This window comes from Natator depressus, chromosome 1 (assembly GCF_965152275.1).
Source record: "Natator depressus isolate rNatDep1 chromosome 1, rNatDep2.hap1, whole genome shotgun sequence".
Classification (NCBI taxonomy): Eukaryota; Metazoa; Chordata; order Testudines; family Cheloniidae; genus Natator; species Natator depressus.
This window is the reverse complement of record NC_134234.1, coordinates 212,859,835-212,928,012: the sequence shown is the minus strand read 5'-3', so window position 1 is coordinate 212,928,012 and position 68,178 is coordinate 212,859,835. Positions and strand designations below refer to the sequence as shown.

At 51.7% G+C, this 68,178-nt stretch overlaps 1 protein-coding gene across 1 annotated transcript; it reads right to left on the bottom strand.

Moving 5' to 3' along the window:
• Nucleotides 1-17,594: 17,594 nt before the first annotated feature.
• On the bottom strand, nt 17,595-67,925 carry LOC141985920 (scavenger receptor cysteine-rich domain-containing protein SCART1-like). The gene is made up of 15 exons (XM_074950126.1): nt 67,920-67,925; nt 63,720-63,729; nt 38,822-39,133; nt 38,261-38,578; nt 33,687-34,004; nt 33,293-33,421; nt 30,406-30,720; nt 29,725-29,787; nt 29,332-29,650; nt 28,753-28,943; nt 26,376-26,471; nt 24,822-24,905; nt 21,048-21,137; nt 20,267-20,404; nt 17,595-17,692 (listed from the first exon to the last, which is right to left on the bottom strand). Exons 1-15 carry the CDS (start codon nt 67,923-67,925, stop codon nt 17,595-17,597), a joined length of 2,487 nt encoding a protein of 828 aa, XP_074806227.1.
• Between the last annotated feature and the right edge of the window lie 253 nt (nt 67,926-68,178).

Sequence of the window (68,178 nt, the reverse complement as noted above, 5' to 3'; positions counted from 1 at the left end):
TGGGGGAGGTCTAGGTTGGATATTAGGAAACACTATTTCACTCGGAGTGTGGTGAATGGGTTACCTAGGGAGGTGGCGGAATCTCCATCCTTCGAGATTTTTAAGGCCCGGCTTGACAAAGCTCTGGCTGGGATGATTTAGCTGGGGTTGGTCCTGCTTTGAGCAGGGGATTGGACTAGATGACCTCCTGAGTTCTTTTCCAACCCTAATCTTCTATGATTCTTTGATTTTAAGCACATGAGATAAATAATTTTCTATCCCACTTCAGAGTATTTCCTCAGCCCCAACCCCATGTGGGGTGGAGAATCCATCCATCCGTAATTTGTTCTGATGTTAATCAGCCTATTAAAAACTTGTGCTTTGATTCAGATTTCAATGTCTCTGGCATTAAATTCCAGCCGTTGGTTCTTGTTTTGCCTTTTTGTGCTAGATTAAAGAGCCCTTTAGTACTCAGTACTTTCTCTTTGTGAGGGTATTTATGCACCATAATCAAGTCACCTCTTGATCTTCTTTTTGATACACTGACCAGGTTGAGCTGTTCTGTCTCTCTATAAGACATTTTTTCAGCTCCTGAGTAATGTTTGTAGCCCTTCTCTGTTTTTCACCATCCTTCTTCAATTTGCACCATCCTTTTTACAATGTGTACACCAGAACTCGATGCAATCGTCCAATATCGGTCTGACCAATGCTGTACAGGGGTAAAATCACCTCCCTATTGCTAGTCACTATTCTCCTGTATATATATATAGTGACAGTGTCGGGCCAGATGGCGATAGGAGAGTAATTTTTTTTTTGAAGCAAAAGATGTTTTTTTTATTTGCATAACACACTTACAAAGTAAAAACAGCAGCATATGCAATGTGTAACACAGCAACCAATCACAATTGTTTTCTCATTAGCTTCAGGGGAGGGAACTGTTCAAGCTTGCCTGGGCCCAGAGCGGGGGGCTTCCTTCACTCTCGTGGTCTTCCGAGTTACCTGGTGGCCCAGAACGAGGGGGTTCATCGACTCTTGTGGTCTTCCACCCCCTCGAGTTACCTGGCGCCACGCCTGAGTGTCACCAACAATTCCCTCCTCTGAAAGCACCCAACAAGAGGGGAAGGCTGTGGGGTTGACAATCCGGGATGGGGGGGGCACGTGCACCCACATGTGAAAGGACCCCTCTAAGGTGGTGGTGTCCGCAGCAGCAATGGCTGGGGCTGGGGTCCCTTACTCTCTCCCCCAATCAAAGGGTCAGACAAAGGGACCCAAACAGGGACACTGAGCAGAGAACCTAGGAAAGCGCCCACCACTCCTCAAAAGCATCAAGGGAGTCAGTGGACGCCGCCCAGAGGAACTCCGCCCGGATACGTGAACAGACCGAGGATCGGAAAATGGCCCCACAGTCACAGGAAACTCCATCGGCCAACCTCCTCTCTCTGATTTTATAGATGGCCATTTTAGCCAGGGCCAGGAGGAGGTTAATTAGGAGATCCCGTGACTTTGTGAGGCCACAGATGGGGAGTGCATAAATAAAAAGGTGAGGGGAAAAATGCAACCAAAAACGTAATAGGAAATTTGTGAGGAGCTGGAACAGGGGCTGCAGCCTGGTGCACTCCAAATATATGTGAGCCAGGGTTTCCCTCACACCACAAAAGGGACAAGTATCTGAGACAGGGGTGAACCGCGTCAAGTACATGCCCGTGCTCACAGCTCCATGAAGGAGCCGCCAACTGATGTCCCCGACGGGCCTCGGAACCAAGGTGCAATATAGGCTGGCCCACCGGGGCTGCTCACCCTCCAAAGGTGGCAGAAGGTCTCGCCACTTTGTGTCGGGGCAGGACACTAGGGTGAGGGCGTGAAGGGTGTGGAGCACGAGTGTGTATAGATGTTTCCTTGGCGCGGTTTGGAAGTGTACCAGCTGCAGTTCATGCAGCCAGCTCGCAGTGAAGGTGTGAGGGGGTTGATTGGGTCTGCGGGGCAGGGGTCCAATTAAAAGGTGCAGAGGGCCTGTGGTACTGGGTGGGTGGGGCGTGCCCTCGAACAGGACCCGGTCGAGATAAGCTCGAGCAGCGGGCAGCAAAGTGGCCTTCGCCTCCTGAAGTACGCGACGGGGGGTGCGAGGTCTGGAGAGCCCCATGCAAGCGTCAGGGGATCCAGCCAGTCTTCCTGGTCGTAGTGCAGGAGGTCTCCGACTCTCGTGACTTCTGCCAGGATCAAGCTCTGGCGCACCGAGCGGGACTCTGCAACCTGTACACGGAGCTGGGGGTTGTGTAGCAGGGGCTCCGCGAGGAGATCTACTCCCTCAGTGGCCGCCACGGACCTGGTCATTAAAAACAGTTTCCAAGTCTGGAGGAGGTCCTGGTAGAAGACCGGCAGCCCGGAGAGGTCTCGCAGAAGACCTCCCGGATGGAGATAAAAGAGCTGCCGGTCATATCAGAGCCCTCGGATGCGGCGCAGGATGGCATGAGCCGGTGTGCTCCACGCTGAACTGCCTGCACCACAGAGGAGCCTCTGTAGGGCCTGGAGCCGGAAGACACGGACCTGAGTGTGCAGACACTTCAGGCCCTGTCCTCCTTCCTTCAGGGGTAGATGAAGAACACCTACAGGGGCCCAGTGCGTTCCTGACCAAAAGAACCCCAGAATTGATGTCCGGAGGTTGGTCAGAAAACCCGGGGCCAGGACCAGGATGTTGAGCCGGTACCAGAGCATGGACAGGACTAGTTGATTAAGCACCAGCGCTCACCCTCGGAGGGAGAGACATCGGAGTAGTCCAGTCCATTTCCGGAGCCGCTCTATCACCCCGCACTCTAATTTTTCCCAGTTCTCCGGTGGAGAGGGATGTGTGGCAGAAAGGTAAACGCCGAGGTAGAGCAGCAGACCCACGCTCCACCGGATGGTCTGAAGCACGGGTGGGAGGGAGCTCACCTGCCGCCAGTCTCCTACCGCCAAGCCAGAGCTCTTGACCAGTTGACCCGGGTGGAGGAGGCTGCCGAATAGATGGCCTGGCAAGCCTCCACCTGCGCCAAGTCGCTGGGGTCCTGGATCACGAGGAGCACATCATCAGCGTAAGCCGACAGGACCAGCCGCAGCTCCGGCTTCTGCAGCACCAACCCTGTCAACCTCCTGCAGAGGAGACAGAGGAAGGGCTCGATCGCCAGAGCATACAGCTGTCCCGAGAGGGGGCACCCCTGCCGTACTCCTCACCCGAAGCTGACTGGTTCGGTCAGGGTCCAGTTGAGCTTAACCAGACACTCTGCGGAAGGGTACAGCACCCGGAGAAAACCCACAAATGGGGGTACAAAGCCAAACTCCTGCAGAGTGCTCAGGAGGTACCCGTGGTCCACCCTATCGAATGCCTTCTCCTGATCTAGGGGCAGGAGGGCGAACAACAGACCGTCTCTATGCTCGAGTTCCAAAAAGTCCTGAACCATAAATAGGTTATCAAAGATACTGCGGTCCGGGACGGTGTAAGTCTGGTCTGGGTGGATCACGTCCGCCAGCACAGACCCTAGTCACAGCGAGATTGCTTTCGCTATGATTTTGTAGTCCGTGCTGAGGAGCGAGACGGGATGCCAATTTCGTAAATCGTGGAGGTCCCTGTTCTTCGGCAATAAGGCGAGCACAGCTCGCCTGCACGAAAGAGGGAGGACCCCGCTCTGCAGAAACTCGGCCCAGACGGTGACTAGGTCTGGGCCGAGGACATCCCAAAACACGCGGTAGATCTCCACGGTCAGACCGTCCATGCCTGGAGACTTATTAGTGGGCATATGATGGAGGGCTTCCGAGAACTCGGCCAGAATGAGAGGCAACTCTAGCCGGTCTCGGTCGCTCGCGCTGACCGTAGGGAGCTCCTCCCAAAGCACTCTGCAAGCGCTAGTGTCAGTCAGATCCGGGGAGAAAAGACTTGAGTAGAAGGCTCGGGCCCTCCCGCACATCTCCGCCGGTTCCGTGAGGGGGGTGCCGTCTTCTGCCAGGAGGCAGGTGACGTGTTTCTTGGCCCCCCTCATTTTCTCCAGGGCATAGAATAAGCGGGAACCGCAATCCATCTCCTGAAGGAGGTGGATGCGGGATCGAACAAAGGCGCCCCGGGCCCGATGGTCCTCGAGGGCCCAGAGCTCCTCCCGCTTCTCCCGGGATGCTCCGCAGAGGAGCAGGTCTTCAGGGATGGCGGCCAAATGCCTCTTCAGCTCTAAGACCTCCCGTTCCAACTTATCTATCGTCGCATTTCTCCGTCGGCTGGTGCCCCGGGTGTAGTCGCGGCAGAAAAGCCAGGCGCGCACCTTCCCCAGGTCCCACCATCGCTGTGCCGCGGGAAAGGCACGCCGCTGCCCTCGCCAGGCCAGCCAGAATTCCCGGAAGGACGTCACGAAGCCCTCATCCTCCAACAGGCTGTTGTTAAAATGCAAATAGGCCGGCCCCGGCCTCTCCGCACAGAGGGAGGCTGTCAAGGTGGCTAGGTGATGGTCAGAAAATGGGGCCAGCCTCATGATGGAGGAGTGGGCTCGTGAGAGTTGGAAGCGTGATAAATAAATGTGGTCCAACCGGGAGTGGCTCGACCGATGGGCTTCCACCCGGACAAAGTTGAACGTGGAAGTGTCATCCGGGTGGTGGTCACGCCAGATGTCCAGTAGGGAGTGATGTTCAACTATCTCCCGGAGGGTGTCCGTGGCAGCCGGGCTCTGCTCGGTCCCCGAGCGGTCTCGCTCCTCGAGGGTGGTATTAAAATCCCCTCCCAGGACCAGGCACTCGTGAGAATCTAAGGTGCCGAGGAAGGCAGACTCCTGCTGATAGAATTGCAGGAGCTCCGGGCCCGATGTCGGGGCATAGACATTAACGAGGTTAACCACGAGCCCCGCTATACAGACCCGGAGACGCAGCAGGCGACCTGGCACGGCCTCGGCGACCCCAAGCACCTCAGGCCGTAAGTCGGGGGATAACAGGGTCGCCACCCCAGCCTGCTGAATCTTGGAATGGCTAAAGTAGACCCTGTCCCCCCACTCCAGCCACCAACTGTCTTCGGTGGTTGGATCCGTATGGGTCTCCTGCAGGAAAATCACAGAGTACCCTCCATCCTGAAGGAAGGAGAGCACCTGGGACCTGCGGAGAGCCATCCTACAATGCCGGATGTTCAACGTTGCGATGGTGAGAGCTGTCATGGTGGGGGCCGTGGGGGATCCTCATTGGCAGGGATGCTCACATCCCCCAGCGGGCCACGCAACAGTCCTTGACCCATCCCGTAGGTGAGTAATTGGTCACGGAAGACGCGGACCCACCAGTAGGCAGCGGCATCCTGCTTCCCCATCGCTTTACCTTCCCCCATGAGGGCCCTTGTGGCCTGGAGGACTTGAAAAAAATCCCCCCATCGCTGGACAGCAAGCTGTACCTTGTTGTGGGAACCACGGACAACCTCTGAAAACTTCCTCAGCTCTCCTCGCAGCTCATGGCGGTGGGGGTATTACTGTTTCCCTGTTGTTCCCCGGCGGGGCCTTTGGTGCAGCCCCATGGTCCACTAAAATGGACAAGCAGGGTGCAGACCCCCGACAGGGTGCCTGATGGGCTGGAGCTTCTTGGCCTGCCTCAAGCTCTGGGGCGATAGGGGGCAGTGGAGGGAAGATAGCATCTCCTAATGGGTCGGGGCAGGAGAACACAAAGGCCGCTCCCTGGGGGTCATCCGTTGGGAAAGGGAAGGAGACAGCCCTGGTGGCAGCAATAACATTGCAGGAGGTAAATTGGATAGGGGTAGGGGCAGGGGCAGAGGCAGAGGTGACGTTCTGGGTTTCGGGAGGCAAGCAGCTGGATGGTGGGGCCTCCCGATCAGACTCGAGGGTTAAGGGGGTGGGGAGGGAGCTCTCCGTGATACCGGGCGCGGGCTCTATGGTGGATTGCGCGGCCACAGCATCAGGAGGTGGATTATCTTCTGTTGGGCCCCCGCCCGGGAAGGAAATCGATTGCTCTGCACCAACGGGGGGTGCCCCTGGCGACTCGTGTCCCGGCCGCGTGGCGCCGGCTGTCACCTGAGCAGGCTCGGTGGTCATCAGTGGGGTGCCATCAGCAGCTGGGTCGATGGAGGAGTCCAGGGGCTCCTCGGAGGTGGGAGCAGAAGCAGCAGTTAGGGGGAGGGAGAATGGGGAAAAGAGGGGTGGAGTGAGGTCGCCCAAATTGAGGTTTGCTGGCAAAATGTTGTCCTCCCCCTGGGCAACCGGGGTCAGATCTAGGGCCTCGATCTCCTCGAACATGGAGGAGAGGACACTTTCCATCGCCCCAGGGTTCTCCCTGCCAGCACCTGCCACAACGGTTGCCTCGGGGTTCACGGGGGCTTTGGGTAGCGTCAGGACAGAAGGGGCTTCCTTGAGGGTCTCGGAGGGGAGGGTCTCTCCCGTGGAGGGGAGACACTACCCTTTGGTGCTGCCACTTCTTTCCCAGCTGACACCGGTGGATGGGACGCACTCGTGGGCAAAGCGGAAGGTTCGGCATCGGTGCCCCCCTTCCTGGTCTTCCGGGGGGCCTCCGCCTCGGGTAGATGAGGCGGAGCTCGAGCCTTCCGCTTGCCTCGCTTCCCCTGGACTAGGGCCCAGCCCTCTGTGGCATCATCTAGGGGCTGATTAGCAGGGGTCGTGTCAGGGGGTAAAGGCGATGGCTCAGGGACTTGGGGGGGGGGGGGATGGTGGGGCGGCATAAGGGAGGGAGGATTCTCCCTGGGGCAGGCTCTCTCCCATGCCTGGTGGTATCTCTGCCACACCCTCCTCCATAGGCCCCACTAGATTGTCAGCAGCGAGGGCTGGGCTTTCCCGCTCATCTGGGCGTTGTAGGGGAGGTGCCCCTTGGGCCTGAGCGGGAGTAGCAGTGGTCCGAAGGGGGGGGGGCAGGTTCGGGTACCGGGCGGCCAGGGGCATCGGCAATGACGGGGCCGATGTCCTGCCGGGTCTCGGGGATCCCAGGTGCCCCTCCTTGCCGGGCTAAGGGGCAGTCCCTCCGGACATGCCCCGACGCCTGGCAGAGGTAGCACCGGGCTTCCCCTGGGGAGAAGTACACCCGGTAATGGGCCCCCCAGCGGGGGAGGACGCCGTGGTCGGTGGCAGGGCAGGAGCAGTGGGGGTGGCCCCTGCCATGGAGGGCCCGGTGGTTTTAGTGGGGCCCTTCCCCTTCTTCTTGCCCTGGTCTTTCCTGCCGGCTGGAGGGGCTTCCCTAGAGTCTGGGGAGGCAATGGGCATGGCAGCGGTGGAGGTCACCCCGGTGCCCTCCATTGCCAATGCCCGAGCGGGGGTGGTGGCAGGTGGTTAACAGGAGTTGGGGTCAGATAGAAAGGGACAAGCTGTGGGGTGGACAATTCGGGGGGGGGGCACATAAACCACCGTACGCTTGTCCAGAGAGTTCTGTTTGGTTGGATGGTGCTTTTGGTCCACGCGGTGGAATCAGGGCGAGCAGCTGAGTCCAGAGGCAGATATTAGATAGCCAGCAAAGATGTCGGAGCGGGGGGGTAGTGAGGAAGGTCGTGGTGTGGGGGTTGGGAGGACACAGATGGATCGGGGGGCAGCTCCGTGCCACACCCTCCGTGTCCCTACAAACACAATTAAGACACAGTCAAGGCCTCCCCCAACACGAGAACACATTCGAAAGTTACTCAGTCTTAGGCCCCCTCCACGGCGATTTGTAGATTCCCCGGGCGGTGTTCCTCTGGTGGATGGCTTTTTCTCTGTCTATTCTGGGTTTTCTTTTTTTCAGCAACAGCATTCCAGAAATGACGAAGTAAGTGATAAGAGTCCTCTCGACCGAAGACGGGTCTGCAGACAAACAGCAAGCGGCTGGGTCTGGGGGCTGGGTCCTTCCACTCCCCCCCTCTGGGGAGCAGGCCGGCAGGCCCCCCCATCTCAGGGGGGGGTTTCAGTTGGAGCAGCAGCAGTGTCCAAGAGCGGGCGGGGGGAGCTAATAGCCGGCCGGCAGCTGGCCAGCGCTCTAGCAACAGCAGGAAAGAAAAAAAAACAACAAAAAGAAAAGAAAGGGAGGAGAAGCGGGGAGAGCATCTGGCCCGGTCGCAGGGGAAGCCGAAAGCAGGGGCAAAAAGCAAGGAAAGCCCATGCCAGAGGGCAGCAGCAGGAGAGCAGGCTAAGTAGGTCCCTTTTTTTTTTAGGAGAGAATTTTTGGTTGTTTGTTTGAAGCAGAAAAGAATTTTATTTGTATAACACTTACAAAGAATCACCAAAGAGAATAAAACAAAACTATGCAACAAAACAAAGCAAACAGAAGGTATAACACAGCAGCCTTCAGGAGGGAGAAGTGTCCAGGCTAGCCTGGGCCCAGAGCGGGGGGGCTTCCTCGACACTCGTGGTCTTCCACCCCCTCGAGTTACCGAGTGTCACGCCCAGTGTCACCAATTATTCCTCTCCTGAGATTGCCCGACAAGATGGGCACGGCTGCGGGGTGGGTGGTTTGGGGGTGAGGGAGTGTACACCCACGTGTTATAGGACCCCTCCTAGGTGACAGTGATGATGGTATCCACAGCGGCAACAGCTGGGGCTGGGGTCTCTCGCTCTTCCCCTCAATCAAAGGGTCAGACGGAGGGAACCGGACGGGGTCACTGAGCAGAGAACCTCGGACAGCGCCCACCGCTCCTCGAAGGCATCCAGGGAGTCAGTGGACACCTCCCAGAGGAACTCCGCCCAGATACGTCAATGTACTGAGGGTCGAAAAATAGCTCTACAATCGCAGGACGCTTCATTAGCCAACCTCCCCTCTCTGCTTTGATAAATGGCTGTTTTAGCTAGGGCTAGGAGGAGGTTAACCAGGAGATCTCGCAATTTTGTGGGGCCATGGGTGGGGCGCGTGTGTAGATAAAAAGGTGAGGGGAAAAGTGTAGCCAAAAGCGTAATAAAATATTCGTGAGGAGCCAGAAAAGGGGCTGCAGCCTGGCACACTCTAAATATACGTGCGCCAGGGTTTCCCTCACATTGCAAAAAGGGCAAGTATCCGGGATGGGGGTAAACCATGTCAAAAACACGCCCGTGCTCACAGCTCCATGAAGGAGCTGCCAACTAATGTCCCCGACGGGCCTCGGGACCAAGGTGGAATACAGGCTGGTCCACCGAGGTTGCTCACCCTCCAAAGGTGGCAGGAGGTCCCGCCACTTTGTATCGGGGCGGGACACCAGGGTGTGGGCGTGCAGGGTGTGAAGTGTGAGTGTGTATAAATATTTCCATGGCGCGATTTGGAAGCTGACCGGCTGCAGTTCATGCAGCTGGCTTGCAGTGAAAGGGTGAGGGGTTTGTTGGGATCTACGGGGTAGGAGCCCAACTGAAAGGTCCGGCGGGCCTGGGGTAGAGAGTGGGCGGGGTGCGCTCTCGCGCAGTGCTCGATTAAGATAAGCCCGAGCAGCGGGGGTCAAGGCAGCCTTCAACTCCTGAAGTACGCGCCGAGGGGTACGAGGTCTGGAGAGCCCCATGCGCCGGGAGAGCATCAGGGGATCCAGCCAGTCTCCCGGTCGTAGTCCAGGAGGTCTCCGGCTCTCGTGACTTCCGCCACGACCAAACTCTGGCGCACCGAGCGGGACTCCGCCACCTGCACACGGAGCTGGGGGTTGTGTAGCAGGGGCTCCGTGAGGAGATCTGCTCCCACGGTGGCCGCCACGGACCTGGTCGTTGAGAACAGTTTCCAGGTCCGGAGGAGGTCCTGGTAGAAGACCGGCAGCCCGGAGAGGTCTCGCGGAAAACCTCTCTGACAGATAAAAGAGCTGCCGGTCGTATCAGAGTCCTTGGAAGCGGCGCAGGAAGGCGTGCACCAATATGCTCCATGTCGAACTACCTGCACTATAAAGGAGCCTCTGCAGGGCCTGGAGGCGGAAGACACGGACCTGAGTGTGCAGACACTTCAGGCCCTGCCCTCCTTCCTTCAGGGGTAGATGAAGAACCCCAACAGGGGCCCAGTGCATTCCTGACCAAAAGAACTCTAGAATTGATGTCCGGAGGTTGGTCAGGAAACCAGGGGCCGAGACCAGGGTGTTGAGCCGGTACCAGAGCGTGGACAGGACTAGTTGGTTAAGCACCAGAGCTCTCCCTCGGAGGGAGAGACATCGGAGTAGCCTCGTCCATTTCCGGAGCCGCTCTATGACCCCGCCCTCTAAATTTTGCCAGTTCTCCGGCAGGGAAGGGTGCATGGCAGAAAGGTAAACGCCTAGGTAGAGCAGTGGACCCGCACTCCACCGGATGGTCTGAAGCGCGGGTGGGAGGGAGCTCACCTGCCGCCAGTCCACCACCTCCAAGCCAGAGCTCTTGACCCCGTTGACTCGGGCGGAGGAGGCTGCCAAATAGATGGCCTGGCAAGCCTCCAGCCGCGCCAAGTCGCCCGGGTCCTGGACCACGAGGAGCACGTCATCGGTGTATGCCAACAGGACCAGACGCAGCCCCGGCTCCCGCAGCACCAACCCTGTCAACCTCCTGCGGAGGAGACAGAGGAAAGGCTCGATCACCAGAGCGTACAGCTGGCCCGAGAGGGGGCACCCCTGCCGCACTCCTCGCCCGAAGTTAACCGGTTTGGTCAGGGTCCAGTTGAGCCTAACCAAACACTCTGCGGAGGCATACAGCACCCGGAGAAAACTCACAAACTGAGGTCCAAATCCAAATGCCTGCAGAGTGCTCAGGAGGTACCCATGGTCTACTCTATCGAACGCCTTCTCCTGATCAAGAGACAGGAGGGCGAACGACAGACCATCTCTCCGCCCGAGTTCCAAAAGGTCTCGGACTAGAAATAGGTTGTCAAAAATGCTGCAGACCCGGGACAGTATAGGTCTGGTCTGGGTGGATCACGTCCGCCATCATGGACCCTAGCCGCAGCGAGATTGCTTTTGCTACGATTTTGTAGTCCATGCTAAGGAGTGAGACGGGACGCCAGTTTCGTAAATCGTGGAGGTCCCCCTTCTTTGGCAACAAGGGGAGCACCGCTCGCCTGCACGACAGAGGGAGGACCCCGCCCTGCAAAGACTCAGCCCACACAGTGACTAGGTCTGGGCCAAGGATGTCCCAGAACGCGCGGTAGAACTCCATGGTCAGCCCGTCCATGCCCGGAGATTTATTGGTGGGCATGCAATGGAGGGCTTCCGAGAACTCGGCCAGGGTGAGAGGCAGCTCTAGCCGGTCTCGGTCGCCCACGCTGACCGTGGGGAGTTCCTCCCAGAGCACCCCGCAAGCGCCAGGATCGGTCGGATCCGGGGAGAAAAGGCTTGTGTAGAAGTCACGGGCCCTCCCACACATCTCCACCGGATCCGAGAGGAGGGCGCCATCTTCTGCTAGAAGGAAGGTGACGTATTTCTTGGCCCCCCTCGTTTTCTCCAGGGCATAGAAGAAACGGGAGCCGCGGTCTATCTCCCGAAGGAGGCGGATGCGGGATCGAACAAAGGCACCTCGGGCCCAATGGTCCTCGAGGGCCTGGAGCTCCTCCTGCTTCTCCCGGCACGCTCCGCAGAGGAACGGGTCCTCGGGGCTGGCGGCCAGGCGCCTCTCCATCTCTAAGACCTCCCGTTCCAACTGCTCTATTGCTGCGTTCCTCCGTCGGCTGGTGCCCCGGGTGCAGTCACGGCAGAAGAGCTTGGCACGCACCTTCCCTAGATCCCACCATCGCCGCACCGAGGGAAAAGCACGCCACTGCTCTCGCCAGGCCAGCCAAAACTCCCGGAAGGACGTCATGAAGCTCTCGTCCTCCAACAGGCTATTGTTAAAGTGCCAATAGGCTGGCCCCGGTCTCTCTGCACGGAGGGAGACCGTTATAGTAACTAAATGATGGTCGGAAAAAGGGGCTGGCCGAATGGTCGAGGAGTGAGCCTGTGAAAGATGGAAACAGGATAAATAAATACGGTCCAACCGAGAGTGGTGTGACCGATGGGCCTCCACCCGGACAAAAGTGAACGTGGAGGTGTCATCTGGGTGATGGTCACGCCAGACGTCCACTAGGGAGTGATGTTCGACTATTCCTCGGAGAATGTTCGCGGCGGCTGGGCTCGGCTCGGCCCCTGAGCGGTCCAATTCCTCGAGGGTGGTGTTAAAATCCTCTCCCAGGACCAGGCACTCGTGCGAATCTAGGGTGCCGAGAAAGTCGGACACCTGCTGACAGAATTGTGGCCGCTTTGGGCTCATTTGCGGGGCATAGATGTTAACAAGGTTGACCACGAGCCCCTCCATACGGACTCGAAGGTGGAGGAGGTGGCCCGGCACGGCCTCAGTGACCTCTAGCACCTCGGGCCATAGGGTGGGGGAGAACAGGGTCGCTACTCCAGCTTGCCAAGTCGTGAAGTGGCTAAAGTATACCCCGTCCCCCCACTCCAGCCGCCACCTGTCCTCGACGGTCGGGTCCGTATGGGTCTCCTGCAGGAAAGCTACAGAGTACCCCCCTTCCCGAAGGTAAGAGAGCACCTGGGACCTGTGGAGAGCCATCCTACAGCCCCTGGTGTTCAAGGTTGCAATAATGAGAGGCGTCATGCGGAGGGCTGGAGGGGTGGGGGTTTCTTATTGGTGGGGGTGTTCGTGGCCCCTGGCGGGTTGCGCAGCAACCAGTGACCCATCCCGTGGATGAGTAAATCTTTTCAGAAGCCGCGGGCCCACTCGTAGGCTGCAGCACCGTGCTTTCCTTGCCCCCTGCCCTCCTTTATAAGGGCCCTTGTGGCCTGAAAAATTTGATCGAAGTCCCCCATAGCTGAAGAGCCAGCTGTACCCTATTGCGGACGCCACGGGTGTGTTCTACGAACTTCTGTAGTGCATGCCGCAGCTCATGGGGGGGTGGGGTTACGATTTCCGGGGTATTCCCTGGTGGGGCTCTTAATGCAGCCTCGTGGTCCACTAAGGCGGGTAGGCAGGGTGCGGACCACCGACGGGGCATCTGACAGGCTGGGGTTATTAAATCCATTTCACGCCTTGGGGTGGAAGGGGATGGCGGGGCGCAACTAGAAAGTGCAAAGACTGCTCCTTGGGGGGAATCTATGAAAGGTGGGAAAGAAATAACCCCAGGGGCAGCAATAGCATTGCAGGAGGAGGTAAATTGGGCAGGGACAGGGGTGGGGGCAGGGGCAGAGGTAAGGCTCTGGGCTTCAGGAGGCGAGCAGCTAAAAGAAGGTGCCTCCTGAGCAGAGTCGAGGGTTAAGGGGTAAGGGAGGGGGCTCCCAGTGGCGCTAGGCGCTGGCTCCGTGGTGGTCTTGGCGGCCATGGCATCAGGTGGTGGACCACCTTCTGCAGGGTGCTCGCCCGGGAAGGCAATTAGGGGATGGGAGCATGGGGAAAGGGGGGCTGGGGTGAGGTTGCCCAGATCGAGGCCAGCAGGCAGTAGATCATCCTCTCCCTGGGTGACCGGGGTCAAATCTAGGGCCTCAATCTCCGCATACACGGAGGAGAGGCCAACTCCTGCTACCCCGAGGGCCTCTCCTCTAGGGCCCGCCTCAACGGTTGCTTCGGGGTTCGCAGGGGGTTCGGGTGGTATCCGGGCAGGAGGAGCTTCCTCAGGGGTCTCGGAGGGGAGGGTCTCCCATGGAGGGGGGGTTCTGCCCTACAATGCCAGTCTGTCTTCCCCTCCCGACACCAGCGGATGGATCTCACTCGTGGCCGTAGCGCAAGGCTCAATATCAGTGCCTCCCTTCCTGGTCTTCCGGGGTGCTTCCACATCGGATGGGTGCAGCGGAGTTCGAGCCTTCCGCTTGCCTCAGTTCCCCTGGACTAGGGTCCAGCCCTCCATAGCGTCTTCCGGGGGTTGGTTAGAAGACGTCGTGTCTGGGGGCGGAGGCGATGGTTCAGGGGTTCGGGGGGGGGGAACGGTGAGGCAGCATGAGGGGCGGGGTTTCTCCTTGGGCGGGCCCTCTCCTATACCCAGTAATATCTTTGCTGCACCCTCCTCCATAGGCTCCGCCGGATTGGTAATAGCAAGGGTGGGACTCCCTTGCTCGCCTGGGCGTTGCAGGGAAGGTGTTTCTTGGGCCCGGACGGGAGCAGCGATGGATTGAGTAGGAGGAGGGTTGGTTTCAGGTGCCAGGCAGCCAGGGGCATCGGCAACGACGGGGCCGATGTCCTGCCGGGTCTCGGGGGTCTCGGGTGCCCCTCCCCCCTGGGCCAAAGGGCAGTCTCTGCGGACATGCCCGGCTGAGCGGCAGAGGTAGCACCGGGCCTCTCCAGTGGAGTAAAAGACCCGATAGCGGGCTCCCTGGTAGGGGACTAGGAAGGACCCCTCGAGTGCCTCTCCGTCACGCGCCCCCGCCGGCGGTAGAAGCTGCACTTGCCGGCGGAACGAAAGGACGTGACGGAGGGTGGGGTCCTTGCAGCCCAACGGGAGAGGGCTGATGACAGAGGTAAGTGTCCCCAGGGAGGAGAGAGCGGGTAACAGGGCAGCACTGGGTAAAAAGGGAGGAACGGAGGTGAGGACGAGGTGAACGCCCAGGTCTTCTAGCAGCTCTAGGGGGACGAACACCCCCCGCACCGCCAGGCCCCTCTCCACCGCCTCCTGGGCGGCAGCCTCCGAAGCTAAGAAAAAAATGACCTTCCCATATATCTTGGAGGCCGCCACAATAGCTGTGGGTCCTATCACCTTCGCCAACACCTGCACGTATGTCTCCACGTGGGGCGAGGCGGGCACCAGGAGGCAACGGACACCGTGCTTCCTGGTCAAGGTGGGGAAGGGGCCCCGGCCGCTGGTGATGGTAGCGGAGGCAGTGGATGGGCGAGATGACCAAGCGGCAGGCAGGGGGGAGCCTGCCACCACCCAGGCATAGGTCCTGGGGGCCGGGGGAGGGACATTCGCAGAGCTGGTGGAGGGAAACGCAGGGAGGGGCACCACGGTCGATGACGAGGCCACAGCTGTGGGGGCAGCCCCTGCCATGGAGGGCCCAGATGTTTTAGCGGGGCCCTTTCCTTTCTTCCCGCCCTGGCCTTTCCGGCCAGCTGGGGGCGGGTTCCTAAAATCTGCGGGGGCGGTGGGCGCAGCAGCGGCAGTAATCGCCCTGGTGCCTCCTGCTGCCGGTGCCCCAGCAGGGGCGGTGGCAAGTATTTTAAGAATAGTGGTGGGGGAGAGCCTTGGGGGTTGGGCGGGGGGGGGGTGGGAGAGGGACAGCTGATATTATTAGAGGGGCCTCGCCATTGTGTGCAGGGAGAGACGGGGAGACACTGGAAGGAAGAGGGGGGAGGGGGAAGCAGATTAACCGCTCCTCCCTGCTGGGCTGCAGGCGGGGCGGGGGGGAGGAAAGCCAAATGGGTTGGACTGGGAGCGGGGGAATAACAGAAATCGGGGTCCGGTGATAGGGGCAAGCCTTAGGATAAGCAGTCCGGGGGGTGGGGGGTGTAGACCCACGCACGTTTGTCCAAAGAGTCTCGTTTGGTCGGCTGTTATGTCCGGTCCGAAAGGCAAAGTTCAAAGGAAACAGCTGGATCCGAAGGCAGATGGCAGGTTGCCAGCAGGGACAGACGGCGGGGGGGCCGTGACAGTTGTAGTAATGGTGGGGGGGGTGGGGGGCACCGATGGATCGGGGGGCAGCTCCGTGCCACACCCCCTGTGCCGCCACAAACGCAATTAAAACACTGTCAAACTCCCCCCCACGAGAGTATAATTCAAAAAATTACTCAGTCTTACGGCCCCCTTCACGATGATTTGTAGTTTCCCTGGGTGATTTCTTCTCCAGCTTGTTGGCTGTGTACCAAGGCTTCCGGCGGGCCGAGATAAGAAAGGAATTCCAAACAGACAGCAAAACAGCTGGGTCTGGGGGCTTCCACTCCCCCCTCCGGATAGCAAAATCGGCAATCTTCCCCCCCCTCCTCCGGGGGTTTCAGCTGAGGCAAATAGCTGCGCCCGAAAGCAGGCGTGGGGGCGGGGGGGGGGCAGGTGGTGGCGGCAAGCTGGAGGCCGACCAGCACGTAAACGGCAAGAAAAAACAACAAAAAAGCAAGCAAGTGTTCCAGGAAGCACTCTAGACAGCTGCATTCCACAGGGCCCTGGGCTGGAAGCCGGAGTAGAGGGCGGACCCAGGTTTCCCCCAAATTCTCCCAACTCCTGGTCAGACAGGAGGAGTTGACCTGGACTGTGGGTTCAGAAAAACGGCCAAGCTGAGGGCTGCCGTGAAGCTCCAAGGCGAGCAAATCCGCCAATAAGTGCAAGACCCACCAAGGTAGAGCAGGAACTTTGTCACTATATATCTGTGATTTGGTGCCCACCCCACAGAAGGCCTTGAGGGGTTAAAGTGGCTAGGCAGGACAATTAACTTCCCAGGCTGTGCCTGAAGAATAGGACTGCCAACTTTCTACTTGCACAAAACCGAACACTCTTGCCCTGTCCCCTGCCCCCCCTTCTCTGAGGCCCTGCCCCCCACTCACTCCATCCTGTCATCGTCCCCACTCTGTCGATCACTTTCCCCACCCTCACTCACTCACTTCTCATTTACACCAGGCTGGCTCAGGGAGCTGGGGTGTGGGTTCCAGCGTGGGGACAGAAATGTGGAGTTCAGAGTGCGGGAGGGGGCTCCAGACTGAGTCAGTGGGTTGGGATGCAAGAGGGTGTGAGGGCTCCAGCTGGGGGTGCAGGATCTGGTGCCGGGCCAGGGATGAGGGATTTGGGGTGTAGGAGGGAGCCCTGGGCTGTGACCAAAGGATTCAGAGAGCAGGAGGGGGATCAGGGCTGGGGGAGGGGGTTGGGGTGTGGGGGGGCAGAGTGAGGGCTCTGGCTGTGGGTGCGGGCTCTGGGGTGGGGCTGGTGATGAGGGGTTTGGGGTGCAGGAGTGTGCTCTTGGTTGGGACTGAGGGCTTCGGAGAGCGGGAGGGGGATCAGGGCTGTGCCAGGGGGTTGGGGCATGGCAGTGGGTCAGGGGTGCAGGCTCTGAGCCGCACTTACCTGAAGCAGCTCCCAGAAACAGTGACATGTCCCTCCTCTGGCTCCTGTGCATAGGAGCAGCCAGGGAGCACTGCCCCCACAGCTCCCGTTGGCCACAGTTCCCAGCCAATGTTGAGCTGCGGGGGTGGTGCTTGGGGCGGGGGCAGTGTGCAGAGCCCCCTAGCTGCCCCTACGCGTAGGAGCCAGAAAGGGGGAATCCAGATAGGTAGTAAGAAGCCCAAGGCAACTGCAGCATGGAGTAGGACCATACAGCCCCTGGATGCTTGTGTGAGGGTTGCATGGCTGGAAGCCAGTGTAGAGGCAGGCCCTGGTTCCCTATCAGCCACTGGGAAGTAGCCCAGGGTGCTGGGGATGCCAGCTGGACAACTCGTCCACAAGGACTTTGAATTCCCTGGAAGGGGAGAACCTTCGTGGCTCAGCCCTCTGGCCAGGTCACTAAAAGGAAGATGCAGCTCGAAGAGTGAGAGGGGCTATAGGGTGAAAGAGATGACGGTAGAGACACCATCAGAGAAAGGTAGTGCCTGGCAAGAGCTAATCCCCAGAGCTGCCAGGAGGAGTTGACCCCGTGAAAATATCCAAAGATGGCGTTGCTCCTTTTGGCCACAGCATGGCACTGGGATTTCATGCTGAGTTGTTTGTCCGCTATGACACCTAAATCCTCTTCCGAGTCACAGAAATATGACCTTGCATTTTATTAAAGCTCAGTGTTTGAATGGACCCAAGTGATCCAGATCACAATATCTCTATAACATCCCCCACTTATACAAGGGAATCCCCTACTCAGTCACCTTCACCTGCTGCTGTCCCTGTTCTCTTTCCTTTTCTCCAGGATCTGCATGTGTCATTTTGGGGGAGTTCTCCTCCTCTCTTTGCCCTGGAACAGGGTAGCACAGCCCCTGAGATTTCCCTCCTCAGTCTCCATGGGTCAGTGACATGTCTCAGTCATGTCTTTTTAATTTTTCTCTTTTCGAAAGTAAATTGCTGTATTTCTGTGTCTTCATATGACCCCTGACCCTGTTGAATGCAGATGATTGGAAACTCCTTCTCTCATCATTTCGATTTCCATTCTATCCTTCTACAGATGAAGTGACTAAACTGCACGCAGGATTGGTGGTGAAGGAAAGAAAGATATTTCTGTGAAATAGCAATGTACTCTGTGGGCATTCTGGCATTGATTTCACTGAGGCTTCATCCAGAGAACACCTCTGGCTTCTCCACTAGTCAGTACTGAGCTCAGCATTGACTTTAAACTATATTCGAAGATTGTCATGGAAATAAATATCCCACTGTGTGAAAACGATCGGTTTTACTGGGGTTTCTAGCAACAACTCAGTGACTTGTTGCTTGTTTTAGCCTTATTGCTTCAGTGGAAACCCAGATTCTTATTAACCCTCCTCTTGTCATTATTTTCTATAGAATTTATTTTTTGTCCTAGCAGAAATATTCATTCTCTGTATTTATCGCTAATGGGGAATTCTTTTTACCGTTTCCTTCAGTTCAGGTGTGAATTACCCAGAGAGAATTTCCCATTTATCTCCTTGGATTCAGGGAAAGTTTCAGATCTGAATTAGGTTTAGGAACAACCATGTTGCTCATCTCAGAATGTTCTCTTGCTGGTGTCTCACTTTTACCACATGCCTGACAGAACATTCAGTGTAAACCCACCCTGCTATCAAACAGCCGGCCATACCCAGAGGTGGCCTGCCCTTGTCTCTTGGTTTGTTGTATCTCAGCCTCTCCCTGTGATGAACCCTGGAAACTGCACAATTCATCTGGCAAGAAACACTTCCACAACAGGGAAGACGTTCAGAAAGGATTTAATATGCAAAAAGGCACAAATTCAAGATGAAGAAATTACAGGCATAAAAAAGCAGGAAACTTCCACCCCTTGAAACAATGGAATATTATACAAAGAAAGTTTAGGAATCTTTTCCCTCTCACACTTGTATTTCTTGCAACTTCACACAAATCTTATAAAAACACCTGCTTTGTCTATCAAACTGGAAGGGACTGTCTCTGGACCATCAGAACAGAGGGAGCATTTCTAAGAGAAAGAGGCGAAGCGTTTAAATCAGCACAAGGTTATTTTGTCCAATCACATTGTTCTGATATTGATCCCCCAGAGTCACAATGTCCCACATCATCATAACCTGTGTCTCCCAGAGGCAGGAACAGGGTTTCCTTCTCTATCCCAGATACACCTTCACTCCTTCGCGAGTGCAGACTCCCACCTGAAAATACCAAGGGAGACACACACAGTCAGTGGATCCACTCTGTGGTGATGGGCAGCAGCAGAGCAAGGCGGCGTTTACAGCAGTGGTTCTCAAACTTATTTGATCACCCCCCTTCTTTGTGTCCATTGCAGTTGACGCCCCCCACCCCCACCACACAAGTACATCTACCGATTTACAAAAATCAACGTCCAACTCTCACTAAATGTGAAAAGCAGTCGGGCATTGAATCACAAAGAGCCATGTAAGTACATAGCTCCCCGGCTGCCGAGCTCTGAAGGCAGCACTACCGCCAGCAGCAGCGGAGAAGTAAGAGTGGCAACGCCATACTCTGCCATCCTTACTTCTGCGCTGCTGCTGGGGGCCGCGCTGCCTTCGAAGCTGGGCGCCTGCAAAGTAGCCGCTGCTCTCTGCTCTGGCTTCTCATGCTGCCCCAGAATATATTCCATGCTCCACGGTTTGAGAACCTTTGCTCTCCGGTGTGGGCTAGGAATTGTTCCCCCTTCAGTCGTCTGGCTTGTTCTAGAACAAGTTCTAATCCATCATCTCGATACACAGTCTAGAAACTAAAACCTTTGGTTTCCAGACCAGCTAACACTGCCCAGTGCCAGCTATAGCTACCTGTAAATTTGTGAAAAAAATCCCAAGCACTTACCAGCCAGGAGCACTTAAGGACATCAGAACTGTCACTCTGCCTAACAATGAAGATAAGCATCAAATACTAAGCAATGCACATTTCATCACCACTGCACCTCCTCTGCTCGTGGCACAACAGGGAGGGGAGTGGAAATTTAGGCCAAGGATAATGGGCTAAGCCCGACTTTTACAGGAAGTGTCATGGGCTCTTTAGCATTTGTGCAGCAGTAACATGACTTTGGTTTATAAGATTCTGCCCAAAAGATACACGTTCAGTAAATAGGTAGGAATCCAGTACATCAAGAGTAGGGCAGCCACACAAGGATTTGAACCTAGAGCTTGAGGGAATCCGAGCTATCTTGCTGGTTTGACCAGGAAGTACCACCCAGCACAGATCCTACTTTTTCTCTCTCTATTTCCGGCACTGAAGCCTCTTCTTTGAGGGAATGGAGAGATGAGAGAAGGAGATTTTTTCTCACAGGAGTTGGGTTGGCCAGGGCTGTTCCCTTGCTGTGTACCCCACATTTCCAGCTACCCCACTCTGCAGAGACACTGTGAAGTGCAAACAGTTCTCCACTCACCTGTCTGTGCATCCCTGTCACTTGCCCCAGTGCCTTTGTCATCATTCTGCCCCAAGCCAGGGTCACCTTCAGGGACACACGCTTCTCTGGCATCATTGTAAACAGCCCCTGGGACATCTCCAGGCAGGGCAGGGGCATCTGGCGTGAAGATGGGAAGTAATTAAGAGAATATTCACAATGAAGACAGAAATAAACTACAAGCTGCAGATGCATCAGCCTCACTGGTCCCTGGGGATCTCTCAGCACTTAACTTCCACCTTCAGGGCATTAAGAGAAGCCCTCCTCTGGAACCCTCAGACTGGGGGATTTCACATATCACATTGATTTGATATATTTCAGGAGCTAATTGAGAGGATCCTAGAGCTCCTAGATTACAAGCGTGGGGGGGAGGGCGGGGAGCCAGCTAATAAGGTTGGGACATGGGTCCTTGGGTGTAAAATCTCTATGTCCCCCCCCAGCACAGCGTGTCTGACACAGATGTATATAAGCTGGGACAGTGACCTGAGCCAAGTATAGCGTGGGCAGCTCCTGAGCGAACTGCTCCTTCAGTCCCTGCTATGGGCCTTTATTATGCCTTTGGACATCACACGCTTCCCTACCCCAGGGCCTCCACACAGCTCTTGTCATGCACCTGGTCAGCGCCCCCAGCGTTACGCCCATAGACAATACTGGTGGGTGAACTTCCTGGTTTTCTTAACAAACCACGATTGTCCCTCCTGGGAAACACATTTAGTTTTTTGTCAGGGTGACGTTGCTTCCAGGAGGCGGATTCACTGCTCACCTCGGCCGTCTGGAGTCTGGGGGACGTCGTTCAAGGCAGGCTCCTCCACGTTATCGTAATCCAACTGAGACCCCCCTGGGGAAACTCCCTCTGGAACAGCAAACACCACACTCAGCCCATGGCACCAGCAGCGTCTCTTCAGTGCAGGTGGCCCTTCTAACTAGAGCTGTGTATCAGGGCACGTGTGAGGGGAAGTCGCAGGGGCCCATGGGGAGAAGGGCACAAGTCAGAGAACTACAGTAAAACAGGAGTCCCAGAAATAACTCGGGGCCAATCCTGTCCCTGCAGAATCCAACAGCAGCTCTTTTATGTGTTTCAGTGGGAGCAGGATCTGGGTTGTGCTGAGATAACAGGTTGGAACACGGGCACTGCCAGGCCAGAGCCGGCCTGTGTGAATCCAGCTGATCTCTGCAGACAGGTCTGAATTTTCCTGTTTCACTGGGGAGGGGGAACCTCCCCTCTGCAGGAATTAAAGCTCCCACTGGGAGATCACTGGCCTAATCCTTTGTGAGCTCCTGCTCTCCACTAGCCTTTCAGGCAGCCCAGGGCTCAACTTGGCAGCTCTCCAGCTTCTCAGCAGAACTGGCTCATCTGCTCAGTGTCTCCCCTACCCAGCAGCAGGTTAAACTCCCACAGGGCCCAAATCATGGACTCCCTTGAGAGCAGCTGGGGTAGAAATGCCGCCCTGTTTATAATTAGAGATGGGGCCAGGCCAGGAAGTTCAGGTCCAGGATTTTGCTTCAGTCTGTTATAGCGACAGGTGCCAGCCCCAAAACTGAGATCCGAAGTTGGGGTCAGAATCTGCAAATCCCTCCTCCCACAAAGTTCTGGTGAGTTTGGGTCAGTGAGTTGGGCTGAGCCCATCTGTAATTATAACATAGGACAATCTTATGTGAGCAACAAGGGTGATGTCTTGGTGGGAATCTGCTATAGACCACCGGACCAGGGGGATGAGGTGGACGAGGCTTTCTTCCGGCAACTCACGGAAGTTACTAGATCACAGGCCCTGGTTCTCATGGGAGACTTCAATCACCCTGATATCTGCTGGGAGAGCAATATAGCGGTGCACAGACAATCCAGGAAGTTTTTGGAAAGTGTAGGGGACAATTTCCTGGTGCAAGTGCTGGAGGAACCAACTAGGGGCAGAGCTCTTCTTGACCTGCTGCTCACAAACCGGGAAGAATTAGTAGGGGAAGCTAAAGTGGATGGGAACCTGGGAGGCAGTGACCATGAGATGGTCGAGTTCAGGATCCTGACACAGGGAAGAAAGGAGAGCAGCAGAATACGGACCCTGGACTTCAGAAAAGCAGACTTTGACTCCCTCCGGGAACTGATGGGCAGGATCCCTTGGGAGAATAACATGAGGGGGAAAGGAGTCCAGGAGAGCTGCCTGTATTTTAAAGAATCCTTATTGAGGTTACGGGGAGAAACCATCCTGATGTGTAGAAAGAATAGTAAATATGGCAGCGACCATCTTGACTTAACAGTGAAAACCTTGCTGATCTTAAACACAAAAAGGAAGCTTACAAGAAGTGGAAGATTAGACAAATGACCAGGGAAGAGTATAAAAATATTGCTCGGGGATTCAGGAGTGAAATCAGGAAGGCCAAATCACAGCTGGAGTTGCAGCTACCAAGAGATGTTAAGAGTAAAAAGAAGGGTTTCTTCAGGTATGTTGGCAACAAGAAGAAAGTTAAGGAAACTGTGCGCCCCTTACTGAATGAGGGAGGCAACCTAGTGACAGAGGATGTGGAAAAAGCTAATGTACTCAATGCTTTTTTTGCCTCTGTCTTCATGAGCAAGGTCAGCTCCCAGACTACTGCACTGGGAGGAACAGCATGGGGAGGAGGTGACCAGCCCTCTGTGGAGAAAGAAAGGGTTCGGGACTATTTAGAAAAGCTGGATGAGCACAAGTCCATGGGGCCGGATGCACTGCATCCGAGAGTGCTAAAGGAGTTGGCAGATGTGATTGCAGAGCCATTGGCCATTATCTTTGAAAACTCATGGTGATGGGGGGAAGTCCCGGACGACTGGAAAAAGCCTAATGTAGTGCCCATCTTTAAAAAAGGGAAGAAGGAGGATCTGGGGAACTACAGGCCAGTCAGCCTCACCTCAGTCCCTGGAAAAATCATGGAGCAGGTCCTCAAGGAATCAATTCTGAAGCACTTAGAGGAGAGGAAAGTGATCAGGAACAGTCAGCATGGATTCACCAAGGGCAAGTCATGCCTGACTAATCTAATTGCCTTCTATGATGAGATAACTGGCTCTGTGGATGAGGGGAAAGCAGTGGACGTGTTGTTCCTTGACTTTAGCAAAGCTTTTGACACGGTCTCCCACAGTATTCTTGCCAGCAAGTTAAAGAAGTATGGGCTGAATGAATGGACTATAAGGTGGATAGAAAGTTGGCTAGATTGTCGGGCTCAACGGGTAGTGATCAATGGCTCCATGTCTAGTTGGCAGCCGGTATCAAGTGGAGTGCCCCAAGGGTCGGTCCTGGGGCCGGTTTTGTTCAATATCTTCATAAATGATCTGGAGGATGGTGTGGATTGCACCCTCAACAAGTTTGCAGATGACACTAAACTGGAAGGAGAGGTAGATACGCTGGAGGGTAGGGATAGGATACAGAGTGCCCTCGACAAATTAGAGGATTGGGCCAAAAGAAATCTGATGAGGTTCAACAAGGAGAAGTGCAGAGTCCTGCACTGAGGACGGAAGAATCCCATGCACCGCTACAGACTAGGGACCGAATGGCTCAGCAGCAGTTCTGCAGAAAAGGACCGAGGGGTTACAGTGGACGAGAAGCTGGATATGAGTCAACAGTGTGCCCTTGTTGCCAAGAAGGCCAATGGCATTTTGGGATGTATACGTAGGGGCATTGCCAGCAGATCGAGAGACGTGATCGTTCCCCTCTATTCGACATTGGTGAGGCCTCATCTGGAGTACTGTGTCCAGTTTTGGGCCCCACACTACAAGAAGGATGTGGAAAAATTGGAAAGAGTCCAGAGGAGGGCAACAAAAATGATTAGAGGACTGGAACACATGACTTATGAGGAGAGGCTGAGGGAACTGGGCTTGTTTAGTGTGTGGAAGAGAAGAATGAGGGGGGATTTGAAAGCTGCTTTCAACTTCCTGAAAGGGGGTTCCAAAGAGGATGGATCTAGACTGTTCTCAGTGGTAGCTGATGACACAACAAGGAGTAATGGTCTCAAGTTGCAATGGGGGAGGTTTAGGTTGGATATTAGGAAAAACTTTTTCACTAGGAGGGTGGTGAAACGCTGGAATGCGTTACCTAGGGAGGTGGTGGAATCTCCTTCCTTCGAAGTTTTTAAGGTCAGGCTTGACAAAGCCCTGGCTGGGATGATTTAGTTGAGGATTGGTCCTGCTTTGAGCAGGAGGTTGGACTAGATGACCTCCTGAGGTCCCTTCCAACCCTGATATTCTATGATTCTATGATTCTATGATTGATTCCTCTCTCTCTTGGGGACAAGAGACTAGCCCTGCTGGGCACTGACGCCTCCACCCAAAGAGACTGACCCGTCTCCTCCAGCTCCTCACCTGGGGAGGTCACTGGGAGCCACTCAGTGTGCTCAGGAGATGGTCACATGTTCCCATCCTGAGATTCTGACAGAAATCCTGTTCAATGGGATGAGACCCGAATGTGTAAAATGGGAACCGTGTGAGGGGAAATGGCTGCGATTGCAGAAAGTGTGATAGAAATTCATTTCTCTGCCCAGATTTGGGTCTCTTGGCCTGAGACTGCTCCTCCCCCATTACCTTGTTCTGATCCAGGATCATTTTTCCCCTCGCTTTCCCCGGTGTAATACTGCAGCTTCGTCACTGAATCATCTGAATAGGAGACTGGAGAGACGAGAACCAGAAATTCATCACAGTGAGAACAGCAGAACTGTGGGACTGGGAACACACCCGGGGCCTGGAGCAGGATTTCCAGTCTCAGTCTATACCTTCCTCTACGGGACATGGTGACTCACAGCTACTCCGAGCAGTGAGAGTCTGACACAGACTCCCCAAGAGAAATCTCCATGTTATTGTGGTAAATGTGACTGAGGGGATGATACAATCTGACCTGAAGGATGCTGTGGTGAGCGAAAGGCCCGTCTCTGGCTCCTGGTCCAGGGAAGTTCCACAACTGTCCTGGCCTCCTCAGCCACAGAGGGGACTCCTCCTTCTTTAGGGTAAATACTCACCTACCCCATGAATCAGTCGATCAGCCCTCCATGGTGTTTCGAGATTAAACCAAGAAAGGCCCAAAGCAGAGTCTGTGATTAATAAATTTGTTCGTCTCTAAGGTGCCACAAGTACCCCTTTTCTTTTTGTGATTCACTGTAACCATCTTGGCAGTGATGCTGGGAGATGCCCTGAGCATGTTCTCAGAGCTCCACCACAGCAGAGCCCTTGGGCAGGATGTTCCCATCAGACATTGAGACAAAATGGCACAAAGGATAAAAGGGCCGGGACTCAAAGTCATGAGGCTCTCCTGGGCTGATCTCTCTGCTCCGGGGGCAGGAGGGAGCTGACACAGCAGACCAGTGGCTGCGGTGGGAGGGGGGCAAAGAACATCCCCTGCTCCAGTGCTCCAAAGAAGTTTTCAAATGATAGTTTAGCCTGCCCCAGACAGTCGCTTTCCTGGCCACTCACTGGTTACACGCCAAGGCTGCAGGACAGGCAGATGGGAAATTAATTGTCCCTAGAATTGGGACACTCAGTGTACGGTGGGAAGGAAATCCATCTCTCTCAGTCTACATGAGTAACTGCTGGTCTCACCACAGACCCAGCTCCCACAGCTAGAGCTTGGTAAAAAAACCAGGTGGTTGGGTTTTCTGACCATTGGGGGAAAAAAGCAAAACATAAGATTGTTTTGAGTTGAGCCAAAAATTACTTTTTTGTCAATTTTTGGGAAATGCAAAAGTAAAAAAAAAGTTTAATGTTGAATGAAACCATTTGGTGTTCTTTTGGACATTTGTTAATTTTTGTTTATTTGTTTTCTTTCCGATAATATTAAAGGAAATTTCTAATGGAAAAGTAATATCCAATTGAAAAAAACAAAATGTTTTCTTTAGAAAGTGTTGAAATGAAATGAATCATTCTGTGTGTATTTGGAACAATTGGGTGAAATTGACAGGAATTTGTGAAATGTTTCGGTGTCTCTGAATCTGCATTTTTCACCAAAACATTTCATAACGGAGACTTGTGCCCAGCTCCAGTGACAAGCTCACAGGGCTGAAGCTGCAGTGATTTAACTCTGGGTCAGGGCCTCCGATGGACAGGGCATTAGATAGCTTCTCCCTGTTAAGAGTCAGACCCACAGACCTGAGCGACTGAACATCTCCTGCTTTTTTCTCATCAGGTTATAATCAATCTCCTCGTACACGGCCTCAGAGAAGGGATCCAAGGGTCTTCTGGAGCCTGAAAACAAAGGGCAGGGTTTGCACAGGGTCATTGAAACCAGAGATGGGAAATACTATGGGATCATCCAGCCCCTCCCCGTGGGCCCAGTGCGAGCCTGAACCCTACCGCACATTCTCAGTGCTGGAATTTAAATGAGCCAGGTGACCAGGTTTCTTTCCACAGCATCCCTTTGATGATGGTTCCCAGGGATAATTTGCTGTCAGGAAGCTTCCTCACATTCATCTTAAATGTTTTTTACTCTCATCTCGTTATTTCTGGCTATTCCCCTTTGGAGCAGCTTAAATAATTCTTCCCCCACGCAGGTGTTTATCTGCAAAATGGTGAGAACATCTTTTTTTTTTTCATCCAGTTTAAGGCCAGAAGGGGACATTAGAACGTCTAGTCTGACCTCCTGTATAACACGGGCCATTGCATTTCACCCAGATAACCCGAGGTTTGAGCCCAAAGATGCACGTAGAGTAAAGCATTTCAGTCCTCAGGAGAATAAACTCTTGTGTGCCACAGGCAGAAAGCAGGACCGAGTAAGGTGCCACCAATGCCCAAGGGCCCCGCAGTGGCAGGGAACTGATTACTTGAGAGATGCCTTGATAATCCTGGCAGGTGATCCACGCTCCATGCTTCAGAGGAAGAGGAAAATCCCACAAGGTCCCTTTTTGCCAATCTGACCTGGGGGGAAATTTCTTCCTGACCCCCAAATCTGACAATTGGTTTGACCCTGAACATGTGGAAAAGACACACCACCCACCTATCTTCGAAAGAGGTTTCTCTGTATCACCTCAGAGGACTGGTCCAGCCCATCCAGTGACACATATCCCTCTGTAGCTGATGCCTGATGCTTCAGAGGAGGGCAAGAAACAAAAGGAAGCAAAACAAAACACAAAGATGGGGGCTTCCCAGAATTCCTTCCTGACCCCTGCAGGAGACTGGCTGAAGCCCTGAAGCATGAGATCTGATTATAGTCATTGTCTTACTGCAAAGTTGTGACTGTTACATGTATGTTGATGGCAGTCCCGTCCTCTATCTTCTTGCCAAGGAGCTGGTCGCTAATGTTTGTATAAAACATTATAGATCTAAAATCCCCGACAAGTGCCAGCTTTGAGTACAAGACAGTAAAATGCTCCTTTCCCACACTTCTCCTTCCTAAGATTGTCTTTTCTACTGGATCACTCTCTTCACAACTATTTACCACAGCTCTATTTTTATACACCTTTTTTCCTTGACAATATTTCCAATTTCTCTCGGTCCCTTTTCCATGATGTCTCTCCTCACGATATTCAGATCCCCTCCCTGTGGCAGATACTGCAGCTCCAGGCAGTATCTTTGGGAATCAGTGTATTAAAGCTATGAATGGTTTATGTTCTACTGCATGTCGGAGGGATACCACAGCTCCTCCAGGAAGAAAAAACACTGAGTGTGTGTGTGTGTGTGTGGGGGGGTGATTAAGGTGAATCACTGAGATTGTAAACAACTCCAGAAAGGTAACAACCTTCAGGGTGGTTTATACAGACTGGTTCCAACTGGGTTACCAGAGACCAAGAGACAAAGGAGGACTTCTGATATGAAAGGCTGAGTTTAAAAAGACTCAGGTCCTTCATTTTGATTCTGCAAATGGGCAGGACCTTCTGTCCATGGGGATCCCAACACTGAATCGTTGGAGGGATGTTGGTCTACCAGGCTGCCCATGAGGAAGACGGGTGAATTCTGGTATGCTCAGCAAGTGTGGAGGAATTTTTATTGTTTTTAATGTTTTCTCTGTCACACTTTTATCCTCAGAATAAGGTGTAATCTGCTGAGAGAGAGCTGGGTGGTAACTTGTAACTGCTGGCAATGCCCTGCTCATAGCCCTTGGGGAGAAAGCACAGCATGGGGGCTGGCCTGTAGGCAGACTGGTTTGCTGGGGGTATCACAGTGGAAGGCAGGGGGCTGTGCAGTCTTAAAAACCCCTGGCCACAAGGAGATGGGACAGGGGTTTCCCACCCTGAGAAAGGTAATGGCTGGAGGCCTGAGTAGGCATTCCTGGAGTGGATCACCGGAGGGTGGGCAGGGGGATACAGATGCCGTTTCTCTGAAACCGTAAAGGTCCCTAGCCAGTATCATCTCCAGATCTCATGGCTGGGCTGTTCCACTGCCACACAGTTAATGAAATATTCAATGAGAGAGGAGTTAACAGGCACCCTTGGCCACCCCACCCAGCCTGGTATCGCCCCTCACCCTGACACCCTGCAGCCCCCCTGCTATTGCAGAAGCATTTCACACAGTGACACCAATCAGGACCCACCTCTGCGCTGTGCCCTGGCACTTCGCACCTGCGCCCCCAGGATGATTAAGACCAGGCAGAGCAGGGCCCCCAGGATAATGCTGATGACCACGGGCACCGTGACTCTCCCACTGTCGGTTGGAGGGCGGCGCGGGGGAGCTGGATGGAAATGAACATGCGACAGGGAGATATTAGCTTGGGAGCCCACGAACCTGTAGCAAGGGGGAGGTGACTTGTTTGTTCCCGGGGGGATCCTCACCTCTGAGAGTCCCTGGTTGTCTCCAGCTGTCACCTCCACAAACTCCCTCACAGCAGCACTGGGCCTGTTTGTTAGTGATTTAGGGCCCAAGTCCCTTGTGCTCTGTGCAGCAATGAGGACTCTCATAACAAACCAGCACAGTGGGGCCTGTGATGGATGCAGGGGCTATGTGGGCTGATGCCTGAGCCAGTCTGACCCCACAAACGTTCCACCCCTCAACATCCAGAATGCTCCGGCACTCAGGAGATGGGAGGGCCTGGTCTGCGACCAAAGGGGGTGGGTGGGCTAAACCATCCTTTTCCCTGAATATTACAGCATGTAGCAGAAACATCTCCTGTCACTCACCTGAGCAATTCACGGCAGCATTTTCCTTATGACCACAGTTGCTTTCACCCCAGGGCTTGGCAGGACAGTCCCAGAGAGATGACTCTGTCCCTCTGCAATTCAGCGTCTCCACCCAGATGGGACCAGTCCCCTGGCCGAATGCAGCCTCGACCGGGGCAAATACAGCAGATCCACAGCCCAGTTGTTTACACACAACGTTAGCATCCGCCATCTCCCAGGAGTCATCACAAACTGTTCCCCAGAAGCCACGGTACCAAACCTCCACTCTCCCCGAGCATCTGTCCTCTCCTCCCACGACGCGTAACTTGTCCTGGTCTAGAAATGCAGAAACCTCACGTATTACTGGGACACTTAGGGACCAAGAGGGAGACAGTGAGAAGCAGAAATACCTGTGCAGCTTGGAGAGTTCGGGCATTCGGCAAACAGGGTCTGAGTTGGTTTTGGTTTTTTTCCTATGGAGAGAAAAAGCTGAGGTGAATGCACTGGGTTGTGTGTGTGATGTGGGAGTAGAATTTATCTGTATTTTAAACCCCTAATTTCAGCACTGTATGAACTAGATGATCATAATGGTCCCTTCTGACTTAAATATCTATTAAAAAAAACTGAAATGTGAATTCTGGGTCATTTAATACCTAATTAATTTGCTATTCAGCTGTTAGACACAGAGGCCGACATGCACCCAGACTTATGGGGGATTCCAGTTCTGACCCAAACTGCACAGCCTGGGCCCACCTCTGATTGTTCATCCCAAAAGGATTAATAACCACAGAGCTGCCTAATGTCGGTCTCTAGGGAGAGGCTTTTCTTGGCTCTCAGACTACCTTATCGCAGTGTCCAACACCGGTCTCTTTTAAAATTAATTGATTAACTTCCATGTTTGTTGTTAATCAGACAAATGCTTGTTCCTATAAAACATCATGAAAATATGTTTGTATCTTGTGTTGAGAATTTAAATCTGCCTACACTGAGATGTGAACAACAACAAAAGTTCTATCCTAACCTTTCAATTAATTAAACTCATCGTTTACATGTGGGTTTGCATACGCGCATGCAGGCAGTTTCAGAATTACCAATGCAAGAAATATGGGTCTCTTCTGCTCGGTTATCACACGACTTTGGATCCCAGGGCTCTGATGGGCACTGCCAGAAGGAGCTGTGCTGCTCACTGCATGCAACGTGGTCCAGCCACGTGGGACCAGAACCTGCTCCATATTCAAAGTCTCTTGCAATCTGCCCTCCGTCCCCACAGTTCAGCTGTTTGCAGACAATTGCTGGGGTGACTCCAGACATCGCATTGGAGCAAACACTGCCCCACGTCCCATTGTAGAAAACCTCCAGCCGCCCAGCACAGTCACTGTCGCTCACCAGCCTCAGATCTGTGAACTCTAGAAGGAAATGCAGAAAAAGAGAATTTAAATCATTTGATTCTGAAATGAACTGGGGTGTGAATAGTGAAATCCCGGCGATTGCTAATGATCCTGTGCATCATTCTGCAGGAGCAACTGCTAGAGAACCACTCCAAGAGTAAGAGACTCTTTCGACACCACAGGCCCCTTCGAAATACAGTGGGCATCTCTGGAAGGCCACCATTTAGCAGCAGCTACATACAGATTGTAATAGATGAAGGCTGGGAAGGATTGTGACATTGGCAGGCTAGATGCCAGCTCTTGCCCAGGCTGCAGGCCTTGGCTGAAAAGTTACAATCTCGTAGCTGGAGACCAGGCAGGGTCACATGTGTGTTAGTTTTGCTGAAAACAGGTATTAGTCGTGGAAGAATGTATTGAGTGTTTAGACTTTATGAAATGCTGGTTAGTTGCTGCGGGCGTTAATCTCACTGGTAACGTCTGTGGTCCATGCTACAAGAACATATGCAAGTTTTGCTTTATAACTGAAAATGTTTGCTCTGAACTTGTGAACTCAGGCACGGGAATGATCCCCGCCGCCCCTCCCCTGCATGTAGTACATGCAGAAGGTCTTATCCCATTGCTTTGGAGGCTGGAAGAGGGAAATAAAAATAATAGATGGGACGATTTTTCATCTTTTTGGCTGTTTGAACTGTGACAGGGCTAAAGAAACCAAACTGAAGCCCGAGACCCCAAGGGGTTACCCCTGGGTCAGCGCTGAAGGACATTTGGACTTGACAGATCACTACAGCTCTGTCACTCCGAGGATATAAATGGTAACTCATTTGTATGTAGGTGATTGCTTGCTTTAACCGTGTAAACAACCCTTTTATTTCTTTTTCCTAGTGAATAAACCTGGATATAGTTTATTACAGGATTGGCTACAGGCATTGTCTTTGGTGTAAGATCCAGGGTACCAAGTGATCTGAGTAAGTGGCTGGTCTCTTGGGATTGGAAGAAACCTGAATGTGATGTGATTTTTGGTGTAAGTGACCACTTATCCCTAAGTCCAGTTTGTTTGGTGACAATAGACTGGAGAGTCTAAGGGGACGGTCTGTGACTCCATGGTAAGATAGATACAGTGATCCAGGACTAAGTTCCCTCTGAGCTACGTGGCTATATGGATGCACAGAAGGCTATCAAAGGCCGCATAGGCACGCAGCCACAGGGGCCTAGACTGGAGAGGCGACTCTTCCCCAGCCCCAGAGCTGCCGCAGTGGGGAGAGGTGCCTCTCCCCTGGCCCCAGGCTGCTGCAGCAAGAGAGGCCTTGGGGGAGTCCTCTCTTCCCACTGCAGCCCCAGGGCAGCCAGAACTACAAACCCCTCATCCCTGGCCCCACCCCAGAGCTCGCACCCCCAGCCAGAGCCCTCACCCTGTGCACAGCCACCCTCTGCCCCAGCCCTGAGCTGCCTCCCACACTCTGAACCCCTCAGCCCCAACCCCACCACACTTCACCTCTAGACTGGTGCACAGAACAAAATTCATTCCACACATGGATGTAAAAAGTAGAGGGAACATTGGTCCAGGAGTTCACATCTGTTACTGGCTTGGTGAAATCTACTTATAGAACACACCAGCAGTTTGGGGTATTGCCTTGTTTCTCACCATCTGCCCTGAGGTGGGCACTCAGTGCCGTGAGCCGCTCCAGACAGTGTGACAGGGATCATGAGATCAAATAATTTGACCTTCTGTAAAACAGCTGCATAGAGCCTAATAACTTGAGTTTGAGGTAAGCATAGCTTCCAGAAAGGCATCCAGTCTAGACAGGAAGACTTCAAGAGATGTAGAATGCACCATTCCCTGGTAGTTTGTTCCGATGGTTAATCACCCTCCCTGTTAAAAACCTGGGCCTTATTTCTGATCTGAATTTGTCTGGTTTCAGCTTCTAGCCGTCGACTCTTGTTCTGCCTTTCTGCATTAGATTAAAGAGCCCTTTAGGAAGTGGTATGTTCTCCTTGTGAAGAGACTTATGCCCTGCAATCAAGTTACCTCTTGGTCGTTTTGATAAGCTAAACAGATTCAGCATCTGAAATCTCTCACCGTAAGGCTTTTATTCATCAGATCACTTTTGTGGCTCTTCTCTGCTCCAATTTTTGTGGACATCAGAACTGGACACAGTATTCCAGCATTTGTCTCACCAGTGCCATATACAACAGTAAAATCTAGTCCTCACTGCTCCTCACTACTCCCCTGTTTATACATCCAAGATTTGCATTAGCCCCGTTTTGCCACACACGGCACTGGGAGCTCATGTTCAGTTATTTCTCCACTCGGACCCTACATCCTTTTCAGTCACTGCTTTTCATGATACAATCTCCTTTAGATACCTGAGATGCAGCCTTCTAGCATTCTAAGGGAAATCTTGCAATATCTCCAACACCTCTGGGTGGGAGCTGAGGACTTTCTAATGGTGACCCTGGTAGGTAGTTACAGAAGGGAAAGGGAGGCAGAGACAGTCAGGGAGAGTGTCATTCTCAGCAATCTCCTTAAACATCTGCCCCCTCCATTTAATCCCCTGGTAACCAGGCTCACGTGAGCATTCCCAGAACAGACCTGAGCAGAGAACTCCCGCGTCCTCTTTGTGTCTGCAGTTGTGCTGGCCCCAGCCCCCGGAAGGACATGCCCAGAGATCGGATTCGTTCCCAGAGCAGTTCACATCGTCCAGCCAGATCTGCCCGGATCCTTGCCCATAATGAGCAGAGACAGTTGCATTGATGGCATGTCCACATCCCAGTTGTTTGCAAATGACATTGGAGTCTGACAGATCCCAGGAATCATCACAGACTGTCCCCCAGCTGCCATTGTAATAAATCTCCACTCTCCCGGCACAGCGACCTGTCCCATTCACCAGTCTGATCCGCCGGCTCCCTGCAGGGATAGATCCCAGCTGTTAATATGTATTTTCCTACTGAACAGACAATGTTTGTGAGATTTGGAAATGAATCACCTGAGCAAATGACACCGACGTCCTCAGCAATTCCTGCCTGGGCTGTCTCAGACGTGGAGATGTCACAGAGAGTCAGACGAGTCTCATTTCCTGCACACTGGACCATTCTCAGCCCCACAGGGTCCATTCCTTGCTCAGACTTAGGGGGGGTATAAGCTTTCTCAGCGACTCCACACTGGAGCTCCCTGCACACCACACTGGCATTGTCCATGTCCCACTCGTCATCCAGCACTCTGCCCCACACACCACGGAGGGAAATCTCGACTCTTCCGTCGCAACGGCTCTCTCCATTCAGCAGTCTGAGTGATTCAGAGAGACCTGGGCTCAGGAGAGATGGGAAACACACTGAAGAACACACCCTGTTATACACTAGAAATAATACAGAGTGTGCATGAAATTATGGACTGTTTCTCAATAAGAAGGCAGAAGCCAGTGATCAGAGTGTGTCACAGTATTAAATGGAACAACATCTGTCAGAAGACACTTATTCTTTTGAATCTACAAATAGAAGGTGCTATAAGGATTGTAACACTCTGAGCTCGACAGCGGGGCTTGCGAGCAGCCCCTGTAAATGAGTGAGCGAGGGAATTCCTGCAGATTACTGATTGGGAAAATAGTCTCTGTGTGTGGTGGTGGAATGGCTGCTGAGGTTTGTAGTCACTTTATCAAGGCTTAAATGCCTGGAAGTCAGTGAATGGTGTCTGCACAAGCACTTAGCAGGTGGGTCATGAATGATTTAGGCAAGTTTGCCTTGAGGGAGTTTGGCCAATGGAAGAGCAGGGTTCATGGTGGTCAGGAACAGGTTATTGTTGGTAAATTCCCTTAGTTCCCCCTGATCCTTACTCAGCAGGTGGCAACTTTCTTGGTTCACGTGGATCCAGTGCAGGAGCTCCTAGTGTTAGATAGTTCCTGGCACTGGTGGTTCTGACTGGAGCTGTCCCCTGAAGTGTGGTGTCATCTCTGAGTCCAACGTGAGATTCCAGCTGATCAATTCACACCACACTAAGTACGTTGTGTGTGGGTCAGAGAAGGAGACATGCTCTCTTGGTGAATATTGTGACTCCCTTGGGATGTGAATCTCGGTATTTGTGTGTGTCCCAGAATCAGAGTATCCTACAGCCAGGTGGTAAGTTAGGAATTACTCCCCGAGTTCAGACCCAGGTGCAGCCAGGAGAGACTGACAATGTGAAAAGACAACAGCAGAGTCAGGGCAGGGCACACCCACTGGCTGTGTCGGGTACAGTATGTACTAGTACGGCAACCTGACGGGTGCAGTGTGCGCGCACTGGATCCAAACAGCTCAAGGATCTTGGTAGCCAAATAACATTTCAAGACTAAGAGTGAAATCCTGGCCCCACTGACGGCAATGGTAAAACCTCCATTGACTTCAACGGAGCCAGGAGTTCACCCTAAGACTGGACCAGGAGACTGCCTGCATGCAGCTAGTGTAGTGCAGGGGTGTAGCCATGGGTGGGCTGTGGCCCACCCAGTGATCATCCAGGCCCACCCAAATCAGGGCTGGAGCCCCCAGAATCCACAGGCTGGGACTCCCACCCCCAGCTCGGTGTCCATCAGCCTGGCCTCATCTTTCTCCTGCCAGCGCCATGTGCTGCTTCCCTGGTCTCTGACCCAAGCACTAGCCCTGCGGGGGGTGTGTCTTGTGAGGGCAGGTCTGGGTGGGGCTAGTGCTGGGGCCATAGACAGGGGCAGCAGCTCCCGGCACCGGCAGGAAAGGGTCGTGGCTGGGCTGACGGACACTGAGCCAGGGTCGCGAAGGGTGAGGAGAGCTTGAGCCCTAGTGGGACCCCACTTTGCCCAAAAGGCACGCCTAGGTGACCAGATGTCCCGATTTTATAGGGACAGTCCTGATATTTGGGGCTTTTTCTTATATAGGCGCCTATTACCTCCCACCACTTGTCCAATTTTTCACATTTCCTATCTGGTTACCCTAGGCACGCCCCGCAGCCTGTGTGCCCCGGGCAGTCTCCGCTTTGGGTGCCTGCTGAGCGGTAAGGGCCGGCTGGAAGGGGTGGAAGGAGGAGAGCCTCCCTCCCTCCTGCCCCCTTCCCAGGGCACCGGATTCCTCCTGCACCACTCCCTCTGCTCCTCCCATCACTGCCCACCCCCCAAAAGCTGGGGCCCACCCAAGTTTCCTGTCCTAGGTATGCCACTAGTGTAGTGTGAGGGTAGAGAGTAGATTTGGGGCTTTCTGAGGAGGCTCATGGATATAACTGGGTACTACAGCCCCTCAGGGAGGCCGGATGGGATCATGGCAGATGGAGCTCGTATGGAAGGAACCAGGTGTTTTTCCTTAGAAGGGATTCTCCTTCCAGCAATTGGAGGGAGAAATCAGCATCTTCATGTGCTGAGGAGTTCCCTCCAAGAACCAGGGTCTGGGCTGGGTAGGTAGTTAGGAGAGGCAGGGCAGGGCTGCAGGGAATTCAGTTAGCAATACAGGTAGCAGCCTCTGTGAGAAGCAGGAGAACTGCGAGGTTTTTTGCCCCCAAGGTACAAAGGTATCAGCTGTAAAGAGGAGAGTAGACGTCTGTTGAGAGTGCTGGGCAGCACCCTATAGGCTTAGTCATGGTGTGTAACGGCACCAGTGACCCTGGGCTCTGTGGGGGTCAGTCCTGGAAGCTACGTGTCCATTATTAGGAAGAAGGTTGAAATCCAGGGCTTCTGCAGTAGGTTTTTCTGTGAGGATCCCAGTTCCAGCCAGGCAAGAAGCCCTATGGAGACTCTGTACATGGATCTGAAGATGGGGCAGAGAGGGGAGCTGCAACTTCATTAAGCAGGAGGGGTCCCTGTGGTGAGGGGAGAAGCAGATGAGCATAATGGCCTTTTTGGGTCTTAAAACTCTGTGGATCTATAGACCCATAAGACGGGCTCCATTTAGGCACAAGGGAACCAGATTGGCTGGCCATTAAAATTAATTTTCTAGTGAATTATTTTCCCGCAGGGCCCTGGCCACTTTGAGTGCCCAGGATGGATAAATCGGGGTTGTGCAGCGTGAGGCTGTTGCTTGTATGACCCCTGCCTCCGCTGCTGACTCACTGGGTGGCTTTGGGCAAGTCACTTTCCTTTTCTCTCTGCGTTTCACCGTCTGTAAAATGGAGCTGTGACATTGCACTCTGTAGGATTTTATGAAAGTATGCTGATGAGTGTGAATATAATGTAACTGAAATATGCTTCATGCAAAAGGTCTTTTGTCAGATATCATTACAAAGCTTATAATCTACTTAGTGTGATCATCCTATTTGTATAAATGTATCGCTCATGTATCTGAAACTAGAAATATGAAATATAACTCTGAGGTCCTATTGTAGTCATGCACAGTGTGGGCCATTCATGGTGGTTTGGAATCTTAAAGGCTCCCATTAACCAGGGCAATCGACTGTAGATGGCTCTGTTTTCCTTCTAAATCTTCCTGTATACTGGCAAGCAGGTAATGAAGTCTTACAGTGACATGTGATCATGTCATCTGAACTGGAATCCATCTTTAACCTGGTGCTTTTCCATTGAAAAGGAGGGGTGGGAACCCAGAGAGGGACAAAGGATTCCCACCTTATGCAAAAGATATATAAGTGGGTGGAACAGAACAAAGTGGGCGGCCATCATGAGAAATCCCCTAGCCACCACCTGAGCTGGAACAAGAGCTGAACCAGGGAAAGGATTGTGCCCAGACTAGGTAGGCATCCAGTCTGTGAAAGAAACTTATTGAAACATCTCTGAGGGTGAGATTTTATCTGGATTCAGTTTTATTACTGTATTAGGCTTAGATTTGCGTGTTTTATTGTATTTTACTTGGTAATTCACTTTGTTCTGTCTGATACGACTTGGAACCACTTAAATCCTACTTTCTGTATTTAATAAAATCACATTTTACTTATTAATTAACCCAGAGTATGTATTAATACCAGGGACGGGGGGTAAACAGCTGTGCATATCTTTCTCCGAGTGTTATAGAGGGCGGACAATTTATGAGTTTACCCTGTATAAGCTTTATACAAGGTAAAACGGATTTATTTGTGGTTTGGACCCCATTGGGAGTTGGGCATCTGAGTGTTAAAGACAGGAACACTTCTTAATTGTTTTCAGTTAAGTCTGCAGCTTTGGGGCACGTGCTTCAGACACTGGGTCTCTGCTGGAGCAGACTGGCATGTCTGGCTCAGCTAGACAGGGTGCTGGAGTCCTAAGCTGGCAGGGAAAGCAGGGGCAGAAGTAGTCTTGGCACATCAGGTGGCAGCCCCCAAGGGGTTTCTGTGATCCAACCTGTCACAGGATCCAACCTGTCACAGGTGGGTAATAATAATACTTACCCACCTACTTCCCACCTACTTCCCTGGAGTTTGGTGAGGGTTTATTAGTGTCTGGAGAGTACTTTGGTCACATAAAGCTCTGCAGAAATGGTGAGTACTCTGGAGAATCAGGCCCTGAGGGTCTCAGGTTGCTGCTCAATCACCCCAAATAAGTAGCGAGTTGGGAATTTTGGCTTTAATCATTGTAAGTACTGTGGGGCAGCATCACACACTGAAGGGCAGGTGTCCTTAATCCAGCATCTCTCTTGCACTTACCTGAGCAAATCACACTGGCATCATTGTCGTGTGAGCACTGAGAGGCCCCCAGGGCAGTAACAGAGCAATGGCCCAAATGGGTTTCAGTCCCTTTGTAGTGAAATGTGTCTGTCCAGACAGAACCAGTTCCCTTCCCAAAATACCCTCCTCCTGGGGCTGATACAGCAAAGCCGCAGTCGAGCTGATGAAAGAGAACATTGGCGTCTGGTAAATCCCAGCGTGAGTCACAGAGGGTTCCCCAGGCATCAAGAACCTGGATCTCCACCCTCCCTGAGCAAGCTGTGCTGCCGTTCACCAGCCGGAACCCTGTGTGCCCAGGGGAGAAGGGAGAAGGGGTTTAGAGAGGGAGCATTTAAGATATTTTAGATTAAATAATAAAGAAAAGGAAAGTTGGGGGGATTGAACCCATTCCCATTATATTGTGTTGTTTAGGTTTTACTGGAAGCTGATAGCAGCTTTGTTATCCCAGCTCCCTACAGAGTGAGATCATTTTTTTGCTGCACACTACTCTAGAATACACATCACTGGGATTTTAGAGACATTGTGCCAAATTCTTATGTGAGCATATGACACTTGCATCATTTGCATGTGAGCACGTCTGATTCCTGTGTGATATCCTGGGATAGTACATGACGTGTGACTCATTCCCTACACACTGGAATTCCTCAGTCCGGATTGGTCCATGTCCTTCTCTGAAATGAGCTCCTCCTGGGATAGATAGAGCTGTTCCACACTGTAGTCCATTACAGATAACACTGGCAGCTTTGAGATCAAAGTGTGCATCACAGATTGTAGCCCAAGTGTCTTCATGTCTTACTTCCACACGTCCTGAACAGGCACTATCCCCTCCAACCAGCTGGAGCTCAATGTGTCCTAGAAAGCCAATGAAGGATGAAAATTACAAAGGAGCCTTAGGGAGTTAGGTGTTCCACTGCCTTAGAACTTTGGCCAAAAGCCCATCCTGGTGCAGTGGGACAGTGCAGGCAGCAATTAGACATTTTTTAAAAAACAATGTATAACAAATGGAAAGAGGGGAATTGAATTGCAATCGATATACATTGGAAGTTCTGAGATGTAGAAAATCGATAAGGGAAGCTAAAGCTATCAGGGAAAACTCAATAGTTGGCAGGACTAGGAACAATAATGACCATTTTTTTCAGTATATTAGGAGTAAAGACAAACAAACAAACAAACAAATCCTAACAAAGGTGTAGCCCATTACAAATGGAGATGGTAAAATAGTTTATAATGATGCAAATAAGGCAGAAGTGTTCAATAAACATTTCTGGTTTGGGATAGAAGCAGGAAGTGTATTCATACTATGTGAAGAGTGTGAACCACTCTGCAGTCTGTTGGTAACTAAGGAGGATGTTAAACAGTATCTAGTAGGGATAAACTTTTTAAAAAAATCAGCAGGCCTGAATAGCTTATGAAATCTTGGAATAAATAGAAATGTAGGACTGGAAGGAACCTCACGAAGTCATCTACTCTATCCCCCCACACCAAGAGAGGTTTAAGTATACCTAGTCCATCCCTGATAGATGTTTGTCTAACTTGTTCTTAAAAGTCACCAATGACGTGTGTGACGGGTTCGGTCACAGACACCCCCTTGGGACTGTCACCTCACGTTCTGAAATTACCTCTGAGACCGTTTTCCCTGCCAGCTTGGGACTCCAAAACCCTGCCTTGTTGAGCCAGACAAGCTAGCCTGCTGCAACACAGACCCAGATCTGGTCCACACCCCAAAATCTGCAGACTTCAACCAAAAACTGCTCAGCAGGTCACCTATCTCCAGCATCCAGACACCCAGTTCCCTATGGGATCCAAATCCCAAATAAATCCCTTTTACTCTGTATAAAGCCTATACAGGGTAAACTCATAAATTGTCCACCCTCTATAACACTGACAGAGATATATGCACAGCTGTTTGCTCCCCCAGGTATTAATCACTTACTCTGGGTTTATTAATAAACAAAAGTGATTTTATTAAGAATAAAAAGTAGGATTTAAGTGGTTTCAAGTAATAACAGACAGAACAAAGTAAGTCATCCAGCAAAATAAATCAGAAACACGCAAGTCTAAGCCTAATACATTAAGAAACTGATTACAGGTAAAATCTCACCCTCAGAGATGTTCCAATAAGCTTCTTTCACAGACTAGACTTCTTTCTAGTCTGGGCCCAATCCTGCCCCATGGTACAGTCCTTATTAGTTCCACCAGACATCTGAGGTAGAAAACAGGGGCTTTCTCATGACTGACAGCCCCGTCTGTCCTGCTCCACCTCTTTTTATAGCTTTGGCACAAGGTAGGAATCTTTTGTCCCTACCCCTCCTTCTAAATGGAAAAGTACCAGATTTAAGATGGATTTAAGATGGATGTCCTGTGAGACCTCATTGTTCATTACCCACAGGCTGGCCCACACGTACACAGGAAGGCTTGCAGGTAAATAAACCATCTACAACGAATTGTCGTAGTCAATGGGAGCCATCAAGATTCTAAACCACCATTAATGGCCCACACTTTGCATAATTACAATCAGACCTCAGAGTCATACTTCATATGTCTAGCTTCAGATACAAGAATGATACATACACACAAATAGGAGGAATATATTCAGTAGGTTATAACTTTTGTTTTGATACATTACATGAGACCTTTTGCATAAAGCATATTCCAGTTACATCATATTCACACTCATAAGCATATTTCCATAAAACATTTGGAGTGCAACGTCACAACGGGGATTCCACAACCTCCCTTGGTACCTTGTTCCAGTACTTAACTATCCTTATAGTTAGAAAGTTTTTCCTAATATCTGACCTGACTCTCCCTTGCTGCAATCTAAGTGGATTACTTCTTGTCCTACCTACCCATTGTAGAGAGAAAGCCCAAAACTGGACACACTGCTCCAGCTGAGGCCTCACCAGTGCTGAGTACAGAAGGACAATTACCTCCTCTGTCTTACATATGACAATTCTATTAATAAAATCCAGAATGACATTTCCTGTTTTCAAAACAGCATCACCCATTTCAGTCTGTGATCCAACATAACCCCAGAACATTTTCTGCAGTACTGCTGCCTAGTCAGTTATTCCCCATTTTGGATTGTTTGCATTTCATTTTTCCTTCCTAAGTCTAGTACTTTGTACTTGTCTTTACTGAATTTTAATTTACTGATTTCAAACCAATTCTCCAATGTAGCAAGGTCACTATGAATTCTAATACTCTCACCAAAGAGCTTGTGACCCCTCCCAGGTTTGTGTCATCCACACATTTTATGAGTTTATTCTCTACTCCATCATCCAAATCACTAATGGAAATATTGAATAGTACCAGGCCCAGGAGAGTGATATTATTTATGTATCCATAGGAACACAGTGACCAGAGAGAAAAGTGTTAAGGCAACTAAAGGCCAACGGGCATATGTCTTACCTAATCCTCAGCATTTCCCTCAAAACCTGGGCTGGCCCAACCTATCCCAGGTACTCCTGCTTCTGGGGACTGGGTTTCAATCTCCTTCCCTGCAGACCCCGCCTCTCCCTCTTTGTTCATCAGGGCTCCCCTTTTCATAGTTCCCAAGCTCTGTGTTTAATTTTCCCACTTGAAGGGCCCCTCCCCTCTCCCAAGCTTGTGGGGGAGGGGTGCCCGGCTTGGTCAGAGGCAAAAGTTCAAAGGCCTTGACACCCGTATTGTCAGTTAAGCACCAGTGACTGGGTTCTCTGTAGCCATTGTCTGCCTTGCTGGGACATGTGGGGAGCTCCAGCAGGAGTTACTCTTTGAACCTGGTAAAAAATGGCAAAACAGCAATAAAAGAAACAGAAGTGCACATAATATACATAACAATACAGATATTGCAGGGTCATGGTGGACAAGCAACGGAACTAGAGGTCCCAGGGTGATGCTGTGAAAAGGCTAAGGTGATCCTTGGCGGTTTAAACAGGGGAGCAGTGAGAAGAGCTGGCTGAAACGCAGGATTTCCAGCTCACAGGAAATTTTGCTAGTTCAGAACTTCCTGTGAACCAGAAATCCCCTCAAATTTGTTCTGGAAAGACCAACACATGGTGTGTCCGACATGAAATTTGCTCCCAGGGACACCAGCAGATTCTGAGTGACACTGACATTCTTGTCAGTTTCACGCAGTGCTAAGAGAAAAACAAAAATGTCAATTTCTCTCAGCTGCTGTTGGGGATCCCAGGGTCTGTGGCTCTTGGGCAGCCTCACCATGAAGACTGCCTTGGGCTGGGGACCCCTGGGCTTCCAGACTCCTGGGCCAGCTGGTGTCCCAAATAGCCAGCTGGCCTGGGAGTATCGAAGCTCTGGGGTCCCCAGTCTGGGGCAGTCTGCAAAACAGCGCTGCCTCAGAGCCGCAGACCTTGGGAATCAGGATCCCAATCCCAGGATTTCTAAATTCCCTGCTGTGGAGCTGGGAGCTGAGCCCAGGTTAAAGCTGGGACTCCCTTCTCCATGGCAGTGTTTCCCTGGAGCTGCAGACTATAGAAGACCAGGGTCTCTGGTCCTGGGGCAGTCTACAGGGTGCAGCTATCCCAGAGCAGCTGACCTGAGAAGACTGGGGTACCTGGCCCCAAGGCAGTCTGCATGGCAGGGCTGGCTGGAGCCCCCCAGGCGAGCTGCCACTTAACCATGCAGGTTTCTGCCACAACCCTGCCTGTGGTCTAGAGAAAGTTCCTTGCACCCGACTCACTTTCATGGGAAATGTCGAGTTCAACAAACCAGCATTACCAATGAAGCTCTATTTTGTTGGATAATTTCTAACCAGGGACATGATTTTACCTCTGTATACAGTATGGTGAGACCGATACCGCATCCAGCGTGTTGTCCACATTTTAAGAAGGATATTAAAAAAAAATGGAAAGGATGCAGAGAAGAGCCACAAAGATGATTTAAGGACTTGAAAATATGCCTTGTAGTGAGAGATTCCAGGAGCTCCGTCTGTTTGTTTTTAATATAGAAGAGCAAGAGATGATGTGATTATACTGTATAAGTACTTTAGTGTAGAAGAACTTGCGCAGGGACAAAACACTGGTATGTAGAGGCCTCCTTAGTCTAGTGGAGAAAGACAAAACAAGAACAAATGGCTGGAAGTTAAAGCCAGAGAAATTCATATTAGAAGTAAGCCATATATTTTCCATAGCGAGGACAATTAAGCATTGGAACAAACTAAAAAGGGAAGCAGAAGATTATTCACCTCCTGAAGTATTTAGATGAAGACTGGATGCCTTTCTGGAAGATGTACTTTAGCCAAACAAAAATTATTGGGTTCAGTTCAGGAGTAACTGGATTAAATTCTGTAGCCTGTTACCCAGGAGGCCAGACTATATGATCTAATGTTTCCTTCTGCCCTTAAAATCTATAAAGCTATGTATCTAAAAGGAAGTCAAGCACTCAAACATTCAGAATGCCAGACACGTGCGGTCCTCTGTAACCTTAATTAGTCCCTTTTGTATTTCCATTGTGATACAGACTTTAATTACACGATCAAATGCTATTTTTGCCCCAGGACCCCTGCCTCACTCAGTGCACAGGACACATGGTGCTGACTGAATGGGTGGATGGTCAATCATTCTTTTTATACTCATTGTGCAATGTGTGGCCCCAGCCCTTATGTACTGCATGTCATCCAAACTGAACTCCCAAAACAGAATTGTTCATTTCCTCACAGGCTTTTCTGTGGTGCTCATTCCTATGGTAGCTGAGTGCTTCACAAACATTAAAGAATTTCTCTTCACAACACCCCTGGGAGGCAGGGAAGTGTTGTTACCTCCATTTTACACCTGGGGAACTGAAGCCCAGAGACACTATGGCCAAAATGATCAAAAGTGTCGACTGATTTTGGGTGCCCAACTTGAGACACCCAGGTCCTGATTTTTCAGATTCCTTAGCATTATACAGCACTTAGTATGTTCAGAGCAGAACACCTACTGCAGGGGTGGGCAAACCTTTTGGGCCGAGGGCCACCTCTGGGTGGGGAAATTGTATGCAGGGCCAGGGCAGGGGGTTGGGGTGCGGGAGGGAGTGTCGGGTGTGGGAGGAGGTGCGGTGTGCAGGAAGGGGCTCAGGGCAAAGGATTGAGGCAGAGGAGGGGTGCGGGTGTATGAGGGGGCTCAGGGAAGGGGGTTGGGGTGCAGGAGGGGTGCGAGGTGCAGGCAGGGAGTTCGGGAGTGGGGTGCAGCAGGGGATCGGGCTCCGGCCTGGCACCGCTTACCTATAGCAGCTCCGGGGTGGCAGCGGCACGCACCGGGGCCAGGGAAGGCTCCCTGCCTGCCTGCCCTGGCCCCACGCCGCGCCGCTCTGGGAAGCGGCCGGAACCACATCCCTGCACGGCCCCTGGGGGAGGGGGTGCACAGGGCTCCATGCGCTGCCCTTGCCACGCCTCCAGGTACCTCCCCCGAAGCTCCCATTGGCTGCGGTTCCCCGTTCCCGGCCAATGGGAGCTGGGGGGAGCGGTGCCTGGAGGCAAGGGCAACGCACAGAGCCCTCTGCCCCGCCCCCCCACGCCCCCGGCCCGGGGTCCCAGGGACGTGGTGCTGGCTGCTTCTGCGGGGCCTGTGGCACCACGGGGGGCAATGCCGCGGGCCGGATCCAAAGCCCTGAGGGGCCGGATCTGGCCCATGGGCCGTAGTTTGCGCATCCCTGACCTACTGACTTCAGTTTACAGCAGCATATGCTCAGCACTTCTGCAACCAGACCCCCACGGTTACAAGGGGCCACCCATAAAATGAGGAACACACAATTAATGACCACCTGTGAAATATTTGGTTTCAGAGACTTGCCAAGCATCACATAGGAACTCTGTGGCAGAGGCAGGGAGAGAATCCAGTTCCCCAGGGCAGGATTCAGCTGCCTTAACAAGAGACCCTCCTTCCTCTTTCTGCAATCCCCTGCCTCACACACAGCACACTTTGCAGTTTCTGCAACCAATGAGGCAGGGTCCTACACAGACCAGCCTCCTTCACGCCACAACCAACCCTGATTCAGAGCACTGTCTAGCACAGGCGTAGTTTGACTGCTATATTTGGGGGGGACAGAGAGCGCACACGCACACACACACGTGCACACACACACACACAGACGCATGCTGAAGCCAGTTATCTTGGCTCACTGACTCTCCCTCACCCCACCCCCCTAGCCTGGAGTGGTCTCTGGGCTGCCAGGGCTGGGGGTGGGGCAGGATGGCTTAATGGGTGAGCCCCAGCTGCTGCTGTCTGCTGCAGCGACCTGAGCTTGGGAGCTGTGGCCACTCCAGTACCGGCTGTTGCAGAGATGTTGCTGCTCTGGGGCCTCCCAGGGCTGTTGCAGCCGCCTCCCTGCTGGGGCTGCTGCTGCCGAGGGGACGCCACATGCTGGGCTCCCGCTCCCCGCTCCCATTCCTCTATCTCCTTCTCTTCCCCACCCCACCCCCCTTCACCTGCCCGCTGCCCCGTGCCCCATCCCCCTTTCCCAGTGTCCTCTGCCCCCCTGCAGGCACTCACCGTTTTACAGGAAACGGGCAGGCACTAGGACCCAGGAAGCAGTGCACAGCTGCAGCGGTACAACCTGGAGGAGCTACTCTCAGCCTCAGGAGAAGTGGCTCCATCCCCCCTCCCCCGTTCCCTGCACCAACCCCACGTGCCCCCCCATGCCTTTCCTCTGCCAATGCCCCCCTGCACCCTCCCAAACTCTGCCCATGCTGTCTGTCCTGTGCACTGAATGAGGCAGGGGTCTCATGGAGAAAATAGCTTGTTATCATGGAATTAAAGACAGTATCTTAACGCAGATGTACAAGTGGGCCACAATAAAGTTACAAAGACAACTTTAATTCTGCCATTTTGTTATTTTTTACAGCTCAACTTTGCAAACTTAATGTTCCTTTAAAGTAATGTTTTGTGCATAATTTCCTAGGTTTTTAAAAAAGCAAACTGAAAAAACAGAAGTTCCAAGTTGCAGAATCATGCTGCCACCCTCCGGATGCCACCAGTCTCAGTTTTACCCGGACAGCCCGCTTTTTGGCTTCTGTGTCCGGGTGTCATTTAGGGTTGCGAGGTGCCTGGTTCTCTACTGGAAAGTTCGGTCAAAAAGAGACCTAAATGACACCTGAACCAAAAATCTGGTTTCCATGGGGGGGGGCAGGGGGGGAAACTGGGTCATTAATCTGTGCCAGCCCCTGCTCAGCCAGGGCGGCTTCGTACCTGCAGGCAGGCTGCTTGAGATGATCCAGCGAGTGAGGAGGGGAGAGCGGGAGTGAGCGATGAGGGCAGAGCCTTGAGGGGAAGAGGCAGAGAAGGGGCGGGGCCTTGAGGAAAGAGGTGGAGCAGGAGCAGGGCCTTAGGGGAAGAGGTGGAGAAGGGCGTTGCCTTGGGAGGAAGAGGTAGGGCAGGGGGTAGAGCCTCAAGGATCCGGTTACCAGCCATGAGAAAGATGGCAACCCTGTGACACCCACATGGGTCATCAGCAGGGTTGGAACCTTTAGATCCACCACAGAAACCACTGCCACTTGAGCTAATGGAGTAATTGATAGTGGTAGTAGGTTGTCATCCTCTTTGTGGACCAGCACTAGAGTGGGATCAGAAAATATTTGTTGGAGAGTTTGACAGATATTTGCTGACAGCAGGGGAATGGCAAAACTCAGGGATCCTGGTTCCATTCCAGGCTCTGGAGAGGTGTGTGTTCTGGTAGTGACAGACCCGTCTTCCCCTGTTCCCCAAAGCCTAACCCCTTCTGCCCCATCTCCTCCGAGCAGTCCCTGTATCGGTCCTGTCTCTTCTCCATCCCTTGCTCTGTGTCCCAGTCCCATTCTTCTTGTCTACCCAGTTCCAGTCTCCACTCCTCAAGCTTCTCATCCCCAGGCCCAGTCTCCTGGACAAGCCAACCCTGAACTTCACCTCTGGCTTCCTCAGCCAAGTCCCAGTTCTCCCCCTGTTCCCTGTGCTGTCCCTCCCCTCTGGGGTCCTCAGCTGATCTGTTTCTCACACTTATCCCTGCCTTGGGTTGTCCTGTCTGCCCCAAGCCCCAGTTCCCCTCCCTGGATGCCTCTTCCTGTCTCAGGGTTTCTCTCTACACACACTTAGCTTGTGTCAAACTGGGGTGTAAATTTACCCCACACTAGCCTGCTGCACACTCAGTGTCCCTGTGGAGCCTGCTGCTGCACACTAACAGTCCCCTAGTGCTTGAAAATGGGAGAGGTCAAAACACACAAGGGAACTGCTCGGGCTTCTCTTCGCTTCCACACTAAATCAGTGCCACTGTATCCATGCAGCGGAGACGATTTAACGCGTCTGGTGAAGATGCATTACGTCGATGGGCGAGCGCTCTCCTGTTTACAAAATTAGTCCACCTCATCGAGAGGCAGAAGCTCTGCTGGTGGGAGAGCGTCTCCGGCTGACATAGTGCGATGCAGACACTGCTTTAAGTCGATGTAAGTTACATTGCTCGGGGGGGGGGGGTTGTTTTCACACCCCTGAGTGATGTAACTTACATCAACTTAAGCAGTGCTCAGCCACACCTCCCCCAGGGGCCATGGACACTCGGTGCATGGCAGGACAGTGCAGGGTAGATTTACACCCCAGCTTGCTACGCACTAAATGTTCATGGAGGTCTGCTCTAAGTCTCTAAGATGAGGTTCAATAAGGATAAATGCAGGGTCCTGCACTTAGGACGGAAGAACCCAATGCACAGCTACAGACTAGGGACCGAATGGCTAGGAAGCAGTTCTGCGGAAAAGGACCTAGGGGTTACAGTGGACGAGAAGCTGGATATGAGTCAGCAGTGTGCCCTTGTTGCCAAGAAGGCCAATGGCATTTTGGGATGTATAAGTAAGGGCATAGCGAGCAGATCGAGGGACGTGATCGTTCCCCTCTATTCGACATTGGTGAGGCCTCATCTGGAGTACTGTGTCCAGTTTTGGGCCCCACACTACAAGAAGGATGTGGATAAATTGGAGAGAGTCCAGCGAAGGGCAACAAAAATGATTAGGGGTCTGGAACACATGAGTTATGAGGAGAGGCTGAGGGAACTGGGATTGTTTAGTCTGCGGAAGAGAAGAATGAGGGGGGATTTGATAGCTGCTTTCAACTACCTGAGAGGTGGTTCCAAAGAGGATGGTTCTAGACTATTCTCAGTGGTAGAAGAGGACAGGACAAGGAGTAATGGTCTCAAGTTGCAGTTGGGGAGATTTCGGTTGGATATTAGGAAAAACTTTTTCACTGGGAGGGTGGTGAAACACTGGAATGCGTTACCTAGGGAGGTGGTAGAATCTCCTTCCTTAGAAGTTTTTAAGGTCAGGCTTGACAAAGCCCTGGCTGGGATGATTTAATTGGGGATTGGTCCTGCTTTGAGCAGGGGGTTGGACTAGATGACCTCCTGAGGTCCCTTCCAACCCTGATATTCTATGATTCTATGATTCTATGAAGTCTCCCACAGCCCACTCTGGCTGTTTATTCCAGTCTCGTCACCCAGTTAGTCTTAGACTCCCCTGACACCCTGGTTCCTCATCTGGTCTGTTTCCTCACCCACCTCCAGTTCCTCCCTATTGGTTCCCAGTCCCAGACTCCTCCCCCAGTCAGTCCCAGTCTCCCCCAGCTCCCCAGCTCCTTGCTCAGCACGTCACAGTCTCTCCCCACCCACTCCCTGTCCTAATTGCCCTGCCTAGCCAGTCCTAGTCTCTTTCCCCCTCCTCCCAGTCCCAGGCTCCTTGCCCAGCCAGTCCCCATCTCCCACTTTCTCTCCCAGTCCCAGTTTGTCTCCATCCACCAGCCTCTGGACTCAGAATATTCCCCCTGCATCCTTATCCTCATCTACTTTCCCCTGCCACCCTGGTCTGCATTCAATTCGGGTAGCTTCCTCCTCACACTGCCTGGGCCCAATAGGTGGATACAGTCTCCCTCATCTCTGTTGTAGTGCCTGGCGCCACTCTGGCCCACAGCAGCCAGGAGCATAATTTCAGCATAATTTTATTGGTTACACATCTTGCCACGGCTGCAGCCCCTCTTCGGGGACCGTCACCTTCTTGCGGTGAAGGAGCTTGGGTGCTCCAATGAGCCTCAGAGCTATGTTGTCGGGAGATTCATTTTTCTTCAAATTTGGTAGAATAAGAAGATGCCGGAAGACTTGAGAAATGCTAACATTGTTACAATCTTTAAGAAAGGAGATAAATTGGAGTGTGGAAATTATCTTGGCATTACCTTGCTATCTGCAGCAGGGAAAATTCTGGACCATATCCTCTTCAACCGATTACTTCCCCTTGATGAGAAAATATTGCCGGAATCTCAGTGCAGTTTCAGACCATCCTGCTGGACAACCAATATGATCTTCTTGCCCACCAAATCCAGGAAAAGTCTCGGGAGCAAAATCAGGACCTGTACATGGCTCTCATCGATTTGACAAAGGCCTTCGATTCTGTCAATCGTGAAGCCCTGTGGGAAGGTGCTGGCCAGTTTAGGCTGCTCTAAAAAATGTATTAAGGGCCTAAGGCTTCTTCATGATAAGATGACTGCGACTGTTCTCTGTAATGGCCTGGAGATGGATCCTTTCATCGTCAAAACTGGGGTTCAGCAAGGATCTGTTATTGCTGCAACCCTGTTCTCCAGGTATTTAGCAGTCATTTTGGTCCTTGATAAAGACCGCCTCCCCACTGGAGTTGACATTCAATATAGAATGGATGGGCTGTTTATTAGTCTTTGACATTTCCGCTCAAAGTCTAAAGTCCTCAGGGTGTCCATTACTGGTCTTCAAAATGCTGATGACTGTGTCATCATCACGCACACTGAGAATGACCTTAAGTCCACACTGGATTTTTTGCACACACTTACCGAAGCCTATGACTCTCACTCCATATCAAGAAAGCTAAAGTGCTCCATCAGCCTGCTTAAGGCCTTGCACATGAGCCACCACAAGTCACCATCGAGGGACAGACTATGGAGAGAGTTGAGGACTTTTGTTACCTCGGTAGCCAACTTTCTCAAAATGCAAAAATTGACAGTGAGATCCAGCACAGGATCCAGTGCGCAAGTGCTTCCTTTGGGAAACTTCTCTGGCGCATTTTCACAGACCGTGACCTACGGGAGGAAACCAAGATCCAGGTCTATGAGACAATTGTTATTCCTACACTCCTTTATAGACGCAAAACCTGGGTGACCTATCGAGAGCACCTCAAGAGTCTGGAGAGGTACCACCCATGATGCCTCTGGAAGATCCTTTGCACCTAGTGGGAAGATCACTGCACTAACACCAGCATCCTCATTGAAGCGAATGTCACCAGCATTGAAGCAATGATCCTCACTCATCAACTCTGCTGGGCTGGACATAGTGTGCGGATGCCAGACTCTCACTTCCCAAAACAAGCCCTCTACTCTCAGCTCACCCATGGTCAGAGATCCCATGGTAGTCAGAGAAAACCCTACAAAGACACACTGAAAGCGTGTCTCAAGAAAACTCATCACAAGCTGAGAGGAGCAAGCAACCAACTGATTTCAATGATGCCACATCCTCCAACAGGCAGTGGCCCACTTTGAGGAGAAGTGCCTTGCCCTCAAAGTTGAAAAGAGAGAGAGAGGGAGGGAAGGAAGGAAAGAAAAAGAACTTTCTCCCAGCAGGCAGCTGACCTGTCAGGAAACATCTGTACCTACTGCGGGCAGATCTATGGTTCCAGGATCGGACTCCTGAGTCGTCTCAGGACCCATATGTAAATCTGTGGTGGAGATCATCCTGGAATGGAGGGATTGTCAATGATAACGATGCTGCTGCTGCAACAAATGCGGCTGTGGGCCTACAGACAACAGCCTCTGTCACTGTGCATCCCTGATTCATTCCCTTGTCACCATCCAGCCTGTGCACTGACTGAGGCAAGGACCTTGGCAGAGGAGAATGTTTTGGCAAAGTTTGGTATTAATCCAACCAGGAATGAAAACTGAAACTGGACAAGAAGGGGTTGAGAGAGACAAAATGGCTGAGGTAATAGCTTTTATTGGACCCACTCTTGTTGATGAAAGAGACAAGCTTCTGAGCTCTTCTCTGTCAGATCAAACGTTTGTCTCTCTCCAACAGAAACGGATCCAATAAAAGATATTGTCTCACCCACCTTGTCTCTCCAATATCCTGGGACTAACACGGCTACAGCAACACTGCGTATGAGAAGACGACTGTCACTTTTGGGAAAGTTTTCTAGTATTCTATCAGGTCAGCATCTCTGAAAAATTGCTTGGTGCAGAACCATCACAGCTCCCGTATGTGTTTGTTCTCAGTGATATCCAGTGCACAGGGCAGTTTGTCAACAGATGACTGGTTATTTGTGGAATAATTCTTAATGGACCCAATCTTGAGTCCTTTATTCTGTTCCTACTCAGTCTGTACAAAGCAAACTCACATTAGAGTTGTGACGTTATTGCCATGAACTGTGACCGTATAGATCATTGTCTAGGGGAAGGTTGTAGTTTGCTGGTTATGATTATGCTGCCTGTATGTGTGTATCATTTTTGTATTCGAAGTTATGAATATTGGCTATGTACTTGTAAGCAGAGTCAGGATGAGCTCCACCCTGACATCTGGTGGTGAGGTGTGGCAAGTTGTGGAAAAGAACTTCAGGGGCTGATCTCATTTGCATAGGCACACCCACCCCACCTAGAATGAGGCCATAGCTGCCCAAATGGTCACTTTGGCTGCTGTGGGATCCCCAGTGTCTCTGTTATTGGGGCAAGAAGAATAAATTGTTATTACCCTGATCATGGGAATCAAGGACAGTGGAACTGTACTTGGCCTTTTGTTATGATGGAAGGACTCACCATCAACTAAGTAGCACTCGCTAGGCAAGGGACATGGGTTCCAAAACTCTGTGAGTTGAGAGAGGCTGGGAACAGGTATTAATACTTGGTAGTGTGGGCTCCTAGTGAGGGTCTTACATGCTAATTGCATTTTCTTTTCTCTCCATTGTAGAATATGAGAGCTAATTTTGATTTTATTGGGAGTCTAGTTACAGGCTGTTGAGCTGAATTCACTTTGGGCTAATGGTGCTCCAGCACTGAGGCTCCCCTACTACAAGCTGAAATCACAAAATAGCTAAACTTACTAAGAGCTGAAATCACTGAGTGTTGTGTTAAGTAGTGGGGGAGCCTGAAGCTATATGGCAGAGCAGTTTGTTGGATGACAAGTGGAGCGGCTGGCGGAGCAGAGCCCCATTGAGAGGTGGGGCCATCAGCGTTGGACCATGTAAGGTGCCCCTTAACAACCCCCCCTCCCCGCCAATCTTCACCCAGGTTGGGAGGTAAAACTCTGCAGATAAACTTTTGAACTCTGGGGCTGCCCTGTCCAAGGACAGAGACTTTTGGGTCGTTGGACTTTTGGGACTTTGGGTGATTTGGGGTTGCTGGACTCAAGAACCAAAGGGAAAGGACATGCCCCAAGTTGCTTGGGGTGGGTTTTGCTCATGGGTTGTGTTATGAATCCTGTTGGTGGTGTTTCCCCTACATAATGCCACATTGTTTCTCTCTGTTATTAAAAGGCTTTTTGCTACACTCAGACTATGTGCTTGCGAGAGGGGAAGTATTGCCTCTTGGAGGCGCCCAGCGGGGGTGGTATATATTTGTCCCAGGTCACTGGGTGGGGGCTCGAGCCGGTTTTGCATTGTGTTATTGGAATGGAACCCCTAGATACTGAACCCGGCCCTTGTTGCTGCCAACTCTGACAGGCAGAAGGGTTACATACTTATTTGATTCTACGTAGCCTCGGTGAAGCATTTGGTCGGCTTCTGGAGAAAGGACTATTCTCAGTAAGTGCCCAATCAAGAAACACTTAACTGACAATGGACTTTGGGAGACACCAATCCACATCTGAGCTTTCCTGGGAACATTCAAACTAACATGTAAACAATGGCGTCGGCCTGCAAAAAGCTGAATCATTCATAGAGGTGACTTGCCCAGGTGACTGCAAACTCCATCTTGTGCAGGGGATTTTACACAGGAGCACAAGGGGGTTTCCAACCACAAGAGAGACACTATATAAGCCCCTGTGGAACTACCCTGCCAGCACAGCAGGGGTTAAAGGGAGCCTTTGGGCCCAGCTAGCCCCACCCTGCTATACCTGCAGCCAATTCCAGGGCTGGGGGGTAGAAAAGGAGAGAGCCTGGCTCAGTTGAGGGCTGACTGGTGAAGAGGCAGGAGCTATCCACCTCCCTACCTGAGGGGAAGAGTCACTAGCCTGCCAGCTGGGGCAGCCACCAGGGAGTAATCACTGTCTCCCCAGCCAAGGGGGATTGTGGAGGAGACCTAGGAGCCTCCAGCAACTGAGGTAACTGGGTCCCTGAAGCCCAGAGACATTGTGGGGTTCAGTCTTCCCAAACTTACAGCTTCCCCATCTGAAGGAGCCTGAGACTGCAGCATGATGCCACCCAAGATTCACAAAAGGGCGCTATGGGATGCAAGCCACCCAGCAAATGGGACTAGAGGGGCCAGGCTCTAAACAAAAAGGATACTGGTAGGAAGTAGCCTAGAGCAGAGAATTTAGACTCCCTGCTGGGAGACCTCCCCTATTCAGGGGTTGATGCATGCAGAACCCTGGGCTGGGACTTGGTAGAGAGGAAGGCCTGGGTTTCCCTACCCCACTGCCTAAAAGATTGAGGGAAATTGATCTTCTATACAAGGAGCTGGAGATCAGGAGCACCAACCACTAGGCAGCCTGGCCCTTCAAGGGCCCTGTTACAAACCTGAACTTTATTCCCACTACAAACATGCAGCTCCAGCTAAGATACAGGTGCAGTTTTACAGAAAGATGCACAGAAAAGAACTTTTGCTCTGTTACCCCTTTGTTTGTCTACAGCTCCCTCCTCCTGGTGAGGTTCAGAGACAAAGGACTCTCTGCTGTGCACTTGTTCGGTGGGCAGCACAAGGCATTGTGCCATTGTTATTTCCAGGTTAGGGGGTTTACATTGGTGAAAGTCGATCTGTTTTCTGCAGAGTTTCAAAGTCCTGACAATGAAGCTCATTTTTGTAAAGTTCCTGCCCAGCCCCTCTTTTTATTGTTTAAAAATACAAAGAAATGGCAGCTGTAAGCGGGGTCTGAATGAGTTCTCCCCTGACAGCTGCTGGGAGGAGGAGAGACTTTGGGAGTAAACTGTATTTACGTGTTTCAGAGTAACAGCCGTGTTAGTCTGTATTCGCAAAAAGAAAAGGAGTACCCGTGGCACCTTAGAGACTAACCAGTTTATTTGAGCATAAGCTTTCATGAGCTACAGCTCACTTCATCGGATGCATACTGTGGAAAGTGTAGAAGATCTTATTATATACACACACAGCATGAAAAAATACCTCCTCCCACCCCACTCTCCTGCTGGTAATAGCTTACCCAAAGTGACCACTCTCCTTACATTATGTATGATGATCAAGGTGGGCCATTTCCAGCACAAATCCAGGGTTTAACAAGAACGTCTGGGGGGGGGGGGGAGGAAAAAACAAGGGGAAATAGGCTACCTTGCATAATGACTAAGCCACTCCCAGTCTCTATTCAAGCCTAAGTTAATTGTATCCAATTTGCTAATGAATTCCAATTCAGCAGTTTCTCGCTGGAGTCTGGATTTGAAGCTTTTTGTTGTAAAATAGCGACTTTCATGTCTGTAATCGCGTGACCAGAGAGATTGAAGTGTTCTCCGACTGGTTTATGAATGTTATAATTCTTGACATCTGATTTGTGTCCATTTACTCTTTTACGTAGAGACTGTCCAGTTTGCCCAATGTACATGGCAGAGGGGCATTGCTGGCACATGATGGCATATATCACATTGGTGGATGTGCAGGTGAACGAGCCTCTGCTAGTGTGGCTGATGTTATTAGGCCCTGTGATGGTGTCCCCTGAATAGATATGTGGGCACAGTTGGCAACGGGCTTTGTTGCAAGGACAGGTTCCTGGGTTAGTGGTTCTGTTGTGTGGTATGTGGTTGCTGGTGAGTATTTGCTTCAGGTTGGGGGGCTGTCTGTAGGCAAGGACTGGCCTGTCTCCCAAGATTTGTGAGAGTGTTGGGTCATCCTTCAGGATAGGTTGTAGATCCTTAATAATGCGTTGGAGGGGTTTTAGTTGGGGGCTGAAGGTGACGGCTAGTGGCGTTCTGTTGTTTTCTTTGTTAGGCCTGTCCTGTAGTAGGTGACTTCTGGGAACTCTTCTGGCTCTATCAATCTGTTTCTTCACTTCCGCAGGTGGGTATTGTAGTTGTAAGAATGCTTGATAGAGATCTTGTAGGTGTTTGTCTCTGTCTGAGGGGTTGGAGCAAATGCGGTTGTATCGCAGAGCTTGGCTGTAGACGATGGATCGTGTGGTGTGGTCAGGGTGAAAGCTGGAGGCATGTAGGTAGGAATAGCGGTCAGTAGGTTTCCCGTATAGGGTGGTGTTTATGTGACCATGGTTTATTAGCACTGTAGTGTCCAGGAAGTGGATCTCTTGTGTGGACTGGACCAGGCTGAGGTTGATGGTGGGATGGAAATTGTTGAAATCATGGTGGAATTCCTCAAGGGCTTCTTTTCCATGGGTCCAGATGATGAAGATGTCATCAATATAGCGCAAGTAGAGTAGGGGCGTTAGGGGACGAGAGCTGAGGAAGCGTTGTTCTAAATCAGCCATGAAAATGTTGGCATACTGTGGGGCCATGCGGGTACCCATAGCAGTGCCGCTGATCTGAAGGTATACATTATCCCCAAATGTAAAGTAGTTATGGGTAAGGACAAAGTCACAAAGTTCAGCCACCAGGTTAGCCGTGACATTCCCTCCTCTGCCTAGATATCAGCAGATAGAGCCGTGTTGCTCAAAGTGATCAACTTGGCGAGTGTTGGATTACAAATCACCTTAGTACTGAATGCAGGGGTAGTAAAATGTTATCAGTGTTGTTGTCTTTACTGTATGAGTAAAGGGGAGCAGAACTGTGCTTAACCTGTCCCAAATGAGGGGGTCACCCTCAGCTGAAAGGAACTTGTTAAGTCAGGGACTTGAATGCTAGACCTCTGTAAATCTAAGAGGGGTGTGTTAGCCAGAAGGTGTGGATTCTCTCTAAGGGTTCCTGGTCTGGTTTAATCTATTCCTTCCCACTGTTCAAAAATAGAGCTAAATAGTTTTCATTAGGAGTCCTTTACTATGTTAAATGCTTATTAGAGTTGAAAACACTTGTGGTGGGGTAGTATTTCTGTCCAGCCTGCTTTATTGAGAGCTGACAATCACTAGAAGCTGGGTGGACTCTCAAGAGACTGATATGCACAGGTCTCAGTAACGAGGCTGGCAGAGAGGCCAGGTGGCCAGAAGAGAGGAACAGTGGCTGGTGAGCTACCCAGCCAGAGCAAGTGCTCAGATGGCAGAGCAAGCAAGGTGTCTTCTTCCCTGGGTGGAAGGTGAACTTTCACAGATCGTGTGAAGTGGGGTGTGATGAAGGAGCAGAGAGGGGCAGAGAAAAGGAATTTTTGGTTGTAGAACTCAAGAACATGAGGTGGAAGGCGCTGCCCCATGCACTCTGGGGTGGGTACCCTGCTCACAGTTTTAAGTTTATGAATCCTGCTTGCAGCATTTCCCCTAATTAATGTCAGCTGATTGCCCTCCTTTCATTAAAAGTTTCTTTTGTACATGCAGACTCTGCTTGCCAGTGGGGAAGTATTGCCTCTCTAAGGCATCCAGGGGCGGTGTGTAATTTTCCAGATTACTGGGTGGAGGCTCAAACCGGTTCTGTGTCATATTGTTGAAAAGGAACCCCTAGATATTGAACCAAGCCCTGGTTGCTGCGGCTCCACCTGGCAGAAGGGTGACACACACACACACACACACCCCGTGAACCGTGTGAAGAGAATATTGAGGTGTGTCACTGAAACACTCAAACTCCAGAAAAGGGTTGAGATTAAACCCTGCCCTGAGCTCCCATCCCCAGGGGGAGCTGCTAAAACTTTTGGAACTATCGGAAAATATTCTACTCTTCCTTGTGCTATTTCAGGGGAAGATATTATTCCTATTAAATGTTAAGAAGAGAGAACTTAAAAATAAAACTTATAATGGGTCTGTAGCTGTAATGTTAACTATTCAGTTACAACAAATGCCTCCATAATATGATATCCCTGTGCTGTGTAGGGTTGAGGTATATTTTTGGCCGAGCTCTCTATTCTACTCTAGATCTACAGGGTATCGGAGAGTGTAAAATTTTCTGTTACTGGTTGGTCCAAAATGTGAGAACTAACAGAGCAGACAAAGGAGTGCTTTCTGCAAAATCTAATTCTGGCCAAGCTGGGAGAATCTGCCCATTCCTTGGTCACCCTATGAGGGTGGCAAAGGGGCTACATACATGCCCCAGCCTCTGTACCTCTGGGGTTGGGTTTCCGGGTCTGGATTTTAGCATGAGTGTAACATTTTCAAAAGTGCCTCAGTGACTTAGGAGCCTATGTGACATTTTCCTTTTCCATTTTCTCTCCTACCTGCATTTTTAGACCCATTCAGAGGGAAAAGGAAAGGAACGACGTGGCACTGGAAATGAGATAATGAAAATGCTTCACAGTCACACAGGGGGCTCCTCAGTGCCCAGTGACATGAACAGTAATAATTACAGCTCAGTAATAACAATAATTACAGGACTTGCTCTGGTTTTTGTTCATTTCTCATTAGGGTCACAGGCATACAACACGCTGTGGGTTCCAGCCCTTTTGTCTCAGGGCATTTGCTTTTCAGGACACAGGTGGCTGATTCTTACCTGAACAGGTCACTCCAGCATCCAGGCCATGACCGCAGTTATGCACTTCCCATCCCCTGTTCCTGCACTGCCAGAGAGCAGACTCGGTACCAGCACAGGCAACGTCATCAAGCCAAATTGGTCCAGATCCTGCTCCAAAATGAGCATTACGATGGGCAATGACAGCAGTTCCACATCCCAACTGCTTACAGACAACCCCAGCATCTTTCATGTCCCAGTCATCACTACACACTGTCCCCCTCTGATCCTGGTGTTTAACCTCCACTCTCCCGGCACAGGGGCTGCCTCCATCTGCCAGCCTCAGCTCCTCAGCACCTTCAAAGAGAGACACAGAGCAGGATCAGAGCAGCAGGGAGCCCCCTCCTCAGCATTATCACAGCAGAGTCCACGCTCTACAGCAGGGGATCCGCGCCCACAACCAGGAGAATGGGACATGCCCAGAGCTGCCTCATGGCACCACCTTCTAACGTCTCAGGGCCTCGCTCTTGGGGCTGTCAGTGCTGCAGCTTTCTCCATTTTATCCCCACTCTGGTGGTTTGGGGAGTTTTTACCTGTCTCATGAGAACACGATGGAAGGCGCCAACTCATGGAGTTTCTCTTATACCAAATGGCGCCATCTCCTGTCACTGTCACTGGGGCTGAAGCCAGCGAGATGGTGGGGAGATGGTCCGCAGTAGGGTAACAGGGAGGCAGGAGAGAAAGTCAGAAGGGAGGGGAGGGGAGGGGCGGGGAGGGGACAGGGATCTGAAATTGGGGCAGGAGGGAGGAGTGGAGATGGAGCACAGGGTGGTCTGGAGAGAGAGAGGGAGCATGGGGTTGGAGGGGGTTATTGAGCAGGGGGCAGGAGGGAGGGGCAGAGAAGAGGGTTTAGATAAGGGGGTCTGCATGGAGAGGTGGAGAGAGGAGGGGGTCTGGAGTGGGGGACAGGAGTGAGAAGTGAGGAGGGGTGAGGAATCGGGCAGGAGAAAGAGAGGAGAAGGGAGAGGGAGCAGAGGATGGCAGAAGGAGGCATGGGGAGAAAAGGGGGCTCTCAAATGTGGGGAAGGAGGAGGTGGGGTGGGGAAGGTGGTCATGTGTAGGGGGAGGAGTGAGGGGGCCTGAATCAGGGCAGCAAGAGGGTGAGGAGGGGAGGGGTGTGGCGCAGAGGATGGGAGTGAGTGGAGGGAGACTGGAGCAGGGGTATATGCAGGAGTATTGGGGAGGATGGAGGAATGGGGATGGAGTGGGGAGTCTGGTGCTGGTAGACAGGAGGTAGGGGAGGGGTTCTGGAGCAGGGGGACAGGAGGGAATATTGGGGTGGAGAATAGAGTCTGGAGTAGGCAGGGGATGGGGTCCGGAGTGGGAGGGGGCAGGAGCAAAGGAGAGAAGGGGAGGGGGCTCTAGAATGGGGGCCGTGCTTTCCCGCCTCAGGCAGAGAAGTTGCGGGGCGGGGGTGGGGGGGAAGCGTGGGAAGTGTTGCTGTTTGCAAATGGCTAAATCAACTCTGTCCTGTTACGGTGACATTATAGCGGATGTGAAAGGTTGATGTCAGTGTGAAGGTCTCCAATATCTGTAACTCGCCCCTGAATAGTAACAGAAGTTCTGTCTGAGTGTGAACCACGCTGCATGAATTAGCTCAGTGGCTGTCAAACTATTTCCCAGTCAGCCCTTCATCTGTCAGAGGAACTGAACCAGGAGGAGAGAGCGAAGGCAGTGCTGGGCAATGGACGGCAGTTCCCCGTCTCAGGGCTGAGGGGAGGGTAAGTGCAGTCTCCAGCTGAGCAGCCAGGGGGAGTCGTGCAGTTCAGGTGCATTGAACAATGACTTTTCAGTCTGCAGTTCTCACCCCCACGCTGGCCGAGGAATAGAGGGGGGTTCTACAGTCCAGAGACAGACTGAGTAACATGACTAGATGGTTTTTATAACCTCGTAATTTTTGTTCTGTGGAGCTTGGCATTACAGCCTTGTGCTCCCCACAGGAGTTTCCTCTCCCCACCTCCCCACACATTCCCCTCTTCCACTGGTCTCTTCCCACCCGCCTCCCCTGGGCTCTTCCCCCTTCTCTTCTCCCCTTTCTCCCTGGCCTCTCCACCCTGCATGTACAGGCTGCTCCTTCCCCACATGAGAAGCAGACTCTGCCCCCGCTCCCTGACATTGGCTTTTCTCCCAGTAGCTCTGAGCTCCACCCCTGCCCCCAGTCATGTCTACAGCTGTTTGCATTTCTGGGGGTTGTGGAGAGGCAAAGCTGGCTGCTGGGAGGGAGGCAGTTAACAGGGAATAAGAGGAGGGGCCACTGCCCGCCACACAATCCTGGGATATTGGCTGGGAGAATTGGTCCCCAGGACAGGGTGTGAAGAGCCAGGACTGTCCCTCAGACTGGGAGCAAGTATGGGCATCATTACAATGCCCAGGAGTTACGGCTACAGGCAGATTTCCACTGTGACCCTTGGAACAGGCTGGTTGCAGCGGTGGATGGCTGAGCCAGGGACACCGTGTTTATGGAGCCTCCGTGGAGCTCAGTGAACAGTGCAGTTCACACCAGTACGTGGCCAGACCATCCTGCTCCTTTAATCCCAAGGAAATACAAAACACTCACTTTGCTGCACTCCACAGGGGCGTTTATTCAGGTACAGCTCACTTCAGTGCAGTCCCACAGGGAACCCATGGGGCCTGGTCTGCACTAAGAAAAATAGGGGCTTTTTTTCAATGGAGTTAACTCCGTGATGTTCACTTGTGGCAGGACCCAAGGCTGCAACACTGCTCTAGCTAAGTGCACACACAGTTCTGTTTCCCTGCGCCCAGTAGAAACTAAGAACAGCGGGCAGTTTCCTTGCTCAGAAATCCCCCAGCCTGCCCCTCCAGTGAGCTCCAATTGGCTTTGTTTCTTTTCTGCTTCCAAGATCCCAGTCACAACTCCTTCTTCTGGCTTCTCCCCGCAACAGACACAGTCTGACGCCAGTATCCTAGCCCCTGCATTGGCAACAATGGAAACCCCTGGCTTAGCTCTGCCCTGCCCATGTGCCCAGTGCCTTTGGCAGTAGCCCCCACTGTCTGCAGCTGTTTTCACTACGTAAAAGATCTTGATTGCTCTGTCTGTTGAACCTAAAAGAGAGTTCTCGCCCTGCCACTGGCTTTCATGAGGTCTGTGGTTGTCTTAGGATCGAAGACTCCCCAATGGCAGCCATCAGCATCTTTCAGGATAACAATCACATTTACATACTGCACCTCTCATATGCTGGCTCCACTTCTGTGACCCAACTTGGAATAATGACCCCACCCAGCACTCTGAACGTTGGGGAAGTTCACATCTGGGTCTGGCGTGAAACCTGCAGCTTTGGCCCATCCCTGATATATTCTCATTTGTTGGCCTGGACCCCACTGAATTTTACAAATTAGTTTTCCCGCACAATGTAAAGAGGTCAATAATTGTGAAACACGATCTTCTGGGAAAGATTGACCTGGCCTCTATTTAGCGATCAAGGAGGAGAATTGGGGGACTGAGGGAAACGGAAGAGTAGCTACATGGTGTTATCCCCTATGTTGTGAACTCCCCCACATCAGTGTGTCTGTGTCATGTGAAGCAAACTCAGATTTCCAATAGAAAATAAAAAAATATGAAAGAGATGATGCACATTTCCTCAGCAATCAAACAAAAATACTTTTTGAGCTGAGCATGTGCTTGGCATCACTATATGACGTTATCCCACAAATAGCTGGAGAGTATTTTATGCTCCCCATGTCACTGTGTCTGCATCATGTGAAACAGTCAAATTTCCCATAGAAAATAAAAAATATTCAGGGGATGATGCACATTTGCTCATAAATCCAACAGAAATACACTGAGCTGAACATGTGCTTGGCATCACTATATGACACCATCCCACAATCGTGCAGTAATTCATCCCTCACGTGGTAATAATTGTCCATCCCCTGCAATGTCAGTCTGATCAGCAGAAGTCACCACAGAATTCCATGCTTCCCGGTCATGTACAGCTGTGTCATGGGCTCTAATCCCAGCACATTATATATGAACTTCTTGGGAATCTGAAATATAAACTCCAAGTCACCTGCTAGATGGTTGGTTTTGTCAGGATTTTCTGGGTATCAGCCCCCTACTCACCACACAGTGACTGAGCTGTCTGTGAAATATACATCAGGGCAGGTTTTTCTCGAAGACAATAATTGAGACTGACCTTGCTGATTATCAAGGTCAGGGTCAGTTTCTCAGGCTGGCGCAGCAGCACATCGGGTTCCCATGAACCAGATACTGCTGAGCAGTTCGCTGCCCTGCCAGACACATGGATCATTCTCATGCTGTTAACACCAGCCCAGCAGGTTACAATCACTGTATTATTTGAATCATATCTGGGTCCCACATTCAATTTGAATCCTATTGCTAATCAGTTTTGGAGTCTTTGGGCCAGATTCACTCCCTAAGACGCACCAGCACATGCTGATGTACCTCATGATCTGCTCCCCCATCCCCCATTGCTGTTAAGTCTTCCTGGAGCTGGGACACTGGATGGCAAGGAGCCTGCAGCCCCCTCTGTGCTGGAGGAATGAGAGCAGCCCTGGAACTGGGCAGGGGCGGCCTAGAGGGATCGAAACCAATGTGGCCGTGAGAGGCCCTGATGCAGCACCTCTGCCATGCAGCTTGTGCTGGTCGGGCTTCTCTAGTCTCCAACTAGGATTCAAAGCTTCTCTGCTCCAGCAAAAACCCTGGGGGAGGGAGGCAGGGCTCCTGCAGGATAAATCTTCCTGCTGGCAGAGCTTCCGATACCCCCATGGACACAGGGCATTGCACACTGCACCCCAACACATGCACACCCCCCTTCTCTGGCAGGAATCAGCTCTGGGTTTATTTGGATAAATCCTGCTCACTTCAAAAATGCAAAACTTCTACTGGCTTCAGTGAGCGAATGGGGTAGTGAGGAGCCAGGACTTGGCCCTTGGAGCTGTTGGATTCTGGACCAAACAGACATTTCTGTTGGATCCCAAATTATTGATGTATTTACTGGGATTGAAATTACTAAAGCGATACCCAGCCAAGGCTCTAGGCATCCGGACGGCATGGATAACACTCAAATCCCTGCAGCATGAAGTGACCATTTCAACAGGAACTCAGACAGACAGACACCCACAGAAACTCCTTCCCACCCTTTTCTCATTATGTGATGTACTGCCTAGGTCCTTCCCATCCTCACCCTCAAACAAGTGTCTGTTGTAGTGTGCCCAGAAGGTCACCAGATATGGGCTATTTTGGCCCAAAGGGGACAACAAGTTTCAGAGTCCTGGAGCCCTCACAGACAGCACCCTGCCAGCCACCCCTCTCCTTTATAAAAAGGGGGAACCAGCTCAGGTGCCCCTGCTAACCAGAGCTGTGACAGTACGTCACGGGGATAGAGGGGATCTCTCAGGGAGGCTGGTCCCAGACCATTCAGGACTTTATAAATCATCACCAACACCTTAACCTCCACCCAGAGATGGGCAGCCAGTGCAGATCCTGCAGCACGGCTGTAACATGCTCCCAGCATGATGCCCTGCTCAGTCAGTCGCTGCCATTTTCACCAGCTTCGTTCTCTGAATGGTTCTAAGGTACAGCCCCACATTAGGGTCATTTGAATAGTCCAATCTCAAGGTTACAAACGCCTTGATAACAGTGGCAAGGTCTAATCCCGAAAGGAAAAGTCACAACGTCCAAGCCAGGTACCGATGGTAAAAAGCTGACTCTAAAAGTTACCATCCTCATTCCAGTTAACCCAGCTCCCCTGGTGAAACACTGAGGAGACTTACCTGCAATGTCCTGAATTGTGAGGAGAAGAAGCCACAGCACCGGAGTGGAGAGATGTCCCTTCATTGCCAGTCTGACTTGCTGTCCCCTCCTCTCAATACTCTGAGTGCACCTAAGCACCTGCCAGGGCTCCTCTATGTCTGACAAGTGACAACAAAGCAGTGGAAGGGAAATATATAGATTCAGAGGCTGGCATCAGCTGCGGGAAGGAACCAATAGCAAACCCATATGCCTTTTTAGTTATTATCAGTGGTTTTATCTGTGACTTTACGCAGCTAAAACATCCAATAAAACTCGAAAGCAACAAACATCACCATATATAAGTGATGAGCCCCCTCCTGATGTCAGGTTTACCACAGCCTCAGATCATCGGGTAACCCCCAATCTCCGGAGCCGGAAGGAAAAGTTCTGCACAAACTGTAGCCGTGCTGTTTCTCACCCTGATAGATTCTATATCATATTAAACAAGAACTGAGAGACATTAGAGGCTGGTTATTTTATAAACTAGGAAAGAAATCTCTTGTGCCAAAGGTGATCATTACAAGACCAATTCCCAGTATAGGACATGCCCAATTACAGACAAGGACAACTCACTAGAACCAGGTTGTGTCGCTCAGATCAGCTTTATAGAAGAATTACTCAGCGGCATCTGAAATATTGACAGTTCTTCCACTAATAGGCCTTGGGGCAGGGGTGAAAGTCGGCCGGTACAACCTACCCTTAAAAAGTTGCTGCCGGTAGCGGCCCGTACACAGATGATGTTAAAGCGCTGTCACGGCAGCACTTTAACATCATTGCCCCTCTCCCCGCAGGCTGCCAAAGGGGGGCACAAAAGGGGGCAGCTGCCCTGGGGCCAGCAATTTAAAATTTAAATCACCGATGGAGCCCCGGGCAGCACAGGCCAGGGAGCGCGGATGGGCTGGCTGGGGGAAGCTGACCCTTCAGCCCCTCCCCTTCTGCCCAAGGCCCCGCCCTTTCCAGGGGCCCAGAGTCGGGCACCTGTACCGGTAAGGGCTTTATGTTACTTTCACCCCGGTCTTGGGGTTTCCTGTCTAGACCATGATTCTTAGTGGTAGAGGCAGAGCATCGGGCTTCCTGAGTAGGCCACGACCCTCTCTTGCAGTAGCAGGAGGTCCTGCTCACACCATGCCCATCAGTGCTATCAGCAGCAGGAGGAGGGCTCCTTGGAAACAAGTGTACTTGATTCATGGGACACAGACAATTCAAGGAACAGGCACAAGGGAAGGGAATACCACAGAATAATGACTGGCTGGCACCACACCTACCTCCTGCTCTTCCTCAAGAGAACTGTTACAAATACTTGGATTAAGGGAAACGTCTTTAACTTTTTACCTTTGCATTTTCTCCCATGCTGCCCTATCTGTATGGAAAAAACTCCCTGAGAAAATCTGTGCAACCAACACCTGATCCTCCTTTGAATCCCTCCTTGAGACTCTGCTCTGTTGTGATTCCAGAAAAACACTTGACAGTGAGTGACTCGCTTGGCAGCGGATGTGTTTATGTGCCTCTTCCCCTTCCTTCTGTCTCCTTATTTTTAAGAAACTCTGCGCCCCAATCCTGCCATTCGCCCTCACTCTGCCCTCCCACTACTTAAACAAACAGTAATGACAAAAAGGAAATGGCACCAAAGTAGTATAAATGACCTACCATCAATCAAACGTTAACCCCGCCCCTTTACCCTTAAGTCCCGCCCACCTGTCACCAAAAGTCCCACCCATGGGGCATTACTTTCTGGCTCAATCTGGACACATGACCAGAAGCCAGGTCTGTCATGTGACCCCTCTAAGAACTCCTCCCACTGCCCTCTACCAATCAGGATGGGTTTTGCCCTGGTAGAACTGCCCCAAGAGGTGATTTGACCAATTGGGTTGAGTTCCAGGGAGGGTTGACGCATCCAGAAGTGGGTCATGTGACCCCCTCTACCAACTCCTCCCATCGCCCTCTACCAATCAGGATGGGTTTCAGCTGCTGGGGACCACCCCGGAGAGGATATTTGACCTATCGGGGGAATTCTGGGGCAGGGTGACCCATCCGGAAGTTGTTCGTGTGACCCCTCTAAGAACTCCCCCCACCACCCTCTATCAATTGGGATGGGTTTTGTCCACAGAGGACCACCACAAGCACAGATTTGATCAAAATAGGGCAGGTTCTGGGGCAGAATGAACTGCCCAGCATAGGGTCATGTGACCTCTCTAAGAACTCCTCCCACCACCCTCTGCCAATCAGAGTGCAGCACCACCACCCCATAAGTCCCAGCACTGGGCAGACACGGCCATCTCTTACTAAGAATGTGCATTGCAGAAATCGTGGAAATGCTGAGAGGAAACATGGACTCCTTCACCACCCCCATGAAAACTTTGGACTTTGTTTTAGCACCGAGGGCCTTTGAGCATCCACAAAGAAAGCGCTACATCAGCGACAGTTCCGAGGAGGAGGAGGGAGCAGCCAATGGGAGCCCTTTGGCCCAGCCATTGATGGGTACACCAGAACCTGACCCCGAAACTCAGCTGCTCATGAGACACCCCAATAAGTGTGCTGGCCTCTCGTCGTCCACCCCCCTGGAGGAGGAAGGCAAACGCAGCTCGGGGGAGTCACCGGCGGACAAGGTGAACAGAAAAGACGTCACTCAGGTAAATGAACAATTTAGAAGTAACATTAGAGGATTTGTGTGTGTGTATGTGTGTAATGGGGTTAGGAACTTGTGTTGTGTAAATCTGAAAACAAGCAGTGGGAACTTACACTTGTTTCTTTTCTGAAAGTCTCTCGACAGCTGGACGATGCCTTTCTAGAGGTCCTGGAGGCCCTGGACAGTGTTGCATCAAACAATGAAGATGAACCGGGCCCACCTTGTTTTTGCTCAACACCAGTACAAATTGTTGAAGAGGACTCCGAGGATGACGGCTATGAGGAGTTTAAGAGGAGGCTTGGCATGGAACTAACTGAGCCAGTGCCACGTCGTGAGCGTAAAAAAGTCATATTTTTATTGTACGCATTGCAGTTTATGCTGTCCGTAATCACTGTCTTAGGGAAAGATTTTTGAAGATTGTGAGAGCTGTGTCATAGACGTGCCAGGCCAGCGGCACCATGACTGTGTAGCCTGGACTTCAATGGATATAAACTGCAAGCTCCGGGGCTTGTGTGCTGAGCTGTGTTTGGAAAGCTTCTTAAACACTGTTATTGCCAGAGGTGATGCTATGCAATGTCTGTGCTGAACTCAAGAATATTTAGTGCAAGGGGTGACCTTGATAAATGCTGTGCAATTCAGTGGAGACCCTGAAGTGTTTTAAAGAAAATGACCAAACCGGAAGACGCCTGCTTATAGCGTTATATTGACCATCTGGTCCGCACAAAAAGTTACAGAACCCTGCTTAAGAAATCTAAAAGGATTAAGTTAGAGAATGGTGAGGGGACAAACATGCGATATAAAACTTGGTAGCTGTAAATTTTTAAAAAATCTATTGAAAAGGGCTTTGTGGCTATCTGTGTTTCTGTTAAAAGGTCTCTGTGGCCCTTGAGTGTGCTAACAGTTTTAATGGAGCATCCTGGTTTGTTTTCAAGGAGCTGTATGTCTTTTAAATAAAAAAAAAATAGTTTGTGAGAACTTAGGTCTTGTGTCTTTGTGTAAAAAAGACACATTTACAGCAAAAAGCTGAAATGTATGTTGTAGAATGTTGTGTGTGGGAGGGGGACCCTAAAAATGTGTTTACTGTTGTAGGAGCAGCAGTGATCTGTATGCTCTGTATGACTATGCTATGTATAACCTGTATGCTCAAAAGGTCTGTTACACTCCTCCCGGCCCTTTTGTCTCCTCTCTCTCTTTGAATACCTGTGAAGTGGCTTTCCCCCTCCCCGTCCCTCCTGGAATGCTTGTGGGATGAATGGGCTGCTGGAACAGCTGGAAGATCAGAAGAGCTCCCAGGTAGACAAGGTGTCTGGGACTCTAATTAGGCAGCACTCACACACCCAATGCATGGACACTGGCTTGGGTGGAGTGTGACCAATCAGACCGCAGCCAAGTCATCTCTAGTCTCAGGCCATGAGGAGCAGGTCCTTAAAAGGGGAAGGGCCCATGTGCTCAGGAGTGCACTCACAAGCTTGGACCTCCCGTGAAGGCCCTTCACCCAGACCGCCTGGCCAGTGGTTCGCCGTGTTGTGTTGCATCGTGCCTCAGGAAGACTTACCTTCATCGCACCGTCCATTGTTGCATGGTGGGACACTTACCTTGAAGGATCCTGACATCTCCAGTGCCGTGCCTGTCCTGGGAGCATGAGCATGCGAGTGTGAGTGTGACACCCCACCCCCCATCCCTTCTTTTGAGCTTAGCTATAAGTATAATAAAGGTGCTGCTTTCTGCTAAACTCTGGTGGGTCATTAGTCCTCCCTAAGCTTACTAGCTGGCTCAATTTTGGGTAATAATTACAATTAAAAAAAAAAAACAGG

Coding starts and splice junctions, on each gene's coding strand:
- LOC141985920 (XM_074950126.1), bottom strand. Junction 38,579..38,821: donor TGATGCAAGTGTCATATGCT/CACATAAGAATT, acceptor CTCCCTTCTCCC/CTGGGCACACAGGGTTCCGG. Junction 29,788..30,405: donor GACCCATATTTCTTGCATTG/GTAATTCTGAAA, acceptor TTCTCTCCATAG/GAAAAAAACCAAAACCAACT.